Genomic DNA, 72089 nt, shown 5'->3' with positions numbered 1-72089 from the left:
CAATCAATCAATATACTTATAAAGCGCACTACTCACCCGTTCGGATCTCAAGGCGCTGGGGAGAGGGGATGCTACTGGTCAAAAAGCCATGTTTTGAGGCGTTTCCTGAAAGTTAGGAGGTCCTGGGTCTGGCGTAGCTGGAGTGGTAGAGAGTTCCAGGTTTTGGCGGCGAGGTGTGAGAAGGATCTTCCTCTGGCGGTGGTGCGGCGGATGCGGGGGATGGTGGCGAGAGCATGGTTGGCGGAGCGTAGATGGCATGTGAGAGCGTGGAAGGAAAGTCTGTCGTTGAGGTAGGCTGGACCGGTGTTGTAGAGAGCCTTGTGTGCGTGGGTCAGGAGCTTGAAGGTGATCCTTTTCGGTACGGGTAGCCAGTGTAGGTCCCGCATGTGCTATCATTTTATACCCCCATCTGTGCATCACTTTACAGGAGTTCCCAACCAGGTGTGTCTCCTGAAGCATGACAATATCAGGTGCTTGCAGTTTAATATATTGGAGGACCACACTTCTTTTGATCTTATCCATATGTCCGTTTACATTCCAACTCAGCATTTTAATACTTTTGTCCCATTGCGTACTCATGAAGGGCAGTATCGTAGTTTATATCCTCTGTCATGATGCTAATATTAAGTGTCGATGAAGAAACAATAACATTGATAAAATAGAAACCCCTATCCCAACAGCCCCCCTCCCTGCTTCCCTGCACTCTGGGTGTAGAACTGCCCATTAAAAACTTGCAGAGTGCCTGTCGCCCTAGTGAAACCAAACGTAGATATGTAGGGGGCGTCTTACTCCGTTTCCCCGTCTCCCCCCTTACTAGATACATCAGTGTAGTCCCCATAAAGAGTCTTATTCAACAGTTCAGTGTATACCAGTTCGGAAGCGTGTCCCCTCCGTGTGGCAGTCATATTGAAACCCCGGTACCTGATTCACCACCGTTGGGAGCCTTCTTCGTCCAGCGCTGGTCCCATCTTTTTTATAGAACTTTTCAACCCTTGGCCTGGGAGTCTGAGTCATTGCTACTATTATGTTCGATCGTATGCCGGTCTATTTGGCTCTCGAGCCAGTCAGAAGCAGCTTTGGGTTGTTCCAAGAACCAGGCACGTCCCGCCGCCTCCACTCGAAGGCGCACCGGGTACAGCATAGCATATTTAAACCCCCTTTCTCTCAGCTTCTTCTTTACCGCCTGGAAGGTTCTTCTCTGCTTTTGTACCAGTTGCGTGAAGTCTGGGAAAAGAGGAAATGTAGCGTTGTCATAGCGCAAAGGGGCAGACGTTCTAGCATTTTGGAGGATCACATCTCTGTCTCGGAAGTTCAACACTCTTGCCAGCATTGGTCGTGGGGGGCCCCTGGTTTCGGATGTCCTCCCGGGACCCTATGCGCCCTTTCGATGACCAAGAATTGACTGAGGCCCTTGGGCTTTAGATGGTTCAGGATAAGATCTTCTATAAAAAGATCTGGTGTTTGCCCCTCCGCTTTCTCCGGAACCGCCAATATACGTAGGTTGTTTCTTCGTAGGCGCCCTTCATAATCGTCCAGTTTAAGTTCAGCGAATTTGCGGAACGTGTGAAGGTCCTGGACATGCCTCTGTAGGAGTGTAACATCGTCAGCAAGACTCGTCATGGAGATTTCCAGTTGCTTAACTTTCGCATTCATTTTAGAGAGGTCTGCGCAAATGAGGGTAACCTCAATTGATATGGAGTCCATCTTGTGTTCGAGGGAGGTCTTTATCCCGGTTATGGCTTCCATAACATCTTTTAGTGTCAAATCCTGGTTTTCCCCTCCCAGGTCTTCCGCAACTTTACCTCTGAATTGGAGCTCTTGCATGGCCTCCTTGCTGAGGGTGTAGGGATCCAGTTTGTTTGCTTGAACAGTTTTGGAGTCCCTCGCCCCCCACTGTCTTGGCTTTGTCCATTACTGTGACTTTGTAGGCCCAGGATCTATCAGTTTGGGTCCTCTCACGGGGCGACCCTAGCTGTGGCCTGCTCGGTGCGAGTTCGGTTCTTCACCCCCGGCCAGCTCAATTTGGTCAAACTGCAGGCCAGGCACTCGGTAGGGAGGGAAGGCGTGCCTTTCCGATATCCCTGTTCGTGCCCTCTCAAGTATGGGGCTGCTCCGGGCGGCTGGAGCGGCCTGCTCCCATTCAGGTGGCGCGCAGCTTCACTGTGACGTAGTTAGCCCTCTTACTCGTTTCCTCACAGGGACCACCTCCCAGGCACTCAGGGGCATCTCAGGTGTTCCCTGGTCCCTCCGTTCTTTAGGCACTGCTGGAACGTATGCTGCACCCACGCCGCTGGAGGGGGGTTGAGGATGAGGGTATGGGCTGCCAATCTCCGCGATCGTGCCTTTGAGGCCTGGATAGGCGCAGTGAAAACCGGATGGTAGGTGGGTGGGGGGAGCAGAGGGGGGGGGGGCCACCCCTTAGTACTTTTCCACTGTGATTTCGGCGCTATGCCACCAGCCTCTGCACCTCTGCCCCCCCCCCCCCCCCCCCCCGGAATTCCTCGGCAATCCAGGTGCCACGGGCTTCCTTCTCCATCAGTACTCGGTCAGGCACTCACCGGGTGTCTCTATCGGCGCTTTCACCTGCTTTCATGGTGGCCCATGCGTCTTGCCGCTGGCACGATGTGCTTCGCTAGGTCCGGTGATATTAGGGTTGCACGCCCCCGTCAGGGCTCGGGTCACGCTGCCGGGCCGTGCCCCTTAATCGACCCCAGTCAAAACGCCAGCTTCCGGCTTAGACGTCTGTACGGGCCTGCAGGGAACGGGACCTGTAACTCTGCCCGAGAACAACCCAAGGACTCAGGAGGCTCCAAGACAGCTTCGCTTGCCGTCTGGTACGTTTTCTGCTGGTGGGGGATCGGATTTATGGATCGGATAGGCGAGGAGGGAGATGGTGTCGACGGAGCCGATGGACTAAGCGGCCATTTCTCTCTGCTGCCTGGCCACACCCCATTTTCAAGTGAGAGTATCTGCACTTCTCAGCGGAGTTCTAATACGTTTAATGGTAGAGTACCAGCACTTCTCTGTAGCAAGAAGGTACTCTGGAATAGTAAATACCCACACTTTCCTATTTCCATTTCACGCATCTGTTAGTGTCCCTGGAGTGCTCTCGAATGTTTTTTCCAATTACAAATTATGTGTCATCTATCCTGAACTAAGTGTAAGCCTAAAGGGGCAGATGTACAATTTACATCTGAGCTTTACGTAGATCACAATTTGTGTACTAAAAAAGAAATAATGCTGTTGGGCAAAATGTATGTATTTTTTAAATAGTGACATTACTGTTAGATAAATACGCAGATGCCTTCTTTGAAAAAATGTTCTTTAAATGTATTTGCTCCTCGTATGTCTTGCAGGACTGTGTATTTGTTCTTTCCTCGGGTATTAAAAGTTTATTAAACATTTGAGTGCAAGTTGTTTTTTATCCATTTGAAGACTGATGTTTTTAGTTCAGTTTTCATTTCTATTGCTACGTCAGACTGAAAATTACATTTTGTTATTTACGTTAGATCTCTGTGAAGTTGCACTCGGCAGAGCTTCTGTTATGAACTGTGCAGGGCCCGGGCAGAATACGGATGTCTCTTTCACTGTGCCGTTTAAAATCGATTTATTTTATTTTCAGTACAAGTAAGATTCGAGTTGAATTAATGTGCAAAGAAATAGAGACACATTATTTATTTTCACTCATAACTCGGGTCGGGTAGCCCAGCAATCAGGATTGTACAGCAGCAGTTCATCATCTGCAGTGGAATTTGCAAACGAGCCCTGAGTATGATCGGCACAGTGCACGGTCGTTGCACTTTTCCTAGCATGTGACGTACGGTGTACCTCAACCATTAAAGTACCAGACAGAAGCACATGTTAAAAAACAAACATGAAATAGTTATTAATTACTTACTGCCTTTTGGTTTTTTCAATTATAGGCCTGGTTCTTGGCGTCACGCTGCTAGCTTCCTTGAATGACTGCTGCTGCGTAGTACGGTGGGGTGGGCGAAAAGTCGGGACCTTAATCTGCATTGGTCAGTCCGACCAGTGTTTTAAATGGGCCGGTACTCACCGGTACTGAGTACCGGCACTTCTGAATTTTCTGGCCCTCAGTACCGGCACTTCTCATTCGCCAGGGATAGTACCGGTACCCTAGTAGATGGCACTGCAGGCTCCGGTTATTTATCTCCTCTAGCACAGGGCAGATGCCGCTCTGCTTCTCAGGAGCTTGTAAGAGCGCCAAGCCTCATGCTGAGTCCCTGCTGGAGATTCCAGCAGCGCCCATGTGAATGGCCTGAGCCTGCAGGGGGCAGAGGGCTTACCGTGCGTCACGCTGTGACTAACAGTGCAGTGTCTAGACAGCCCTTCACTGTCGATCATGTGCCCGAGGACTATTCTGCTGAAAGTGCTTTAGCCTCACCCCGCCCCTCTCCATCAGGTGTGTAAATGGGTTGGGACGGGCAGTCAGTCAGGATATTGATTGCACTGGCCATTCTAAAGCAGTGACAGCCCAACAAAATCCTCTGCCTTCGCCAAAGCCGGTTTTCTTTTCATCTTTTTGTTCAGGACAGGAGCTGCTTCTCTTTGTGGACGGAAGGAGTAGGGATGAATGTAAAGACGTGAGGTGGTTGAGTTTTGGAAATCATGAATCGTCTCAGAAATTGTATTTTAACTCACATTTCTGTAAAGTCAAATCTGGTGCATTTCTTAACTTTAATTTTCCAGACAGCAAATTTAGGGGGAGCATGGAGGGGTGAACAGGAGACAAGTACGGAAAAACCAGGGAGAAAATGTAAGACTTGTGGAGAGTAAGCAAAAGAGGAGCAGAACTAGTGAGAAGTTTATAGGCTGGGTGAAGATTAGAGGCAAGTGGAGAATCAGGACACTCAGTAGATTTTAGAGGGAATGTGGAGAGATAGAGCGTGTGTGTGCACGCTTGAGAGCATATAGTATTGTGCCACATAACAGCATGGCATTAAGAAGCAGCAAATATTACAGAACGATAAACTGTTAACATATCATCCTTTTTGGGTTTCATTTTGTGTAATGAGTTAACCTGTTTTGGTTACATAAACACATTTCTCATGTGTTTTTCATAGTTGCTGCAACTGATATAGAAGTCATTATGTATCGTCATATGTTGCCCTAAGCCCCGCCCCTAGCCCCGCCCACTCACCACGCCTCTAGCTCATATTAATGAGTACCTGCACTTATTTTTTCCCATTTAAAGCACTGAGTACGACTCAGAAGGAAACACTTTCAATTCAAGGTCAAGGAGGGAGGACGAGTCCCAGGCTAACAATTCATCATAAAGCAGGAATACAGCATTGATTGGTAGCGGCCGTAGGGCACTCGTGCTACCATGATTTACTTATGCTGAGCTGAGGCAAGCATGTCATGTCATCTCACCAGCTGTTTCTGGTGCCCCATGTGCGGGTAGAAGATCGTTAACTCGCACTACTAATCATATGTTGTTGTTGCATGCACTGTAATAGGTAGACCCGGCCCTAAGAAATAAGTGCTGGTGCTAAGCACCGGAAAGCACCGGCACAAATTAAGCACTGGTCCTTCTCCCGCTTAGCTCCAGGCTGAGGCGGCGCGCGGGGTTTCTCCGTTTCCCGAGCGTGTGTGGCGCTCGCTATCACATGGTTATTATTACATGAAAAGAGTGTATTGTCCAAAAGAGACCCGACAGCAAACACCCAGAACGCTCCTGCTACAAGCAGCTGAAGTTTCTGAAAGGCCCGAAAGGTTGGAGCAAAGTCGGCCACCACACGTGGATAACAGGAAGGGATTTTTCATGACAGTTCAGTAACGATTTATTTTATTGACAGCACCTGCCTTTAGCCAGGTTTATTTGTCAGTTCATTTTGTTTCCAAAGCCTCCCAATAATTGTATCGGGTAGAAACCATGTCTAACTAGTCATCTGTAATTTCCAATAGTAGGGGTGGGGAAAGGAGAGAGTCACTAACATTAAACATAAGGTCAGAAAAATGTATGAACCAACAAAGGGCTCAACTAGAGTCATACTACTGCGGATGGAGGGGTCTTGCTAATACTTCCAGCAATGCGGCAGGACAAGAATTTCCAGAAGTTGAGCCGGAGCTATCCTCATAGCAAATATGAGAAAAACAAGCTGTCAAACTGCAATTAAAATATATTGGACAAACCTGATATTATAACAAGCATGTTTTGTAGGCTACTCTCAGTGAGTGATCTTTGAAAAACAGATTAGGTGCACTGACAACTAAAAACAGCATCTATAAATTTGAATCCAAAGCACATAAAACATGTTTTCACAAACTTATTTCAAGACAACACCCTTTTTGCCAATTCTCTGATTCCTTCTGTGCAGGAAATTTTGCTTGTGAAATATTTATAATTGCAAGTCCAGAAATATGCTATTGCCCCATTAATGACTGAAGGTACAAATTTGTTTGCCCAATTAGATGTTGCAAAATATTCATTGATGAGACTGCCCTTATGTACAGATCTCAAAATATTATGCTTAGTGGCAGTGCCTAATTTGAGCCGGTGCTTGCAGGTGGAGCTCACTTGCAATAATTTTTGGTGTCTTGCTCTAATTTTTACTCATCAGACTTTGTTCCAAAACAAGAGAGAGAAAAACACAAAAAGTGAAAAGGAGAAAGATGGAAAAATTGTGACAATGGGAGAAAGCAAATACGAAAAAGAACCTGCAAGAGTGAGATAAAGTGATCGCGAGCGCCTGGTGGTGGATGAAAGTGGCACACAGTAGAATCACATCTAGGCAGATTGGTATTCGGCTCTCCTGACATTTGAAATTGCCAGGTACAGGCTTGTGAGCAAAACATTGTGGTCCAGCTTATTATTTGACAAATTAAGGACTGCTTTATGAGTTACCACACGTTAAGTTGGGGTAGGTAACTGGTAAGTCACAGGTTTAATTCTGCAAATTCCGTTCCTTCTTCCGCAGCTAATTGTGTGCCAATGAGTTGGTAATATTACTGCATGGAAATTCACTACCACACACTTGTGCTACACAAAACAAACCTAATGGTTATTGTTATCATGCTACATTGAGCAGTTCCCATATATGTCAGCATGTTGGGCCACATCCATGCAGGAATGTACCAGGCTGTTATTGATGAACTGGCAAAAAAATTTACGTTGTATAATGAGCGAAGGTGCCAGTCTCCGTGGCAGAGGTCTAGCTAACTACAGATGCAAAGCTATTTTTTAAGAAGATTTGTCCAGTTCCAAGTCCCTGTAGAGATGGACAGATTCAAAGGCAAGGGAGAGGTCAAGTAGTAGGCATGCCGGTACTCTATTTGAATCCAGTTCAGTGTTTAAATCATCCCATGTGGAAGTCAGTGCTGCGTTTGTGCCACAGCCATACCAGAATCTGTTTTGGTAATCTAAGAGAAGGTTACTTTCCTTGATGAATGTAATTATTTGTCTTGACACTGATCTTTCAGTCTTTTTGCCTATAAACAGTTTGTTATTATCTGGAAGTTAGCAGGAGCTGTTATTTAAAGGTCTCTGTTTTAGGGAGTTCTTTTGAGAAGAGACCTTTATCCAAGGAGTTGTTTTTAGTTCTGGCTAGATTAGTTGCAGAGCTATAAATGTGGCTATTCTTGCATACATGAGCAGCACATGGGTCTACCGGTGATCATGCTGGCCTGCAAGCTTTTGCAGCCTGAATGAAGTCCTGTGTGGCCATGGGGTTAAAAGTGAGTAACTGGTGGTTGTTTTTATAATTTGTTTTCTAGTGAAATGTGCAGCACTACTGGAATTATAACTGAACAATGGAGAGAGACGCAGGGGATCTAAAATCATTTGAAGGGTTGATGTAAGCAGGTGTGTCAGGCATACAGAAAGGGAAAGTCCAATGGGCTTTGACTGTGCTGTCAAGGCATCAGGACGTCCTATGGTACTGACCCTTCAGGTACTGTGGTTAGAGGACCCTTTTACCTGTGAACTCTTCCAGAGGGTCTGTCATTGTGATCTAGAGGCCCATCATCAGTTCTCCCTGTTCAGATCTCCTGTCCCATGTTTAGGTCTCTTGACCATGGTCTACTCTTCAGGCCACAGGTCATCTCTACAGGACATAGGACAGGTTCCTCTGAAGCAAGACAGGCATCAGGTATCTTGGCTCCAGTCAGCTTTCCTTGCTACCTACTCCTAATTCTAATACATATTCCAACAGGACACTGCCTAGTTCCACATAGTCACTGTCATTCACTTACTAAGAACTCAATGAGAGTCAAAGGCACTGCAGGTGCAGATAGGAACTGTGTACATTATTGGCAATAAATACATGAAGGGAAAGAAATTAAAACTGTGATTTTGAATAAAACTGAGAGGGTTAAAAAAACACTTCACTGCTTCTGGATAATGAGTTATGTCATGGCAACCCATGACATAACTCCATGTGGTTGTTAGACCTGGCACCTTGGCGTGAGTCTCCCTTCCTCTTTTTGTCGCTGTGCCTCATGTGTTTTTATGGTGTTGGCCGCTCAGCGCGCTGTGCCACTGCCAACCAGTGTCGCGGTGCGAGTGCTCCCTATGTAAATTGTATATGTTGGTTGGATTCCATGATTGGATTGTTTGATTTACTGTCAGACCCCAGTAAAGTGCGCCGGGGGCGCCCGGGCATGTAAATGCGAACACCGCTGGTGGGCTTGCAGCACTGGTTGTGCCACCCACAGAAGCGGCCGGTAAAATATGTCTGAGGTCTGCCATCGCAGAACCTGCGTGCAGTCTGGTGCTGACATGCTGACCGGCAAGTGCCCACACTTGCCGGTCCCTAATACCTTCCCTTAGCTGCATGTTAGTCACCCCTCTGGTAGGCCCGCGGGCAGGGTGCGTTGTAAGCCTAAGGTAGGACAAGCCTGGATGCGTGGCATGTCCTAGTAGTGAATTACCGCCATCTTGTTGTTCACTACTGCAAGGCTACCCTGTTCTCATAGGCCAGTATGGGCGGCCTGGATTATTACACCCTATGATCCTAACCGACCCAGGGAACATGGTAGAAGATCGAGTTTAGTATGCCTGAGGTACATCTTTTCGCAAGGTTTATTTTAATATTCCGGGTTTGCAAATGCCGCTTTTAGAAAGTTGGCCTTTGCTTGCCTAAACCTTTCAGCCGCCTCTGCGTGATGTGTATCTGATGTCTGGCTGGTATGAGTGACAGGGCTGGGGGAACCCAGATGGGCAGGGCTAGGTAGCCTGGTAATGAATAGGACGATCGACAGGTAGATGGGTGGGAGGAGTGCTCCTAGGCTCTGAATAGGACAGTGCTCTGCTACCCCAATGCCGGCTCCGCCCCCTGTGGAGCGTCTGATGACTCTGCCCTGCACTCTGAAAGAAGAAGCCTGCATCGCGTAAACAAAGTGCTCAGAAACCGGACTGAACTAGGCAAGGGCCCCCCTGGCCTGGGAGAACAAAAGATTTGCTGTATAAATGGAGGAGCCCTGCTCCTGAGAAACTAGATCCGCTTTTGACCAAGAAGAATCTCTGCCTGAGGAGGAGGCACCGGGAAAGCTGTAGGAGGAAGACTGTCCCTATCCTGGGGGATTGGCCTGCAGTGGTGACCTTGCTGCCAAAGGAGAGAAGAGAAACTGTTGCTGAAGACTTTCACTTTACTTTTACTTTCAAGACTTGTGCTTTTCCAAAACGATCTCCAAGGGCTTGGAACTGAGCTTGCCCCCTGAACTGAGCCCCAGGACCATTGGGCTCTACCTGATCTTCACTCGCCTGCTGCTGGACTGTGGTGTCCTTTCCCTCGCCGGAGCTGTGACCCTCGTGCCCCAGTCCCTCCTTGAGCCGTGACCAGGACTGCTTAGCCGCCCCCGCCTTGGGAAGAGCCTCGCTTGATCGGAGCCGCTCCCCCTACGCTGTGCTGGGCTGCCCCGTCACCTCGCTCGTTGGAGGCTCGCTGTGCACCTTCACCCTCCCGCCGGAATCGGCGTTTGTGAGCATCTCCAAGCCTCGGACGGCCCGGACGTATCTGCGTGCCCGGCTGCCCCGCTTTGTTCACCCGCCACCTGCAACACCCCGCTCTTGTCGTGAGCCTGAAGATCAGACCCCCATCGTGAAGTGTGGGAGCCTCGGACGCCGCCTCGCCCTTCTGTCGAAGGGCCGCTGAAATCCCGCACCCGCCTTTGCGTCAAGAAACAAGGTACTGTACTCACGAACTCGACCGCGAGCTCGCATCGGATCCAGGGTCCGCAACGTTCTTATTTCCCTGTCATCTGCTGTGTGCTTCCTGGGCGCTGCCTCAGCCCAAAGTGCGCTGAGGCCTACAGTTACCTTGTGCCCGCCTAAAGAACTTTCCGTAAAACAAAGAGAACTTTACCGTATTTCCAAGAATTGTGGCCCCATCAGTTCAACGTTACTGGGCCTTGTATTTGAATCTGCTGAATCTACATAAAAGCTTATTTTTATATACTTCCTGATTGGTGTCCGTTTGTGGTGCATGCAAGGGGTTTACTGTATGTGTAATTGCATTTGCTTAACCGTGTACGCCTGAGACTTAGCCTAGACTGCTCGCGCCACGCACCTAGAGGGTGAGCAGGGGTTATTCTGGGGAGTCATCCTTCGCCCTGACAAGAAGTAAAGGGTCCCTGCTTGTTGTGGGTTCACACCTGCGTCAACCGGAGCCCCCTCATTTCTAACATTGGTGGCAGCGGTGAGGATTTACGGATTTGCATTTGCGGTTTGCGTATAGTGAACCACTGATCACCACGTAGTGAGAGCAGACCAGTAACACAGCCACAAGACTAGAATTTGTTTTTGTTTTGCCAAGAATCTCCGTTGTTAGAACCATGCCTGGTTCACTTCCCGCCGGAAGGGCAGCTTCTATAATCTCTGGATTCGAGGACATAGATTGGGAAGAAAGCGCACTTCGGAATTATAGCAATGAAGAATTGAAAGGTTTTTGCTCCAAGTTCAGAATTGCCCAAACTGGATTGAAAAACAAGACCCAATTCGTGAAGGCGCTGAGGGCCTGGTATGAGTCAAAGGCACCAGAGAATCAGGTGGAAGTGGTTCCACCAGAAAGTGTCCATGAGTTTGGCCGAGGCCTGTCGCCAGAAGAGTTGGCAGACAGGGCAGCAACCCGGGCACACGAGGTGGAGATGGCAAAACTTCATGGGCAGATGGATATGGAAAAACAAAGACTAGCCATGGAAGAAAAGAAACTACAATTAGAGCATGACATGAAGCTGAGGGAGCTGGAGCTGAAAGCAAAAAGTTTGGAGCTTAATCCCTCTGGTGGCAGCACACCGCCAGTACCGGCGGAACCAAGAGTTTATAGTCCCAAGGATGTGGTGAAGGAGTTCTTCAAGAATGACGACATCGGGCAGTGGTTCAGAGCCTACGAGGTAGCCATGTCTTCCCACCGGGTCCCTGAGAAAGATTGGGGAGCGGGGTTGTGGGGACGGTTCCTGAGTGAAGGGCGGGACACACTGTTAGATTTACCTGCTGATGTTCATAATTCTTATGCCCATATGAAGGAAGCATTGATGGCTAGGTATGGGTTGACCCCTGAGTTATATAGACAGAGGTTTAGGGGTTGCACTAAGATTCCCAATAGTACGTATGTGGAGTATGTGACTTTCTTTTGCAGAGCGCTGGATGGTTGGGTAAAGGGTAGTAAGGTAAATGATTATCAAGGGCTTCTTGATTTAGTGGCATGGGAGCACTTGTCCAGTAATTGTTTTCCTGAGCTACGCCAGCACCTGATCGATAGTAGGCTGACTAACCCTAGGAAGCTTGCTGAGGAGGCGGACCGCTGGGTCAGTACCAGGGTCCACAAGGGTACCGTGGGGGATTCCGCCAAAGGTGGGCAGGGTCCCCAGCAGAAGAGTGGGGGGGACAGGGGTAAACAGAAGCAGTTCCAAAAAGGGCCCCAACATAGTCCCCAAGGGAACCAAGGGAAGGGTTCTCAGCCTCCCCCACCCCAGAAACCGACCGGGGCCCCGACAGGTCCTCCTGTTCAAAAGGGGCCCGTAAGATGTTACAGGTGTAACAATTTGGGGCATTTTGCCTCTGATGTAAAGTGTCCATTGTTTGGTAAACCAGCGCCCACTGGTGCTCCACCCCGGCAGGTGACTAGTGTAGCCTTGGGGGAGGAGAGGGATGTCCAAGGTGGGTGGGGTCCCGCAGAGATGTCCCTGGTCTCGCTAGGAGACCGTGAAGTGGTCCCTCCAACCCAGCTGCCTGAGAACACTAAGAAGTACAGGCAGTGGGTGACCATAAATGGCCATAGAGTGGAAGCTCTTAGGGATACAGGAGCCAGTGTGACAGCTGTCAGGTGTCACCTGGTGTCTCAGGAGCAGGTGGTCCCCAACGCATTCTATCCCGTTGTTGCCGCTGACAACACAGAGAGACACTGCAAGGTGGCTCAGGTTCCCTTTGAGTGGGGGGGGGTCTCTGGTACTCTTCAGGTAGCTGTGAGGCCCGCCATGCCTGTAGACTGTTTGTTAGGGAACGATTTGGAGAGCTCACCTTGGGCTAAGGTGGAGCGGAGTGCTCACCTGGAGATGTTGGGTATGCCGGATTGGGCGTGTGTCACCACACGGTCCATGGCAGCCAGTAGAGGTACTCAAGAGGTCCTGGAGCCTGAGAGGGAGGCCCAGGAACCGGCCTCAGAGAGAAGGAGCAAGGGGCGCGGGAAGCCAGCCCCTGAAGTTCCCACGGTCCAGGAGGAAGCAGACCTTGAGGGGGATGCCCTGGAGCCTACAGGGGAGCAGATAGCTGAACTGGGAGACCTGCCGGAGCTGACCCATTGGCAGCAGGAAGGGGGTCCCACCAGGGAGGACTTTTGCAAGGCACAGAAGGAGTGCCCTTCTCTCGTGGGTATGCGGCAGCAGGCTGCAGACCAGGCCGCAGGTGATCAGTCAGGATCACATTTCGTTTACTGGGAGAACGACCTCCTATATACAGAGCCTAAGGTTGCTGAGCCTGGGTCAGCCCGTGCGCTGGTGGTACCCCAGGACTTCAGAGCCTTCCTACTGGGGCTGGCTCACGATGTGCCATTGGCAGGGCATTTGGGGCAGGACAAGACCTTTGAAAGGCTTGTCACCCACTTTTATTGGCCTCAAATGCGCAGGAGTTCAGATACTCACTGCAGGACATGCCAGACTTGCCAGGCAAGTGGAAAGAGTGGAAGGAAGCAGAAGGCTCCACTCCAGCCATTCCCTGTGGTCGGTACCCCATTCCAGCGAGTGGGGATTGACCTTGTAGGGCCACTGGACCCCAGGACAGCGATGGGCAATAGGTTCATCCTGGTCCTGGTGGACCATGCCACCCGGTACCCGGAAGCCATTCCTCTAAGGACAGTGACGGCCCCCGTGGTGGGACGGGCACTGATGGGAATTGTCTCCCGAGTGGGATTCCCTCTAGAAGTGGTGTCTGACCGAGGTACCAATTTCATGTCCAAGTACATGAAATCTCTTTGGCAAGAGTGTGGTGTAACCTACAAGTTCACCACCCCTTACCACCCCCAAGGAAACGGGTTGGTTGAGAGATTCAACCGAACCCTCAAAGGCATGATAATGGGCCTGGAAGGAGCCATGAGGCGTAAGTGGGACGTCCTCTTACCATGCCTTCTCTTCGCTTACCGTGAGGTGCCACAGAAGTCTCTGGGGTTCAGTCCCTTTGAGCTTCTGTATGGTCACCCAGTCAGAGGACCTCTAAGTCTGGTCAAAGAAGGCTGGGAGCAATCTCCCAGGAAACCTCCCCAGAATGTATATAGTTACATGCTGGCCTTCAGGAATCAGACTAGGCGATTCAGGCAACTTGCTGAGGCAAATCTGGAAGCCAGCCAGGAGGAGATGAAGCGGTGGTACGACCAGAACGCCACTCTGGTAGAGCTTCAGCCTGGGCAGAAAGTATGGGTCTTGGCCCCCGTGGAGCCGTGTGCGCTCCAGGATAAGTGGACCGGTCCCTTTGAGGTGGTGGAGCGCAAGAGTCCTGTTACCTACGTGGTGGACCTAAAGTCTCCTAGGAACCCCTTAAGGGTCCTACACGTCAACCGCCTCAAGCCCCACTTGGAGAGGTCCCAAGTGGGCATGCTCTTGGCAACAGATGCTGGAATGGAAGAGGAGACAGAACCTCTTCCTGACCTCCTGTCAGCCAAGGAGCAAGATGGGTCAGTGGATGGTGTCATCCTCTCTTCCACCCTGACCCCTGAGCAACAGAATGATTGTCGCCAGTTGCTGGGACAATTTTCTGACCTGTTTTCCCTGGTCCCTGGTGTCACTGATTGGTGCGTCCATGATGTGGACACTGGGGATAGTCCACCTGTGCGATACAAGGCCTACAGGGTGACTGACAGGGTGAGGACATGCATCAAGGAGGAGGTCTCCAAGATGTTTGCACTCGGGGTAATTGAGTCTTCTAGCAGTCCTTGGGCCAGCCCCGTGGTCTTGGTCCCAAAAGCTGCAGCGCCGGGAGCCACACCCGAACTCCGGTTCTGTGTGGACTACAGAGGACTCAATTCGGTCACTAGGACCGACGCACACCCCATCCCCAGAGCTGATGAGCTCATCGATCGGCTAGGGGCTGCCAACTACCTCAGCACGTTTGATTTAACGTCTGGGTATTGGCAGATCGCCTTGACCGAGGGGGCCAAAGAGAGGTCAGCATTTTCCACCCCAGATGGGCACTACCAGTTCCGGGTTATGCTATTTGGGATGAAGAATGCCCCTGCCACCTTCCAGAGATTGGTCAATCATGTGTTGGCTGGGCTGGATTCGTTCAGTGCAGCCTACCTGGATGACATCGCAGTGTTCAGCTCCACTTGGGAGGAACACTTGCGTCACCTCTGGGAAGTGTTGATGGCGCTGCGCAAGGCAGGCCTCACGATCAAGGCGAGTAAGTGCCAGATCGGGCAGGGTTCCGTGGTGTACTTGGGACACCAAGTTGGGAGTGGCCAGGTGGCACCCCTTCAGCCCAAGATAGAAACCATCCTGAATTGGGAGGCGCCCAAAACCCAGACGGAGGTGAGAGCCTTCCTAGGTCTCACCGGGTACTACAGGAGGTTTGTCAAGGGGTATGGCAACATGGTTGCCCCCTTGACCGCGCTGACTTCGAAGAAGCAGCCCAGGAAAGTGATCTGGACTGACACCTGTCAGAAAGCTTTTGAGGCCTTGAAAACTGCTATGTGCACGGCACCCGTGCTCTTGGCTCCCAACTTCTCCAAAGAGTTTATCGTTCAGACAGACGCTTCAGAGCATGGTGTGGGGGCTGTTCTTTCACAGATTAATGAGGAGGGCCTAGATCAACCCGTAGCCTTTCTTAGCAGGAGGTTACTTCCACGGGAACAAAGGTGGAGTGCTATTGAGCGTGAGGCATTTGCTGTGGTCTGGGCGCTGAAGAAGCTAAGACCCTACTTGTTTGGGTCTCACTTCCGGGTTCAGACGGACCACAGGCCCCTCAGGTGGTTGATGCATATGAGGGGTGAGAATCCAAAGCTGTTGGGGTGGTCCATTTCCCTACAGGGTATGGATTTCACGGTGGAACATCGCCCTGGTACAGATCACGCCAATGCTGACGGTCTGTCCAGATTTTTACGCCTTAGTGATGAGGAACTCCCTGGGGTAGGGTAGTTCTCCCCACTTTTCAGCTGGAGGGGACACGTGTTAGACCTGGCACCTTGGCGTGAGTCTCCCTTCCTCTTTTTGTCGCTGTGCCTCATGTGTTTTTATGGTGTTGGCCGCTCAGCGCGCTGTGCCACTGCCAACCAGTGTCGCGGTGCGAGTGCTCCCTATGTAAATTGTATATGTTGGTTGGATTCCATGATTGGATTGTTTGATTTACTGTCAGACCCCAGTAAAGTGCGCCGGGGGCGCCCGGGCATGTAAATGCGAACACCGCTGGTGGGCTTGCAGCACTGGTTGTGCCACCCACAGAAGCGGCCGGTAAAATATGTCTGAGGTCTGCCATCGCAGAACCTGCGTGCAGTCTGGTGCTGACATGCTGACCGGCAAGTGCCCACACTTGCCGGTCCCTAAAACCTTCCCTTAGCTGCATGTTAGTCACCCCTCTGGTAGGCCCGCGGGCAGGGTGCGTTGTAAGCCTAAGGTAGGACAAGCCTGGATGCGTGGCATGTCCTAGTAGTGAATTACCGCCATCTTGTTGTTCACTACTGCAAGGCTACCCTGTTCTCATAGGCCAGTATGGGCGGCCTGGATTATTACACCCTATGATCCTAACCGACCCAGGGAACATGGTAGAAGATCGAGTTTAGTATGCCTGAACTCGGAATAATAAGGTACATCTTTTCGCAAGGTTTATTTTAATATTCCGGGTTTGCAAATGCCGCTTTTAGAAAGTTGGCCTTTGCTTGCCTAAACCTTTCAGCCGCCTCTGCGTGATGTGTATCTGATGTCTGGCTGGTATGAGTGACAGGGCTGGGGGAACCCAGATGGGCAGGGCTAGGTAGCCTGGTAATGAATAGGACGATCGACAGGTAGATGGGTGGGAGGAGTGCTCCTAGGCTCTGAATAGGACAGTGCTCTGCTACCCCAATGCCGGCTCCGCCCCCTGTGGAGCGTCTGATGACTCTGCCCTGCACTCTGAAAGAAGAAGCCTGCATCGCGTAAACAAAGTGCTCAGAAACCGGACTGAACTAGGCAAGGGCCCCCCTGGCCTGGGAGAACAAAAGATTTGCTGTATAAATGGAGGAGCCCTGCTCCTGAGAAACTAGATCCGCTTTTGACCAAGAAGAATCTCTGCCTGAGGAGGAGGCACCGGGAAAGCTGTAGGAGGAAGACTGTCCCTATCCTGGGGGATTGGCCTGCAGTGGTGACCTTGCTGCCAAAGGAGAGAAGAGAAACTGTTGCTGAAGACTTTCACTTTACTTTTACTTTCAAGACTTGTGCTTTTCCAAAACGATCTCCAAGGGCTTGGAACTGAGCTTGCCCCCTGAACTGAGCCCCAGGACCATTGGGCTCTACCTGATCTTCACTCGCCTGCTGCTGGACTGTGGTGTCCTTTCCCTCGCCGGAGCTGTGACCCTCGTGCCCCAGTCCCTCCTTGAGCCGTGACCAGGACTGCTTAGCCGCCCCCGCCTTGGGAAGAGCCTCGCTTGATCGGAGCCGCTCCCCCTACGCTGTGCTGGGCTGCCCCGTCACCTCGCTCGTTGGAGGCTCGCTGTGCACCTTCACCCTCCCGCCGGAATCGGCGTTTGTGAGCATCTCCAAGCCTCGGACGGCCCTGACGTATCTGCGTACCCGGCTGCCCCGCTTTGTTCACCCGCCACCTGCAACACCCCGCTCTTGTCGTGAGCCTGAAGATCAGACCCCCATCGTGAAGTGTGGGAGCCTCGGACGCCGCCTCGCCCTTCTGTCGAAGGGCCGCTGAAATCCCGCACCCGCCTTTGCGTCAAGAAACAAGGTACTGTACTCACGAACTCGACCGCGAGCTCGCATCGGATCCAGGGTCCGCAACGTTCTTATTTCCCTGTCATCTGCTGTGTGCTTCCTGGGCGCTGCCTCAGCCCAAAGTGCGCTGCCTCAGCCCAAAGTGCGCTGAGGCCTACAGTTACCTGGTAGTTTGGTTTGCCCTGTTCCCATCATGCACTGGGACAGGTACAGACTAATTTGCATGTAGCCAGGTTCTGAGCTGGGATGGTGCAGTGAGCTAAAAAACGGTGATGGATTTAAGCCATGATCTCTTGACTTGGTAAGAGTATTCTGCATCATTCAGAAACTCTGTCCATCACCACCCCCTTTTTCCCAAATCGATTTTATCCACACTCAGTGTGGGAGGGTATGCTCAGACGTGAGTCCCTTGCTCATTGCACCATCAGGATTCAGGCAAGCCGGGCCGACGAAGGCTGTGATGCCAGAAACCGGTCCCCGGAAGCTTGTTTCCTTCCCAGTATAAGAATTGGCTTGGTAGTTTGGTTTGCCCTGTTCCCATCATGCACTGGGACAGGTACAGACTAATTTGCATGTAGCCAGGTTCTGAGCTGGGATGGTGCAGTGAGCTAAAAAACGGTGATGGATTTAAGCCATGATCTCTTGACTTGGTAAGAGTATTCTGCATCATTCAGAAACTCTGTCCATCACCACCCCCTTTTTCCCAAATCGATTTTATCCACACTCAGTGTGGGAGGGTATGCTCAGACGTGAGTCCCTTGCTCATTGCACCATCAGGATTCAGGCAAGCCGGGCCGACGAAGGCTGTGATGCCAGAAACCGGTCCCCGGAAGCTTGTTTCCTTCCCAGTATAAGAATTGGCTTGGTAGTTTGGTTTGCCCTGTTCCCATCATGCACTGGGACAGGTACAGACTAATTTGCATGTAGCCAGGTTCTGAGCTGGGATGGTGCAGTGAGCTAAAAAACGGTGATGGATTTAAGCCATGATCTCTTGACTTGGTAAGAGTATTCTGCATCATTCAGAAACTCTGTCCATCACCACCCCCTTTTTCCCAAATCGATTTTATCCACACTCAGTGTGGGAGGGTATGCTCAGACGTGAGTCCCTTGCTCATTGCACCATCAGGATTCAGGCAAGCCGGGCCGACGAAGGCTGTGATGCCAGAAACCGGTCCCCGGAAGCTTGTTTCCTTCCCAGTATAAGAATTGGCTTGGTAGTTTGGTTTGCCCTGTTCCCATCATGCACTGGGACAGGTACAGACTAATTTGCATGTAGCCAGGTTCTGAGCTGGGATGGTGCAGTGAGCTAAAAAACGGTGATGGATTTAAGCCATGATCTCTTGACTTGGTAAGAGTATTCTGCATCATTCAGAAACTCTGTCCATCACCACCCCCTTTTTCCCAAATCGATTTTATCCACACTCAGTGTGGGAGGGTATGCTCAGACGTGAGTCCCTTGCTCATTGCACCATCAGGATTCAGGCAAGCCGGGCCGACGAAGGCTGTGATGCCAGAAACCGGTCCCCGGAAGCTTGTTTCCTTCCCAGTATAAGAATTGGCTTGGTAGTTTGGTTTGCCCTGTTCCCATCATGCACTGGGACAGGTACAGACTAATTTGCATGTAGCCAGGTTCTGAGCTGGGATGGTGCAGTGAGCTAAAAAACGGTGATGGATTTAAGCCATGATCTCTTGACTTGGTAAGAGTATTCTGCATCATTCAGAAACTCTGTCCATCACCACCCCCTTTTTCCCAAATCGATTTTATCCACACTCAGTGTGGGAGGGTATGCTCAGACGTGAGTCCCTTGCTCATTGCACCATCAGGATTCAGGCAAGCCGGGCCGACGAAGGCTGTGATGCCAGAAACCGGTCCCCGGAAGCTTGTTTCCTTCCCAGTATAAGAATTGGCTTGGTAGTTTGGTTTGCCCTGTTCCCATCATGCACTGGGACAGGTACAGACTAATTTGCATGTAGCCAGGTTCTGAGCTGGGATGGTGCAGTGAGCTAAAAAACGGTGATGGATTTAAGCCATGATCTCTTGACTTGGTAAGAGTATTCTGCATCATTCAGAAACTCTGTCCATCACCACCCCCTTTTTCCCAAATCGATTTTATCCACACTCAGTGTGGGAGGGTATGCTCAGACGTGAGTCCCTTGCTCATTGCACCATCAGGATTCAGGCAAGCCGGGCCGACGAAGGCTGTGATGCCAGAAACCGGTCCCCGGAAGCTTGTTTCCTTCCCAGTATAAGAATTGGCTTGGTAGTTTGGTTTGCCCTGTTCCCATCATGCACTGGGACAGGTACAGACTAATTTGCATGTAGCCAGGTTCTGAGCTGGGATGGTGCAGTGAGCTAAAAAACGGTGATGGATTTAAGCCATGATCTCTTGACTTGGTAAGAGTATTCTGCATCATTCAGAAACTCTGTCCATCACCACCCCCTTTTTCCCAAATCGATTTTATCCACACTCAGTGTGGGAGGGTATGCTCAGACGTGAGTCCCTTGCTCATTGCACCATCAGGATTCAGGCAAGCCGGGCCGACGAAGGCTGTGATGCCAGAAACCGGTCCCCGGAAGCTTGTTTCCTTCCCAGTATAAGAATTGGCTTGGTAGTTTGGTTTGCCCTGTTCCCATCATGCACTGGGACAGGTACAGACTAATTTGCATGTAGCCAGGTTCTGAGCTGGGATGGTGCAGTGAGCTAAAAAACGGTGATGGATTTAAGCCATGATCTCTTGACTTGGTAAGAGTATTCTGCATCATTCAGAAACTCTGTCCATCACCACCCCCTTTTTCCCAAATCGATTTTATCCACACTCAGTGTGGGAGGGTATGCTCAGACGTGAGTCCCTTGCTCATTGCACCATCAGGATTCAGGCAAGCCGGGCCGACGAAGGCTGTGATGCCAGAAACCGGTCCCCGGAAGCTTGTTTCCTTCCCAGTATAAGAATTGGCTTGGTAGTTTGGTTTGCCCTGTTCCCATCATGCACTGGGACAGGTACAGACTAATTTGCATGTAGCCAGGTTCTGAGCTGGGATGGTGCAGTGAGCTAAAAAACGGTGATGGATTTAAGCCATGATCTCTTGACTTGGTAAGAGTATTCTGCATCATTCAGAAACTCTGTCCATCACCACCCCCTTTTTCCCAAATCTACAGTTACCTTGTGCCCGCCTAAAGAACTTTCCGTAAAACAAAGAGAACTTTACCGTATTTCCAAGAATTGTGGCCCCATCAGTTCAACGTTACTGGGCCTTGTATTTGAATCTGCTGAATCTACATAAAAGCTTATTTTTATATACTTCCTGATTGGTGTCCGTTTGTGGTGCATGCAAGGGGTTTACTGTATGTGTAATTGCATTTGCTTAACCGTGTACGCCTGAGACTTAGCCTAGACTGCTCGCGCCACGCACCTAGAGGGTGAGCAGGGGTTATTCTGGGGAGTCATCCTTCGCCCTGACAAGAAGTAAAGGGTCCCTGCTTGTTGTGGGTTCACACCTGCGTCAACCGGAGCCCCCTCATTTCTAACAGTGGTGGTCTAGAAAAGTTAAGATACTTGTATAGTGCTGTGGTGCGCTTTTTTTAAAGCACCATCACAGCACTATACCAGTAGTTACACATTGTTAACAAATAAATTCACTTTTTATAAATTAATACAACAGCATCCAATTGAACTTATGAAATGCTTGACTACTTTGGCAAATATGGTTATCCAGTAACACTTTGCATGCTGGGATTCTCAGACCCAACATACAATGTAAAAAAACACACACATTCCAGAATAAAACATTGTGGTGAATAGAAAGCTAGGAATGACTAAAGGTGTCACACAGTAAAATGGGCAACTATGCAAAAAGTTTAAAAACAAGTTTCACTTTGTGATTTTCAGCCTAATTTTTTTAACCAGTCAAAGCTTAAGCAGTGAAGTGGTGAAAGCGCAAAGATTCCATTTAATGTGCAGATGTTAGAATTTAAGTCATAACTGTCAAACAGACTCCGTTAAAAATCTGAAGCTTGCTAAAAATGGACTCCCAACCACAGTGACAGCTCTGAGGAGCTATAGGACCAATGCTATAGCATCACCTGCAACTCGTTGGTCACGCTGTGTAATAGCAGCAACTGAACATGTCTGAACTGAGAAGATGAACAGAAAACCTCAATGATGGCACCTGTGTTCCCATGCAAGCCGAAGTTTTGGTGTGCTTTCATGAGCCCCAGCCTCTCAGCTGAAATATTATTGGTACTAGAGCCCAAGTGTCCTATAGAAGCTGGTGCTGATGCACACAGCCTCAGACAGCCCTCCACTGTGGTAACTGCAGGCCAATGGGTCCAAACACTGATCTCTGGCATGGCTTCAGTACCAGCGGACACACCAGGCCACTATGCAGGCCAAAGGGGCCTAGGCGAAGGATTAGATTAAAGAGTGCCTGTAGAGCCAATGCTACTTCTCTCACCCACAACGCACTATTGGCTTAAAGTCCCTACACTTTCCCTCCCCAGCTCACAGCTTCTGTCGTATTGCTTCATCCTTAGCCTGCTACGGTTGCTTCCCCTTTCTGTAGCCTTTGCCTGCTTTCTCCTCCTGTACCAAATAAGCACTCACTCCAAGTTTATCCCCACAGCCTCAGACCGATCCCCAATCCCTCAACATCCTCCAAAGCCTCAGCCCAGATCTCCGTCCTTTTGCCATCCCGTGTCCTCAGTTCGCTCTCCCCTCTTGTACAAGCCACGTAGTTGTAGATGGAACTGACTAGGTATATAGTTTTATGGAAAGAACAGGTATTCTGCAGGTGTCTCTGTAGAAATGAGTATACTCATGGCGGTTGGGTAATTTATAGGTCTCGTCTGTGATAGTGCATACTCTGCTTGTGCATGCACTCTCGCTTGCAAGACATATTGTATACAGCAAGGGGCTTGCCAATGCTTTTTATGCGTGCAGCATAAGAGGTGTGGTCGTGTAAATGCTGGGTGATTGTGACTAGTGTGTGTGAAAGCAGCGTTAGTGATGCAAGTGTAGGGTGAAAGGTGTGCCGATGTGAATGCAGGGCAAGCTACATGAGTGCAAGGTGAAAGAAGGATGCATTGAACGCCCAGTGAGAGGAGTGCATACAGAGTGAGAGGAATGAGTGGAGAGTGGGCGGTGTGAGCAGCACAAAGGCAGGATGAGTGGTGTGCCTGTTTGCATGCTGGGTGAACGGTGTGCCTGTGTGAGTGCAGAAGATGCGGTGAGAGGGAAAGGTGAGCTGTGGAAGTGACTGGTGAGAACATGGTGAGAGAAGTTAGTGCAGGGTAAGGGGTGTGTCCCTGCGAGTTCTGGTAGTTTATTGTGCCTGTGTGCAAGATAATGGATAAATGGAGTGCCTGTGTGAATGCAGGCTGAGCTGTGTGCCTGTGTGAGTGCAAGGTGAGATAAGGGAGTGCAGGGTGAGTGGTGTGAGTCCAAGGTGAGTGTTGTGCCTATTTGGGTGGTGTGAGTACAGGGTGAGTGGTGTGCACATGTGAGTGAAGGGTGAGCTGTGTGTGACCGAAGTGCCTATGTAAGTGCAGGATGAGTGATATCCCTCTGTGAAAGTAGGGTGAGAGAAGTGATTGCAGGGTGAGTTATGTGCCATTTGGGTGCGGGTGAAAGTGCAGAGGGGGAAGAATTAATGCATAGGAAACTGCTGGTTCAAGGGCTCATCCTAGCCAGACTCGACTATAGCAACGCCGTCTACCTCGGTGCACCGGAGTTTACCTTAGCCAAACTCCAACGGGCACAAAACGCCGCGGCAAGGACTATAAAGGACCTCCCCCCCAGAGCCTCTGCCAAATCAGCCCTCAAGGCCCTGCACTGGCTCCCTGTCCGCCAACGAGTTGAGTTTAAGGCAATGTGCACCAGTCACAAACTCATTAATGGTGCCGGCCCTGCCGCCCTGAAAGACCTTGTCGCCCCCTACAAAGCCCCTAGGGCACTGCGCTCGGACGACGAGCATTTGGCCATCGTCCCTAAATTTAAGAAGGCTCGGACCGGTGGCCGTCGCTTTTCGGTCAAAGCCTCCTTAGGCTGGAACGCACTGCCTCGTCACTTGCGCCTGGAACCCTGCCACGCCCTCTTCCGGAAAAAACTAAAAACTTTCTTATTCCCCAAATAATCCTCCGGTCCCCCCTCCTCTTGGGATATCACAGCTCTATAGCGCGGGGATGCCTCCGGGTCACCAGGCGCTTTATAAATTTATAAATAATAATAATAAATAATAATAGCGATTGATATGGTTGTTTGAGAGTGAGTGCAGGGTGAGAGGTGAGACTGCAGGGTGAGTGGAGTATAATGTGAGTGCAGGGTCAGTACTGTGAGTGCAGGGTAAATGACGTGTGCAGGGTGAATGTCGGGAGTGCATGGTGAACAGTATAAGTACAATGTTATCACTGTGAGTGCAGGGTGAGTGGTTAGACTGCAGGGTGAGAGTAGAGGTGAAACAATCAATCAATCAAAAACATTTATGGAGCGCGCTACTCACCCGTGAGGGTCTCAAGGCGCTAAGGGGAGGGGTGCTGTCACTGCTCGAATAGCCAGTTCTTGAGGTGTTTCCTGAAGGTGAGGTGGTCCTGGGTCATTCATAGGTGTGTGGGGAGTGAGTTCCATGTCTTGGCGGCCAGATAGGAGAAGGATCTTCCTCCGGCGGTGGTTCTGTGGATCCGTGGGATGGCGGCGAGGGCGAGGCCGGCTGATCGGAGCTGGCGGGTGGGAGTGTAGAACGAGAGGCGGTTGTTGAGGTATTCGGGTCCTTTGTCGTGGAGCGCTTTGTGTGCGTGGGTGAGGAGCCTGAATGTGATCCTCTTGCTGATGGGGAGCCAGTGCAGGTTTCTCAGGTGGGCGGATATGTGGCTGTGGCGGGGGATGTAGAGGATGAGTCGGGCGGAAGCGTTCTGTATGCGCTGGAGTCGTTTCTGAAGTTTGGCTGTGGTTCCTGCGTAGAGGGCGTTTCCGTAGTCCAGTCGGCTGGTGACGAGGGCCTGGGTGACGGTTTTTCTGGTTTGGGTGGGGATCCATCGGAAGATTTTTCGGAGCATGTGACGGCGTTGACTTGCTTGGTCATCGAGAGGGAGGAGTCCAGGATGAATCCCAGGTTACGTGCGTGGTCAGTGGGAGTAGGTGCGGAGCCCAGTGCTGTGGGCCACCAGGAGTCGTCCCAGGCTGAGGGGGAATGTCCGAGGATGAGGATCTCCGTCTGGTCTGAGTTCAGCTTCAGGCGACTGAGCTTCATCCATTCTGCGACGTCTTTCATTCCTTCCTGGAGGTTGGCTTTGGCGGTGGCTGGGTCCTTGGTGAGGGAGAGTATCAGTTGGGTGTCGTCGGCGTAGGAGATGACGTTGATGTTGTGTTTGCGTGCGATGGCGGCGAGGGGGCTCATGTAGATATTGAAGAGTGTTGGGCTGAGCGAGGCGCCTTGGGGTACGCCGCAGATGATCTTGGTGGCTGTTGAGCGGAAGGGAGGGAGGCGGACTCTCTGGGTTCTGTCGGTAGAGGAAGGAGGTGATCCATTCCAGGGCCTTTCCTTGGATCCCGGTGTGGAAGAGGCGGGTTATCAGGGTGCGGTGGCAGACGGTGTCAAAAGCTGCCGAGAGGTCTAGGAGAATGAGGGCGGTTGTTTCTCCGTTGTCCATCAGGGTCCTGATGTTGTCGGTGGCTGCGGTGAGGGCGGTCTCGGTGCTGTGGTTGGCTCGAAATCCGGACTGTGATGGGTCGAGTGAGTTGTTTGTCTCGAGGAAAGCAGTCAGCTGTTTATTGACGGTTTTCTCGATGACTTTAGCCGGGAAGGGAAGAAGAGAGATGGGGCGGAAGTTCTTGAGGTCTTTGGGGTCCGCTGTGGGTTTTTTCAGAAGGGCATTGATTTCGGCGTGCTTCCAGCTTTCAGGGAAGGTGGCTGACGTGAAGGAGTTGTTTATGACGTTCCGGAGGTGGGGTGTGATGATGTTGTCGGCTTTGTTGAAGATGTGATGGGGGCATGGGTCCGAGGGGGATCCGGAGTGGATGGTGTTCATGACGTGCGTGATGTCTTCAGTACTGATGGGGGTCCAAGCGCTGATGGTGGTGGTGGGGGTCGTTGGTTCGGTGGCTGGAGGCGGAGAATGGGGTCCTAAGCTGTCGTATATATCTGCGGTCTTACGGTGGAAGAATGTGGCGAGGGAGTGGCAGAGGTCTTGTGACGGTGTGATGTCGTTGTCGCTGGCGCTGGGGTTGGAGAGCTCTTTGATGATGCTGAAGAGTTCCTTGCTGTTGTGGGTGTTGTTGTCTAGTCGCTCTTTGAATGATGTCCTTTTGGTGGTGCGGATCAGCTGGTGGTGTTTGCGGGTGGCGTTTTTGAGGGCTGTCATGTTTCCTGTGGTCCGATCGTGGCGCCAGGTTTTTTCGAGGGTCCTTCAGGATTTCTTTGATTCTTTGAGGGCGTCTGTGAACCATGAGGTTTTTCTGTTGTCGGTCTTGCCTGAGGGTTTCTTCAGTGGAGCGAGGTCGTCGGCGCAGTTAGTGATCCATTGAGCGAGGTTGTTGGCTGCGTCGTTGGGGTCAGAGGTGTCGGCTGGCGGGTTCTGGCTCAGTGATGGGGAGGAGCTGGTCTGTGGTGATTTTGCTCCAGCATCTGCGGGGGATTTGTTGTGTGCGGCGGTGGGGTGTATTCTTTTTGAAGGTGAAGTGGATGCATCTGTGGTCGGTCCGGTGTAGTTCTGTGGAGTGGCTGAAGGCGGCGTGGTTGCTGGCGGAGAAGATGGGGTTGAGCGTGTGGCTGGCGAGGTGGGTGGGTGTGTCCACCAGTTGCCTGAGTCCAAGGTTGGCCAGCTTGTCGAGCAGGGTGGTGGTGTTGTTGTCGTTGTCTTTCTCCAGGTGGAAGTTCAGGTCCCCTAGGAGGAAGTATTCTGGTGATGCTATGGCGTGCGGGCTGATGAAGTTTGCGATGGTTTCGCTGAATTGAGTGCGCGGGCCTGGGGGTCTGTAGATGAGTGTCCCTCTTAGGGTGGTCTTCGGGCCTGTGTGAATTTGGAAATGTAGGTGTTCGGTGGCGGAGAATGTGTCTTCGGCGTTGGTCGTGATGTTGATTGTGTTCTTGTAGATGATGGCGATTCCTCCTCCGGTTTGGTTGGTGCGGTCCTTTCGGGTGATCTTGTAACCGTCCGGGATGGCTATGGCGATATCTGGGGCTGAGGATGCGTTCATCCAGGTCTCTGTGAGAAAGGCGACGTCTGGTGCCGTTGAGCCGAGGAGGTCCCAGAGTTCGACGGCGTGCTTGTGGATGGAGCATGTGTTGAGGAGGATGCACTTGAGGTTGTTGTTGCTGATGTTAGGTCCGGCGGGCGGTGTGCAGGTTCGGAGGCAGGTGAATCTGCAGGTGAGGGAGGTGAAGGGTCCGTGTGTGCACTTCGGGGTGGCTCGGTAGCAGGCCGGTGGTCGTCCGGTGTTCAGTGCATTGAGAGCGGCGGTGTCGTATTTCAGTTGGGTTCCTTGGTTCCGGCGGGGCCAGGGGTTCTGGCCCTGGGCGCGGTCCAGGCGCAGACAGGCGCAGACGGGCTTGCCTTAAGCGTGCCTTCGGCGCGCTAGCGGCGCGGCCGCGCAGCGGCCTGCATTATGTAGGGGTCGAGGGAGGGAGGAGCAGCTGGGAGGGGGAGCGGGGAACAATCGGGGGTCAGGGGGCGGGGCCGCAGGGGACGCAGCGGCGGGAACGAAGCAGCAACGGCGAGGGGAAAACTACAGTGGGACGGGCACAGGACGCGAAAGGGAAATACAATAAATACAACAGACGCAGCAGGGCACAGAACGCAAAAGGAAATACAATAAATCAGTACAATCAGCAGTAGATACAGTAAAGAGATAGAAGGAGGCAAAGCTTACGATCACTGGACCACCAGGGATCGAACCGGCGGCAGCAGCAGCGAGGCACAGGGGCACAAGGACACAGTACTAGCATGGTGTGCTAGCGCGGTGGGGGGGCGACCTGGCCTGAAAACAGGGTCAAGGGTCACTCCATTAGCGCGCAGCGGCCTGCATTATGTAGGGGTCGAGGGAGGGAGGAGCAGCTGGGAGGGGGAGCGGGGACCAATCGGGGATCAGGGGGCAGGGCCGCAGGGGACGCAGCGGCGGGAACGAAGGAGCAACGGCGGGGGGAAAACTACAATGGGATGGGCACAGGACGCGAAAGGGAAATACAATAAATACAACAGACGCAGCAGGGCACAGAACGCAAAAGGAAATACAATAAATCAGTACAATCAGCAGTAGATACAGTAAAGAGATAGAAGGAGGCAAAGCTTATGATCACTGGACCACCAGGGTTCGAACCTGCGGCAGCAGCAGCGAGGCACAGGGGCACAAGGACACAGCACTAGCAGGGTGTGCTAGCGCGGTAGGGGGGCGACCTGGCCTGAAAACAGGGACGTGTGAGTGCAGGCTGAGCAGTGTGCTCCTGTGGGTGCAGTGTAAGAGGAGGGTGAACGGTGTGAGTGCATGGTGAGTGGTGTACGTACAGTGTGATTGCTGTGAGTGCTGGGTGAGAGGTGAGACTGCGGGGTGAGCGAAGTGTCATGTGAGTGCAGGGTCAGAAGTGTGCATGTGTGAGTGCAGGGTAAATGACATGTGTAGGGTGAATGTCATGAGTGTATGGTGAGCGGTGTAAGAACAGTGTCATTACTGTGAGTGCAGGGTGAGTGATGAGACTGCAGGGTGAGAGTACAGGTGAGTGGAGTGTTGTGTGAGTGCAGGCTGAGGAGTGCGCTCCTGTGAGTGCAGGGTAAGTTGAGGGTGAATGGCATGGGTGCATGGCGAGCGGTGTAAGTACAGTGTTATTACTGTGATTGCAGCTTGATTGGTGAGACTTCAGGATGTAGTGTGTGCTCGTGTGAGTGCAGGGTAAGAGGAGAGTAAACGGTGTGAGTGACTAATGAGCAGTGTAAGTGCAGTGTGATCACTGTGAGTGCCAGGTAAGTATTGAGATTAATAGATGAGTTGTCTGAATGCAGGATGCAATCCTAAACACTATCAGTAACTCAGCATGTTATCCATGGTAGCGAGTGGGGTCTCAGATACAGTAAAACTATTTCTATTATGGCATCAATGAGGGATAGTGGGTGGAGGAAATAAATGATTTGTAAGTCCTGCAACAAATTTTCAGACTCTTAATATGCCTTGATATATGGTATCTTGATAGGCCTTGAAATTGGAAAGTATATGGCATAACTGCCAGAGCTGCAGGCTTTGAGTTGGGGAACACAGTTTGAGTCTCGGCGTCAACTCAACATCCTGTGCTTCTGGGCAAATCACTTAATCTCCCTGTGCCTAGAAAAATGAATGTGTCCTTGTGTAATGAAAGTGGTGCTTATGTAAAGTGCCTCAATACCTTTGGGTCGAGTTCCTGCTATATAAAACTGTAAAAAAACACAAAGCCTACTGTTACTTTTTAGGAACTGCATTCTCACACTGTAGCAGTAAAAGTAATCTGCAAATGTAAGAAATAGGCAGAGTGGAGACGCAAGGGCTCCAGGAACCAGTGAAAAAACAACAAAGCCTCGTTAACAAGTAAATGGTCTTTTAAAGACCTGTGAAATTTTCAGATGAGGCCGAGATGAGGTGCCAGCCACTGTCCAGTCAGTGCACAGCAGCTCATGAACTATGTGAGTGTCTGGGAAGATGCCTCAGTTCAGGCTAAGAAACACGATGGGAGAGGGGGGATAAAGCCCTTTCAGCCCTATGGGCGTTGCATGTCTGGAACCAATGCTTCTTAATTACTGAGCCTTCTAGTCACATGATGAGTTGAACTTTCATGCGGCATCTGCCACTAACGCTGTAAAGTCACCCACAAAAAGCAAAGCCGGAAGCTTTGATGTAATAAAGGGCAAGAAATAAACATCTAGTGAATGAATTGCACAATGTGAGACCAGAAAACCTGATCTCAATCCCGGCATCCCCAACTGAACAAACTGTGTAAACCTTGTCAAATATTTTATTTCAGCAAACCTCCTTTTTTATACATTATCACACATGAGAACATCTGCAAATACATCAGCATCAGTTAAGCCACACACTGTACAAACACCTCTTGTGTTTGATTTATTAGACTATAATTTTGTTTCATGCATAATAAAATTCCATGCCACATATAGGATACACACGATAACTGACTTGCCTCTAACTTCACTAGTGGCACTGTCGACATGGAGAAGCATTAATCCTTCCAAGTGTATTTATTAAAAACTACCGCTTTTAAAAATTCTTCTCTATGCAGTGAAATCATCTGATGTGCTAAAATGAGACGCGTGTACCCTTCTTTTTCATTTTGGAAAGGAGTTACCATACATTGTATATGATACCTGTGACTTGATTTGTTTGCCGAATATTTTCAAGGTTTGGCTCGTGCACAGGCTCTTGAAGCCAATCCAGACCCTGGGTTTGACGCGGCTCCCTTGCTAATTTGTGGGCTTACACACCTCTAAGCTCCACCTATGAAAACTCAAAAATACAAAAGAAATTTGATGAGACCTTATGAAACAGAAACACGCCATCGTTGTGCATATTGTCTCATGAAAGAGGGTGATATGGCCTAGCAGTTCAGGCTTTTGTGGGGCCAGGCTTATTTGCATACCTCTCTTACAATGATGCAGACCAAAACATAATGCAGCCCCAATATGTTTCCAGTGCTTTAGAAGTATGCCCCAAGCTTCGAAATCAAATATTTGACAAGCAGTCAATGACAGGCCAGGAGCACACCTGATGCCTTCTATGTCACTCATTATCTAACCTAGAATCTGAATACAGCTGAAATTAAAAAAAACAAATTCAATCCTCAATGAGAGGTGAAGGTCCATATGCAGTCATTAGGAGCCACTGATTATAACCACCAATCACACTCACTCACCCTAACCTTAATGAGAGCAGAGGAAAGAGAGGCAAGGCCACAATACCAAGACCCACTGTAAGGAGAAGCCATACACACAGCAAACTACAGTTTGCATACCCTATTCTGGTCACCACCTTTGAGAAAACACAATTTTCAACAGTCAGGTGGCATGTGTACTCAAACACTCCACACCTCTAGCCGCCGGAATGTCATATAAAAATGGCAAATCCAAACTCAAAGCCAGGGGTGACTGGTGCTCATGGGCAAAAGGGACGTTACCCTGCTACCTTCTGGGGAGCGGCAAGAATAGGGAAATAAACACAGTGCAGGAGAAAATAAATCACTGCTCCGAGACAGTGTGATGAAATTCTTGGGTTTATTCTAGTGAACTTTGTAGATGTCTAACTGCCCAAGTGCGAGCCAGGCGAGGTTTTCTTTGACCTGCAGGCACAAGCTACAGCACTGACATCACATGAGAGGGAGTGCTGAATTAGAAAGCAAGTGATCCTGTTGCTTTGAGGGCTCATAAACAGTGGCCCTGGAGGAGTTAGAAAACTCCATCCACTTCAATGGCTGGGGGTGGGGCAGGCCGATGAGACAAGGAGGGAGTGAGTGGTCAACACAAAGGAGCAGGCTATGGGAGGGGTGCAGGGGGCTGCTCTCCTGGTAGTAACGTGTTTCGTACTGCATTTGGTTTCATTTTGAAACAGAGTGCTTCTTATATCGACCATAGAGGCCCAAGAAAGCGAAGTAACCAGTCGATGACAAGAATTGCACTTGTGAACTAAGAGGTAAGTGTGCAGTTAAGCTTCTGTCTGCACCAGGGGTGTCGTAAACCCACCTCCCTGCTTTAGCAGCTACAGTGCGGTGGGGTTCTGGATGGGCCTCTTCTGTCTGCAGCTCAGCAGACAAAGGCTCATAATGAACTTGGGCGGGTGAGTGAGTGAAAGGAAGGATGGGTGGATGGATGGATGGATGAAATGGTGGATGGATAAATGTATGGATGAATGAAAGGATGGATCTAAGAATGGAAGAGTGAAAGGCGGGGAGGGTGTATGAGTGAAAGGGAGGGTGGATGGATGGATGGAGTGAAATGATTGGATGATGAGAGGAATCATGGATGGATGTAGAATGAGTGAAAGGAAGGATGGATGAGTGGAAGGGTAAATGGATGGATGAATGAAAGTATGGATGGATGAGCGAAAGGATGGATGATCGAAAGGATGGATGAGTGAAAGGATGGATGTAAAGATGGATGAGTGAAAGGCAGGGTAGATGGATGTGTGGATAAAAGGATTGATGAGTGAAAGGGTGAATTGATGGATGGATGGATGAATAGATGGATGAGTGACTGAAAGGATGGATAGCTGAGTGGAGGATAAATGGAGGGGTGTGTGAATGGATGGATGGGATGAAGGGTGGATGGATGGCTGTAAGGATGGATGGCTGAGTGAAAGGGTGGATAGATGGATGATCCAAAGGGAGGAGGATGGATGGATGGAGTTAAAGGATGGATAGATGGAGCGAAAGGGTGAATGGATGAGCAAAAGGATGGATGGATGATTGAATGGATGGATGAAGGAGGATGTATGAGTAAAAGGATGGATGAGTGAGTGGATGGATTGCTTTGATGGATAGGTGCCCCTGGACCAGTAGCGGCTCTCCTTTATGGGCTCCACAGACACACTACACCCTCCTTGTTTTGTGGTCCATTTTTATTGTACGAAGAGGGAATAATTAACCATTCTTGAGATAATACAAATAAAATACAGACCAACTTCGGGTCCACCAACAAACTGAGGAAGCTAGTGACATTGCTTGATTGCTGACACAAGTGCATGAAGGTGCGTGTGCCATTCCAGCAATGTGAGCATGTCTGTGTGACTATGTGTATGAGTTAATGTAAGAGAGAGTGAGTGAGAATGAGGGACAGAAAGGACCAGTATGTGTGAGAATGAATGTGAAGGAGAATGACAGTGAGTGTAACTGAGTGTTACTGTGTGTGAGACTGAGTCACAGTAATTCAGAATGAGTGAGAATGAGTAGGCCTGAGTGAGACTGTGTGAATTAGTGAGACTGGGTGAGTCATAGAGGGGACACTAAACTTAATGCAAGAAAGTGTGAGAGAACCCTACAAGAAAAAGCTCTTTGGAATTCGAGCCAAGGATTATGGCCACCACTTTTAAAGGTCACTAGCCGCCAGTGTTCAAAGTAACCTAGCTTTAGAGCAGTGCAACCAGTGCGGCGCACTAGGCGCTCACCTGGAGGGGTGCACTGAAGCGGGTAGAGAAGATGCTGTGTTTAGCAATAACATGATTTAAAAGCACCTGCTGCAGATGCTGCAGAGTTCCTTGTGCTTCCAGCTTTCAGTCAGCAGTTAAAATGTCAAGATAATAGGTTAATATGCCTGTTGCGAAGAACAGATCTGTATTTTATATGGATAACCGTTACACCCGCTTTAAAACAAATGAAATGTATGTGAGAGAGGGGCTATGGAGAGATGAAGGGCACTTTTGTTCCGAGGATGAGGTAATGTGGGAGGGGCTCCGAAAAAGATTGTCGCTCTAGGCGCCACCTGCGCTAATGAAGCTGGCCCTATACATAGTGTAGCATAGCATAACATAACATAATGGGCGGGGATACAACTTTAAGACTTAGACAGGGTAAGGGGACTGCCTCCTCAGAGGAGGGGAGAGTTCCAGTAGTGAGGAGAGCAAAGGCAGTGTGCACCAGAGAGAACCTGTAGATGTGAGAATGGTGAGACAAAAGAGTGTAAATGCTGGACATATTACAAAAAATACGAGATGGTGCTAAAATCTACAGGGCAAATCATTTGGTATCACGTTTTTCTTTTATACCACAGAATGGAAAAAATTATATACGCACCAAGGAAAACATGAAGCATACGTAATGTGGAAAATTTATTTTCTCAACTGTTTAAACGTGGAACATGGTGCTAACGTTGAGGAAACATCAGTTTGTTTCATTTTCATTATATGAGTGTCAAACAAATACTGTGACAAGCCGTTTATTCTCTTATTTTTCAAGTTATCAATGGATTGCATTTTTATTAAAATCTCTGCTTCACATTTAAACTATTTATAAGCAATGCACGTGTTATATATTTTAAATATCACTTAAAAATCCTTTTTTCTATTTTGTCCCTGCTGCAAAAATGCTGAATAAGTCTATGTGGATTCAACATCATCTAAAAAAGGAAGATTAACTGAAGTATAGAGAATACCTCTGGCCTTTAGTCTTCGCTACTTGCTCAGCTGCCAGACTCATTGCAAGGCGTCAAAATATGGAGGGGCTACAAATTCGACAGCCACATATTTTAAACATACCATAGGTGCAGAGTAAAGCAAACCAAAGGCACCGCTTTCAAGCAATTAGCCCGAAAATGTGAGTTGGCATCAAAATCGCAGAGCAGTCTGGTATTTCTGCTCTTAATCATAGGTAACACTAGATGCCGCTTTTCACCTTAAACAGTTTTATTATCACAACCTTTCTCAGCCTTTCCACCAAGAGCATAGTAGGAAGGATAGTCCAGAAAATACAAAAGAACTCCATAAGGAGATGTGGCGTAACAGCCAGAGCTTGGCGTCTGTGGAGACAGAAAACCAGATTCGAGTCCCGGCGTCGGTTCAACATCCCGTGATTCTGGGCAAATCACTTCATCTTCTCTCTGACCTTTTATAATATAATCTGATTCCTTTTTAAAGCCCATGGCCCAAGTTCGTGATACATGAAACTACAAAATAAACATACAGAAACGCTAAAGTTGGGCAACTAAAGGAAAAGTGAGTCTTTCTCATCCGAAAACCCTAATGGCAGACATTCTAAAATCTTAGAACTACCTGCTTGACATGCATGCATCCCAGGGTTGGATGTTGATGCAGCCAGTAGTACTTGACTGCCTCATTTTGCAATCTATGTACTGAAATCTGCTTTACAGGTTGCGAATATGAAGGGCTTGCCTAGCCCCACACTAATCCCTTTGTGGGCTTCACAGGTCACATTGCCTCTTTTGAAGGGAATGCTGAATTTCACTATTAACCAATGTAGGTAGTGGATGGTGTCACATCTTGTATAAGCCCCTAATGTGAAACATGGCTGTACTGGCCATTCTGCCACTCTAGCATCTTCCCGGTGGGCTGCAGGCTAGGGGGCTGCTATCATGGCAGGATACATTGCTGTGACCCATCCATGAAAGCCCCCCTAGCCCTATTCTAGTCATGGCCTCTGCAGTGTGGGGCTGGTTTGCACATTCTGTCCAAGGCTGATTTTGGTTTTCAGCCCTGCCCTCATGCCACGGTAGGGCTTCATCGCATGTACACAGTACTATATGAAAAAGCGCGGCCTGCACAGTTGAATAAAAATACGTTTTGCAGGCTCAAGTGTCAGTTCCGACCAGCACAGTGTGTGAATGTGCTGCTCCTATTGCTCTTGCTGCGTGCACCCTTAAAATGAGGGCCAGATGCACAGGACACCCGCTTATGGGTTCCCATCACATTAGAACATTGGCGGGGAGGAGCTGGACCTGCGCATGGGAGGTGCACTACTGTGCACCTGCCAGCCTGCAAAACAAATAGATGAGTGGGGTCTGAACACTACCACCAATCCCTTTCCATGCATGCGACAAGAGGTGGCTGTGCTGGCTGTGCATGTCAATCTGCACCAGCACTATGAAAGATTTGCTTGGGGGGGGGGGCGTGGTCAAGCCGCCGACCAAGATGGCCGCACGCCACTGAAGCTTCGACAGCAGGCACAGCTAAACAGCCCTATCCCCCACATGGCAGGCAGTGGTCTCCCCATATGAGAGACCGCTGAGTGCAGTCCCGCTGTACATGGCGTGCTGATTAGATCACGGAGCAGTTCCTCTGTCCCGAAGATCTGGGTGTCGGCAGCCGAGGGGCAGAACACATGACGACAGCGGCCTGATCCTTGGACCGGGATCTAGCGGAGAAGTGGCGACGTACGGTGACTGAGGCCTGAGTGGTGCCGGGACTCCAGGTGGCGGTGAGTACACCGGGTGCAGATTTGGGCTCACTGTCTCGCTCTCCCCACTTTGGCGGTATTTCAGCCTGAACGGGGTGCAGCCTCGACAGGCTGCCCCCAGAGTACAGCTCACGCTCCCGCCTCCTCCCCAAGGCCTCACGGGGACAGGGCCCACGGGCGAGCCCGGGAGGCAGCAGTTGGGTCGGTGAGGGGCGTGGAGCAGGGGAGTAGCGAAGAGCGGCCTATTGCCCCCTGTGCCCGGTTGTCTCTTGATCTGTCCCCGCCACTACATGGCCTTTTACAACGCGGCGTACGATCGTCTTGCCTCACATCCTGCTGCCTCCCACCAAAGGTGCTCAGCCGAGATTTAACTGCCCAGTTTACCACCCAGACGCCGGCTGCCTTTCACATTGAGGCTGAGACTACATCTCACTAGCAGCACCTCTTGCCCTGCTTCCTGTTGGCTTCCGCCCACTCCAGTGACTTGCCTGATTGCCCCCGTTTGCTGGCGCCTGTCCCTCACCACTGCACCTTCCTGGGACGGAGGACCGGGCACGCCCGCCTACAAAGATCGTGTGGTGGCGCCTTAAAGCGGGGCCTTATTGGTCCCACGCACACCACCTCAGAAGTTCTATCGCCCCACAGTGCCACCTCCGGGGCCTGACCTATGAGCTGGAACGCGAAGCCTAGATCGGCGTCCTTGCCCCCCTGGATGTCTCGAGTGGGAAACTAACACCTGCCACACTGTACACTGGGATTCTACGCACAGGTTGCCTGGCCCTCCACATTCCCGATTCCTGGTCGGACCCCGCTCCACCCTCCACATCCCATATTGAGCTCCCTTTTGAGAAGCTAGAGGAGAGGGTTACAGACGACGGCTCCGGTATGGCGGAGGGTGAGCGAGGATCGGACCACACTGATGATCCTTCTGCCCCATCATCTTCATTACTGCAAGAGATGAGAGCGGGCTTTCGGTCACTGCATGGGCGGTTCGACGCCCTCGACAAGGGCCTTGAATCCTTGGGGGCTAAAATACAAGTCCATGACAGGCGACTGGATGTTGCAGAGGCACGCATCTCTGATATTGAAGATGGCACCGCGTAATCCGTTAAAAGATTGGAACGGGTGGAGCGCATTCTCAAAGAGGTGGCAATTAAAAACGAGGACCTGGAGGCGCGCAGCCGGCGCAACAATCTTTGCATTCTGGGTGTTCCGGAATCCACCGCCACGGGCCGCCTTGGCCTATTTGTCAAGACTCTGTTGACTGACATGTTTGGGAAGGAGTCATTTACCCCCGGCTTCGTGGTGGAACGCGCCCATAGTACCTTGGGACCCCGACCCAACCCAGGCTGCCCTTCACACCCTATCATTGCTCGAATCATGAACTTTCGGGATCGTGGCATGGCCTTGCGCCTCGCTAGGGAAGGCGGGGATACCTCGTGGCAGGGCTCCAAACTTGCCTTCTATCCAGACTTTACCATCATGGTACAGGAGGCCCGACGCAAATATAACGGGGTTAAAGCTGCCCTCCGGAACCTAGGATTGAAGTATGGCATGCTATACCCCGCCAGATTGAAAATTGACGTTAATGGTCGGACCCGCATTTTTGAGAATCCTACTGATGCACAGGACTTTTGAAGTGCCTATAAGCAAAATAACAATCAGGCAGTTGCGGGCGGGAGCAGGCCCTCTCCTCCGCATAGTGGTTCCGAAGCAAGCATGGAACACTTTTCTGGTTACGGGACTGGTTGACTCTGCTGCACTGCTCTTATTATGCTTTAGTTCTACTGTATGGGGATAACGCTACTCATCACTCTGATATGTCCCTCATAGCTGGCCGACTGCCGCGGCGTTGCCACCCCACTTGGTGTACACCTTGGGTTTGTTTATGGTTTCACGGATGTACCGTTTCAGGGCTAACACTGTCCACTGTAAAGTCAATTGGTACTATACGTATTGCTCTCTGTTGTGGGTTTGCCTTCCTCTTTTTTGCAGTGAGGTTGGGAGGGTGGGGGGGGGATGACTGGCATTACATAATAGTTGTCGATTGTTTTTGGTACTGTTTACTGTTACAGTCTGCTTTTATTTGATGGTATTCGTATCTGTCCTTTATTCCACAACTCCTAGATGGCTCAGATAGGAAAGACTTATGGCCCCTCCAGCTTGTCCTTGATGTCTCAATGATACCCATAAGAGGAGACAGGTTCTTCACTACTTACCCTGGCATAATGTAGACATTGCCTTTCTGCAAGAAGCGCATTTGCCTAAATCCGACCCTGCCCGCTTTGCTGCTAGTTGGGGCGCTCACAGGTATTTCGCCAACTTTAGTAGTTATGCCAGGGGCACGGCCATTCTCATTCACAAGAGGGTTCCCCTCAGTCTCCACTCGGTCGTAACTGATTGCGAGGGTAGATACACCATCGTAGTGGGCTCACTAATGGGTCACAGCGCTGCTTTGATTTGTGTACATGCACCGAACACTGACTCACCAGAATGTTTTCATTCCCTCCATGCCCCACTCTCAAAGTTAGACTCCTTCTTACTACTGGTGGTCGGGGACTTTAATCTACTTCTCAACCCCAAGCTAGATGGTACCGTCAACTCCCCTGGCACTAAACCTCGTGCGTGCCGCGCTCTCCTTGACCTATGCGACCAATTCTCTCTCCTCGATGCTTGGCGTAAGTGCAACCCTTCCCACACTGACTTCACACACTATGTGGGCCACCATAACACATGGACTAGACTTGATTACTGGCTTCTCACCCCAGGTGTCTCTTTCTAGTACCATTCTCTTGAGACACTCCCAAGAACGTATTCCGACCACTCCCCTGTTAAGCTCCTACTTCGAGTTCCGAGACCTGACGAGTTTGAGCGGCAGTGGCGCTTCCCCAGTCGGGCGCTCCACAATGATCTTTTTCATTCTGAGGTGCGCAAGGCCATTGAAGACTACTTTCTTTAAAACCGTCTCGGTTGATACCTGAGCGGTTCTATGGGAGGGATTTAAGGCATACATAAGAGGTGTTAGCATTGCCAAACATTCGGGAAGGCTTAAAGCTCTCCGCACTACACTCACACGACTGGAGCGGGACCTCACAGACCTTGACAATGCGACACCGCATACCCCCTGCCCAGATGTGGCGGGACGGCGCTTGACTCTCCTCACTGAATATAGAGACACAGCTGACCGCGAGATCCTCTTTCTGGATAAATATCAAACCGCGCGGTGATACGGCGAGGGTGAGTGTCCCGGTCGGGTGCTGGCTCAGATGCTTCGGCCTCCCTGCAGTAAAGCCTACGTCGACCGAGCTACGCTCTTCCACTGACCTGACTCTCAGTGGCACCACGGAAATCAGAGATGAATTCCTTGCTTATTTTACCTCTCTCTACACTTCTCAACTAGGGCGAGATCTTACGGCACAGGAAGTCTATCTCTCGGAGATCACGCTAGTACATCTAGAGAAAGAAATGCAGGATTTCCTGGCTGAGCTGATCTCCGAGGCCAATGTACTTTGAGCCATCGATTCTCTCCGTTGCTCCTCCGCCCTCGGGCTTGATGGCTTTACTGGGGAATTTTACAAGGCCTATAAAGACTTGTTTGCGCCGCAACTAATCGAAGTGTACGCCGAGGCCCTCGAGAAACAGATTCTACCCCCCACACTCCGCAAAGCTGTTGTTATACTCCTCCCGCAAAGACCCGTCCTTCTGCGGATCCTACAGACCCTTGTCTCTACTTAATTTGGACTATAAAATCCTCGCAAAAATTGTCGCTAATCGCTTATCCCAATTGATGGAATTCATTATTTCATCAGCTCAATCTGGCTTTGTCCCCCACTGTTCGACTTCTTTGAACCTTCGGACACTGTTCTCGGTCCTTCACAGGATTAGCCCCAAGGTTCCCGCTGCCACAATTCTGCTGGACACAAAGAAGGCCTTTGACACCTTGGAACGGCCTTTCTTCATGTCAGTCAGGCACCGCATGGGTATGCCAGTGGGATTCGTAGCCACCACGGCACTGCTTTATAGCCGCCCCATGGCGAGACTTCGCCTTAACAGCACACTATCTTGACCTTTCCCTCTCTCCCGTGGCACACGCCATGGGTGCCCTCTGTCGCCTTTATTATTTATTCTTGCCATGGATCCTTTAATCTGACACTTCCAGGAAAAGTATCTGCAGCGGGGCTTACAATTTAATACCGGTCCTCTCCTGGTCTCGCGATGACACTATCTTGTATGTACGAGAACCCCAGGTGGATTTAGAACCGCTCATTAGAGAGATTCTCCATTTTGGGCAACACTCCGGCCTAGGCATCAACTGGCGCAAGTCAGTCATCTTCCCCTTAACCCCCAGTGCAATCAAATTGGCATGTGAGTTCCTGTCAAGAATTCCTGTCATGCGAGGGGAGGAAAACGGTAACCAGCAAAAACGGACTACATCTCCCAGGATGCTTAGCGGTTGAGAGGTTATGTAAACAGGAGAGCTGTTACATAACTCAAGGAAAACACGCCCTTATGTAAACAGGAGAGCTGTTACATAACTCAAGGAAAACACGCCCTTATGTAAACAGGAGAGCTGTTACATAAACTCAAGGAAAACACGCCCTATAAAGGGAGGAACCGGGAGGTACAACGCTGTCGGATATTGTGTTTACACCGACGTACCTGCTTAGTGAAGAGCAGTGTTCCGGAGTGGTGCTCCAGTAAGGCAAGAACGGAGGTAGGTCGAGTCGTTACTCCCTGGGCCGTGTCTTGCCCCATCGTCACCTGTGAAGGACCCGGAAGCTCTACCGGATAACCATTGAGCTTCGCTTTTTGACTCGGCTGAGTCAAAGCGCAGTGGCGCTTTTGCTGGTTGGAGTCGTAACTCCCAGCCCGACCAGAGATACAGGGACTGCCAGCTGTAACGCACACCAGGAGGTGTTTGCCGCGTTACAGACTCGGAAGTCCACAGGATCGATCGAGCGGCTGCTCTCGGTTCAGTCTTCTTTGCTTGTGATTGGGGTATCGGTGACGCATCACCAGGAGGTGACTCCGCGTCCCGGTGCAGTCTGAGGAAGAGGTTGAGCGGCTGCTCCCTTCAGGTAGAGACCCCGGCTGGGTGTTTCCCTGACTCCTCGATTCTCCCCAACACTCTTCGTGCCCCTCACAGCCTACCGATTGGCATTGTCGGCCATTTCATTTCTGCCCTCTGTTGGCATACGCCGGGATCGGCGTATATGCAGAGGACGGCTAGGACCATCCGTGCTGTGGGCTGGTAACGTACTTAGCCTGGAGGATTCCAGTGACTATAACCTTTGTTTATTCCTTGTATTATTTTTGCCTTCATTAAAATAACTAAACCTTCACAAGTGGTTGCGTTCTCATTATCGTGTCTGTTAAACGATCCTGAGACGTTCAGGGCGTTACAAAATATCCGACCTTAAGAACACTAACTGTCTCCCGGTCGATAACAGACATGGCAACACTTGATGATGTGCTGGCTGCTTTAGCGACCGTGCAAATTGAATTGGCTGCCTCCAGGCAAGAAACAGCCGATGTAAAAGCCAGACTGGATGCTATCCAATTGGACCCGCTCACGCCCAGCACCTCCCTCACGAACCAGACCCCTGCGGTAGTAGTGGAAATGCCGGTAGCCGTCCCCTTGGCAACACCAGAGAGGTACAGTGGGGATCCTAACACAGTGCAGGTATTCCTCACACAAGTGGCGCTACATTTATCGTGCAAACCAAGGGCGTTCCCCACGAGTCAGGCTCGTGTGGCTTTCCTTATATCCTATTTGGCTGGAAACGCGGCACAATGGGCCGTACCTCTGGTGAGCAGGGACGACCCCATCTTATGTGATTGGGGTGCTTTTCGCGAAGAATTCCTGAAAGTCTTCGACAGAAGGGCTGACTCATACACGGCGGACCGTGAAATGCTTGAGTTGAGACAGGGATCCAACGACCTGGTGCAGTATCTCAACGCGTTCCGAAGGCTGGTTGCGGAAACCAAGTGGCCTGTTGCTAAACAGACGGCGCTCTTCCATCACGGGCTGTGCGATGAGCTCAAGGACGCCGTGGCTCATATTGACCCACAACCCAAGACATGTGAGGGCCTTATCAACCTGGTATTACGGCTGGAACATAGGCTAAGTGAAAGAAAGGGGGATCATGGGAGAAAAGGAAACTCCCTTCCATCCTATGTGACAGTGGGAAGTCCTGAAACTTCCACCGCATCCAAGGGAGAACCCATGGACATCGGCGCAATACGAGCGAGCCTCACAGCCACGGAGAAAGAGTCACGCCGTAAACAAGGATTGTGCCTATATTGTGGCAAAAAAGGCCACTACGTACGTGAATGCCCTGCCAAACCGAAGACGTCACGTTATCGGGCCAACCGGTCGGTAACAGCCGTGGTGGACGTACCGGCGGAAAACTAGAGGACTCCCAGACCAAAGAAGGGGCATCTCGGAGTCACTCATCCATCCCTTCACTTTCCAACTCGGTCACTAAGGGACAACGACACCTGTTTCTCACAGTGCACGTGGGAGTGCATGACCAGTGGATACCCATTGTGGCCATGGTGGATTCAGGGGCCACTGGCATGTTTATGGACCACAACGAGGCATGCAGGCTAGGGCTAGTGCTTCTTCCCAAAGCTGTACCCGAAGACGTCTATGCTGTAGACGGAAGGCGATTGGTGACGGGGCCCATCGGGCAGCACACGGGGGTCCTTCCGATGAGATGTGGGAGGAACCATTTGGAACAAATCGATTTTAACATCATCCGAGCGCCCCAATATGGCGTCATATTGGGATTGCCGTGGCTACAGAAACACAACCCCTCTGTGGATTGGCCAACACATCGCATCGAACTGACGTCACCGTATTGCATCCTGCATTGTGGAATAAGAACGGAATCCCTTGACGCAGATGAGAGCGGGAGTCAGACGGTGGCTACAGCGGCAGAAAAAGATGTGGCTCTCCCCCAGGCTTATCACAGTTTTGAGGATGTATTTGATGAGGTGAAGGCGGAAGTGCTACCACCACATAGACAGTTTGACTGCCAGATCGACCTGGTGCCAGGGGCCAGCGTTCCCAGCGGCAGGCTGTATGCCCTGACGGAGCCTGAAAACGTGCATCTCCGGGGGTACCTGGATAAACTCCTCAAGCTAGGATTCATCCGCCCGTCCAAGTCTCCGGCCGCCTCGCCACTCTTCTTCATCCCGAAGGCTAATGGGGAGCTGAGAGCCTGTGTGGACTTTAGGGCATTGAATGCGATAACCGTAAAGAATCGGTACCCCTTGCCTCTCACCAGTGTACTTCTGGAACAGGTCAAGAAAGCTCGTATCTACACCAAGTTGGATTTGAAAGGGGCATACCATCTGGTGCGCATGAGGGACGGAGACGAGTGGAAGACCGCCTTTAAGACCAGGTTCGGCCTTTTTGAGTACCTCGTCATGCCGTTCGGTCTGTGCAACGCCCCGGCAGCCTTTCAGTACTTTTTGAATGAGGTATTCAGAGAGGAGTTGGATATCTACGTGGTCGTATATATCGACGACATCCTCATCTATTCATCCAGTGTGGAGGAGCACGTACACCACGTCAAGGCTGTGCTCCAAAAGCTGAGGGAAAACATGCTGTTTTGTAAACTCAGCAAGTGTGACTTCCACGTCACATCCGTGGAATTCCTCGGAGTGATGCTGAGTCCAGAGGGACAGGAGATGGCAGAAGGAAAGATCAAGGCGGTGAAAGAATGGCCGGTGCCCCAAAGCGTGAAGGACGTCCAAAGTTTCATTGGCTTCGCCAACTTTTACAGGCGGTTTATAGATGGATTTTCAGGATTGGTGGCCCCAATCACACAGCTACTGAGGAAGTCCAAGGAGTTTGTCTGGTCCCCTGAAGCGAACAAAGCCTTTGAGGCCCTGAAAAGCGCCTTTGGTAAGGCGCCGGTGTTGGCTCACCCCGATCCGGATCTCCCCTACGTGGTGGAAGCGGACGCATCGGATGTGGCGCTGGGGGCTATCTTGTCCCAACGCAACCACGACACAGGGGTGCTTCATCCCGTTGCGTACATGTCCCGCAAACTCAACGACGCCGAACGCAACTACCATATTGCGGAGAAGGAGCTTCTCGCAATCAAGGACGCCTTCACCGAATGGAGGCATTGGTTGATGGGGGCAAGACATGTGGTATCGGTGTACACGGACCATCGGAACCTACAGTTCATGACGGCCACAAGACACCTTTCTCCCAGACAGCTGCGGTGGATGATCTTCTTTGCGGGGTTCAACTTCCGCATCACATATCGGCCGGGGACGGAAAACGGGAAGGCGGACGCCCTGTCCCGTCAATCTGCAGTTAAGGAACCATTGCCTGCGACCGAGCATTCCATCATTTCCCCGAGGATGGTATTGGGGGTTATCCAACCGGATACTTTCCTGAGGGGAATAAAGAGAGGGATCAGGTCATTCGCATGGCGGAGGTGGCTCCTCAGTCACAGAGAATGGCAGCTGAAGGACGGGATACCCCTGAAGGGCAGGTGCCTATTTATACCCACGCCTAGGCTAAGGAAACAAGCATTCCTCTGGTGTCATGACTCTCCATGCGCAGGTCATTTGGGCTTTGAAAAAACGGTGGCTAGCATGGGACGGCATTTCTGGTGGCCAACCATGAGAGTGGATGTCAGGAGGTGGGGACAGGAGTGTCCTACGTGTGCTACCATGAAGGCCGACCATGGCCGAACCCAAGGGCTCTTACATCCACTTCCGACCCCGGATAGACCATGGGATAGCATATCACTGGACTTCGTGGTGGGCCTACCGGTAGACCAGGGGATGACGGCAATACTGGTGGTGGTGGATTACTTGACGAAAATGGGGCACTTCATCCCCTGCAAGAGAGTCCCTACGGCCGGGGAATTGGCGTCACTACTCCTAAAGAATGTGGTACGACTGCATGGATTACCTGGGGTGATCGTGTCGGACCGGGGGTCGCAGTTTACTGCGCAATTCTGGAAGACTTGGTGCACTGCGCTGCATGTTAAGACCGCCCTGTCCACCAGCTACCACCCTCAAACGGACGGCCAAACCGAGCGCCTGAACCAAACGCTCAAACAGTATCTGCGATGTTTTGTGGACCAGGGCAGGGAAGAATGGGTCGACTTGCTATGGGTTGCAGAGATAGCCTATAACAACGCCACTCACAGCTCCACACAGTCATCTCCGTTCTATAGCAACTATGGCCAACATCCCAGGTTCTTGCCATTTCTACATCCGTTCAGAGAGGACAGGATTCCCGCCACAGCGGACAGGGTGGCACACATAAAAGACACGTTGATGCGCTCAAGGGCTGTCCTAATAGAGGCCAAGAGAAGATACAAGGCTGCGGCAGACAGGAAGAGAAGGCCCGGGCCACTGTACCGCACTGGAGACTACGTCTGGATATCCACAAGAAACATGAGGTTTCGAAAGAACAGTGTGTTCCATCCCAAGTACATGGGCCCCTATCGAATTACCAAGTGTATGGGTCCCGTGAACGTGAAGGTGTGCTTGCCCCAGTCATTGCGGATACACCCTGTCTTTCATGTATCATTGCTCAAACCAGCACCCTCCAAGCCGTCTGGGACACCTAGGCCGGTATGCGTGGAGTCGGAGGTGGAGTATGAAGTGTCGGGCATACGGGCGTCCAAATGGCGCAGGGGGAGGCTGTGGTACCTGGTTGCGTGGAAAGGCTATGGCCCGGAGGAGCAGTCATGGGAACCGGCTGAAGGGGTTCATGCTCCGCGCTTGGTCTCCTTGTTCCATCGGCGTTTTCCTGCCAGCGCTGGACCCGTGGGGAGCCGCTGAGAGGGAGGATGTACTGTCAAGAATTCCTGTCATGCGAGGGGAGGAAAACGGTAACCAGCGAAAACGGACTACATCTCCCAGGATGCTTAGCGGTTGAGAGGTTATGTAAACAGGAGAGCTGTTACATAACTCAAGGAAAACACGCCCTTATGTAAACAGGAGAGCTGTTACATTACTCAAGGAAAACACGCCCTTATGTAAACAGGAGAGCTGTTACATAAACTCAAGGAAAACACGCCCTATAAAGGGAGGAACCGGGAGGTACAACGCTGTCGGATATTGTGTTTACACCGACGTACCTGCTTAGTGAAGAGCAGTGTTCCGGAGTGGTGCTCCAGTAAGGCAAGAACGGAGGTAGGTCGAGTCGTTACTCCCTGGGCCGTGTCTTGCCCCATCGTCACCTGTGAAGGACCCGGAAGCTCTACCGGATAACCATTGAGCTTCGCTTTTTGACTCGGCTGAGTCAAAGCGCAGTGGCGCTTTTGCTGGTTGGAGTCGTAACTCCCAGCCCGACCAGAGATACAGGGACTGCCAGCTGTAACGCACACCAGGAGGTGTTTGCCGCGTTACAGACTCGGAAGTCCACAGGATCGATCGAGCGGCTGCTCTCGGTTCAGTCTTCTTTGCTTGTGATTGGGGTATCGGTGACGCATCACCAGGAGGTGACTCCGCGTCCAGGTGCAGTCTGAGGAAGAGGTTGAGCGGCTGCTCCCTTCAGGTAGAGACCCCGGCTGGGTGTTTCCCTGACTCCTCGATTCTCCCCAACACTCTTCGTGCCCCTCACAGCCTACCGATTGGCATTGTCGGCCATTTCATTTCTGCCCTCTGTTGGCATACGCCGGGATCGGCGTATATGCAGAGGACGGCTAGGACCATCCGTGCTGTGGGCTGGTAACGTACTTAGCCTGGAGGATTCCAGTGACTATAACCTTTGTTTATTCCTTGTATTATTTTTGCCTTCATTAAAATAACTAAACCTTCACAAGTGGTTGCGTTCTCATTATCGTGTCTGTTAAACGATCCTGAGACGTTCAGGGCGTTACAGTTCCCTCTCGAGTGGTGCTCTGACTCCGTCAAGTATTTGGGCATCCACATCAACTCGGACACAGACCAGATTCTCCGCCTCAACTACGGCCAGGCAGTAGGGACACTTGAGGCCCAAGTGGAGAGTTGGCTGTGACTGCCATTGTTGATCGCCGGCAGGGTAGCCATTATCAAGATGGTAGTGCTCCCCAAATTTATATATCTCTTTAATAATATCCCAATTCCCCTCCCGAACAGTTTCTTTACAAAGATACAATCACACCTCATTCGATTGGTCTGGGGGGGCAAACAGGCGCGCGTCCGCTGGCAGGTTCTCACTCTACCCTATGAGAGGGGTGGGTACGGAGTGCCGAATTTCCACCTATATTATTTCGTTGCTCAATGTAGCTATGCCTTGGCATGGTATCATCCAGAAGCCAGAATCCCGTTCCTCCCCCCCGGAAGCAGATTTCGTTCTTCCTGAGCGACTGTCCACCGTCTTGCCAAAAGGTGTCCCCAGAGACCCTAATGACAAGCCAGAATCCCGTTCCTCCCCCCCGGAAGCAGATTTCGTTCTTCCTGAGCGACTGTCCACCGTCTTGCCAAAAGGTGTCCCCAGAGACCCTAATGACATACAGACGGTCTCTACTGCCAGCTGGGCATGGGATAAACTCAAACATTACACTGGTTCCCCGATGCTATACTCCTCAGCTCTTCCTCTCCCCAACGCCCGCTGGCTGGCCATAACTGGTGAGAGACTGGTGCAGTGTACTTTGTCCAAGTTTGACATTACAAAACTTGGAGACCTATATCCTGACGGACATATATATAACGGAAGATGGCCGTTTCCATGAAGCTACATTCATGGACAGCTTCATTCTCAGACGGATCCATTCAGCTTTATGGGTCACGCTTCCTGGATTTCCCATTGAACCAGACTTGTTTACTCCACTCTCACTCATCATATATAAACTCTATAAGGCATGCTCCGGAATGCTACCTGTTTGCGACAACAACATCCACAAGGATTGGGAGGGTGACTTGGGCCGCCCCATCACAGACGACCAATGGGCGAAATGCTGTTCAGTCAAGAAAGACATTTCACTCAACAGTAGGCATAAAATGCTGCACTTTAAGTTTCTGCGTAGAAATTACATCACACCTGCCGAAGCTCATAGGCTGGATCCTACCAGACCTCACATCTGCACCAAATGCGAAGCCCCACACGCAGATTCCACACACCTCACCTGGACCTGCCCCCCATTACAACCATATTGGGAGAAAGTGCACAAAATGCTAGGCGACATGATCAAACTGCCCCTCATCCCCACACCGGAGATTGCACTTATGGGTTATTTGGTGAACTTCACCAAAACCGTTAGGAAATTCACATCCCTCAGCTTTCTGCTGGCCAAAAGAGAAATCGCCATTCACTGGGGTCATAGATCAGTTCCCACTTTACAGAGTTGGCTGAATAGTCTGGCTCATTGTAATACCAATAGTGAAGTGTATTCTAGTACACTGCCTGGCTCGTCCCGTTCCAGGGACATTTGGGGTCCCTACAGGTCCTATGTGGCATCCATTCAGCACGCTGCTGACTCATTGCTGGAACAGGGCATTATCCCTGCCGGGGACGGATAGGCAGTTACGTGGTCCACTACTGACAGATGCTCAGAGCGCCTCCCTGCCCTGTTGAGACGGGTCCCCACTTGCTGTATGGCAGCTCCTGTGGTTGTTGGGTTTGGATGGGTTCATATCCCTACTGCTAATTAACGTACAATACTGTTCAAGGATAGGGGAGGGGCCGTAGAGACTGTGTTTTTCCTTTATCCTTATTTCATTAGCTGTCGCTATTCTCCTGATTGATATGAGCCATGACAGAATCAATATCGCTGTTTTATGTTATATTGAATTCACTCCAATGGCAATGTCAAAACAATGAACAACTATAATCGTGTTGCTATGAAGTGTTACAGTGGAAAATTGTAAATAAAGTTTTTAAAAAAAGAATTGTTTTGAGGCAAGCGCAAGAAAAAGAGAGAGAGTTTTTAGACTTCTTTGCATACTTGTGCAATCTCTCATGGACAATGATCAAAACAAAGACAATTAGGACCCACATCATACAAGAGTGCAAACTATCAGTACGAAGATGGCTCACACTAAGGAAAACACGATTTAGCCTCAAAGCGATTTGAACCATAGGTTGCTCTCACAAACTGTCTCATAATAGAGCATCTATGGCGAATTAATCTCTGGCCACATATCCATCAAATAGGAGTAAGATAACAACAAGCTTAAAATGATAGAATGCATAGAGAGAACCATGAGTCATGGCTCCCTGAACAAAGCACACTGCAGCTCTGACAAAAAAACAGTAAGATTACAAACATGTTGACAGTGGTTTTGAGGCTCATCAACATGTCGCTCAAGATGCAATATCTGCACCTCCTGTGGATACAAGAACTATTTTGTGCAGTAGCTGCGGAAGCATGTGCCACAACAGAAGAAGATGAGAGCAAATTTCAACATTTCCTTTGAAATTACTAAGCTATTTTCACCCATCTCCCCCCAACTCAAAGTGAATGTCTACAAAGATGAAGGGGTCTTCCTTATCTTGATGACTGAGACAAAGTCAACCATGAAGCTGTCCTTCTTTAAGTGCAGAGACCAGTGAATGGACTGGAAGTGGTAAGGGCATCTGTTAATCAATTTCTATTGATTTTAAACAAGAAAAACCAGAAGTAATCAAATGCAGCATGCTACAGCAGCTGTAGAATATCCTCATGTTACATATACAGAAAATGCACCTGCGATGTAAGACTATTGTGTTATGTCAGATTTGAACCTGTGCCTTTAGTAGATAGGTTTGGAACACAGGTAGGTAACACACAGCACTAAGAAAAATCAGCAAGAAAGTCAGTGCTAAATTCATTTTGAAAATGTGAGCACTGGTATACTGATAAGTTGACTGACAGTGGAAAATTTGCAACTGACCCACTTTGTTCTGAAAATGAGGACCCACAAAGTGGAGTACCGTTGAAAGATAATGACAAAGACACAGGTTTTGTGTAATCACAAAGCACAAACCACTCCTCATGCTCCATCTAGAAATGAGAAATTGGCATTAAAAAAAGTATGATTCTTGTACTGAGCAGGAGGTGACAACCCAGCCAAACATCAGTTTGGATTTAATCTTCACAAGATCCATCAACTTGGAGTGTGATTGCCCTGCAGACCTATAATAGAAGGTACAGTGTAATTTACTGTGGGAGTTTCACAATATATACAGACCGATCTCTGGCACTTCTAGTAGTTGATTTACCATGCTATACTAAAGATTCTTGCGACCTGCAGAGGAAGTTATATGAGATGCCATGGGAACATAATTACTGGCTAGTCAGTATTGTTGTAAAAAGTTTATACATCATTATTGAACATGAACATGGATTGCTGGCTCTTAATTCTTTTTAACTTCATACTCAGCAAGGCAACATATCTGCATGCGCTTGGAGATGACAGCATTTGTTTTGCAGATTTTCTTTCTGAAGGAAATGCTTTACCACAAATGTGGTACTGTAATAGGCACCAGGTTTGCTCCCACTTATGCCAACCTGTTTATGGATTTGTATGAGACGCATCATTCCTGGAACAAAAACGTACATTGTGTGCACTCAAATCTTATATTGTGGACCCGATACATAGATGCCATCCTAATAATTTAGAACAGCTCTGAGAATGCAATTAAGGAATATCATGCTTTTCTCTATATTAATCAAAAACAACTGCTGCAAGCAATGTTTTACACTTTAGCTCAGGTCATCCTTATCAACAAAAAGCAAATATCCCACATGGGGTGTAGCTTAGACATAAAACGAACTGCAGTATAAACTTCACATGTCTGGAGGAAGAAAACACTCCTTAATTAGATTTAATGAAAGATGATATCCTAACAAAATTATTAATTAGGCCAGACATAGAGCTGGCTTAGTAGAGAGAACTATACTACTTGATGATAAACCTGCTAGAATGATTTTGAAAGGTATGACAAAAGAAGTTCAGGACAAGACTAAAACTTTTCAGAACCATGACAACTCCAAAGAACCTGAGATCAGAAATGTTCTCAATTTTAATTCTAAATGTTACTTCATCTTACTTATTTGCATCAACAAAACAAACAATGTTTAAAGGAGAGCTGGGAAGAACACCTAAATGCAATTAAAAATAGAGATACAAAATCTTCAATATCTCTACACTTTACTAACAATCATTATGATGCAGAGATTAGTTAGATCACTTTTTTTTAAACAAACTTTATTGGGTTTTAAACAATCTTTCAATAAAGGACTTCTGGATACAAATTACAATTAGCCAAGATTCCTTCCTGTAAGTGTCTGTTACTTCCTGAAGTGGTCCGGAATATCGTATCGGTGTCCCAAGCCCCCACTTCCTCTGGCAACTGCATAGTAGTAGTACAGTACCCTTCCTTGTTCTCTGCAAGTAGTCCATGTAGTCGCTGTACAGCATTTACCCACCTACAACTAACCCCCCCACCCTTCCCACCCCCCAGGCGTGTCACATGTGATCAAACTCGTATCCTTTTACTCCAGGGTTGCCCTATTCTGCGCTCTATCCGCCATTGTAATTCTGTATCTCTGGGCTATCGGTGAAGGGGCAGTTGTCCCAGTTTGCCTGAACTAATATTCGGCATATAACTTGATTTAGGGTGTAGGGTTCAACCTTCGTCTTCAGGGGCCTCCTCCGCTAGGCCTTCGTCTCTCTACCCATCTGGATTCTTTAGCAGTTCCACTAATGCTTATCATGCCCTGGCTGTTTCCAGTGTCTTCTCATTCCCTGTCCTTTTTGCTATTTGCAATCTGACTGCCTCCTCACATTCTGCCCATTTAACAAATTATTTTTGCCATCTGGCCATGTTAGGGCCCCCTCTCGCTCTTCAATGCCTGGTGATGTCTCTTTTAGCTAAGACCAGTCCCAGATCCAGAAACTTACTCTTCACCTTATTCTTGGCTGTGTGGGGGAACCAGTGTAATAAGCAATACCCCGGCGTTACTACTATCTCTCTAACCATCACGTTTGTTAATACTGTAGTTACCCCTTCCCAGAAGGGAGTTGTGATTTTGAACCAAGTGAGGTTTGTCCATATGTAGTCCTACTTTAGGGATGAGAGTGTGTTTCTGAGTTGTGGATTCATTCCCATTTAGATTGCAGTTTATGAGTTAGTTTAGAGTGTTTGGGAGAGAGAAGGTTGTATGGTTTGGATGCACAGTGCCTTTGATTTTCTTTTTTTTTATGGATGGGAGATCGGGTTCATGAGGGGTTTTGTTTTTCAATATGGAAATTTTAATTCTGAAGAAATTGTAAATATCTAATTCAGTGAGGTTGATGATTTTTTTTTAATGAGTTTCCCAGGTTCGGGCAATCCCAGAACATATGCAGGAATTCTGCATAGGTCCATAAAAAGTGAGAATTTAGAAACAAAGGAAGCAGTTTCATAGGCTTAGTATGTTGATATGTTCAAGTAGCTAAAGTGAGTGATTATATAATTGGGATATTGTAGATATTACTTATTTGTTTTTTGCATGTAATTATATATATAAGAAATTGTAAAATGTAACATACTGAATACAACCACTTGCCCTACCATTTATCTTTGTACATATATTTGTCTACGTGTAAGTGTCTTTTTAATAATGAGTTTATCGCAACCAACTGCGTGCCCCTAAATGTACTACACAAGAATGGTACTATTGATGCTCCCAAATCATTCTATGCTCCTATTTGAGAGTATGTCATGGAGACTGAACTAAAGCTGATGGCATTGATGGAGCAAGGATTCGAGAAAAAGAAACTTGCTCGGGTCAACCTCTCATTAACAGGTACTAATAAGAAGAAATCGTAGATAAAAGAAAACTAACATACACACAACATTTACATATGGGGAAAAGAGCTTTTATGGATGCTTAAATAGCAAAGAATAATTGCTACGTAACTGAAATCCCGCTTGAAACCGAAAATAGTTTTGCGCATGTGCGAACCATAACTGCGCAAATTACCATGTGATTAACCCATGTGAGAGGGAAACTCTCATGCATGTGCAAAGAGTTACTAACTGTAGGTCTTGAGGCACCGCGTGCCTGGCATATGCTTACCTGAATTTAAAAAGAGCTGTCGCTGCCAATTGCTTAACAAAGAAGAAAATAACATAGGATAGAGTAGAAGTTGGTGGTGAGAATAACATATTTGAGAAAATAACATTTGTTTATGATTCCTTTATTAATAGTGTGTGTTTGGGCCAGATGTGCTAAGCCAAGGGAAACGATGGTGGTTGAAATGTAACACAAGTTGAGTCTGTGCACTAAAAGTTTTGAAGTGACCTGCTGACCTGACCATTGACAGGTAGCCAAGAGCCAAGGATAGAAGCCTGGGAATGCTCTTCAACTGTAGAATTGCATTTAAAATGTGTATCTTATCTGTTTCTGTGAATGTGTGTGAAAGGAAATGGCATCGAAAAATGAATAAATTAAATGGGAAGGGATTGTTAGACAAAAAGTTCATTAAGAAATCGAGAATGACAGCATGAGGTGATGACAACCCCCCTGCCCCTGCCCAATCAAAATCCGGGATCTACTGAGACTTGCACCCTCGAGGATGGGACATGCAGAAATAAAGTCTATAACTAGAGTGATTTAAGTGAAGAAAGTGGTTGACGTCGATGCTGAGTGAGGTGTAGGCGAGAGCTACTGCTGGAAGAGAACAGACTGGGAAGATTTAATTCTGAAAGACAGCCCGATTAGATTGAAGATTTGCGGAAGAATTTCGCGGAGGGAGAGAGTATAAGAGAGGGATGCGCCGGGGTTTTTAGAGAAGTGTAGTAAGTATCATCCTATCCTACACCTGCCCTATAGTCTTTGTTTCCTGACTCTTACTCAGGTGACCTCCACCAGTCCTTTTGGCCAGGGGCTGGGTTTTCCCGTTTCACCATTTGGTAAATATCATTCTGTCTTAAAAATGTACATATCTTTTGCACAGTATGAGTTATTATGTCTTTTGTCTCTTCATCTATCACTCCTAATGCATTAAGATTGTTGAATGCGTCTGTAATTTGAATGTAATTTGATAAATGAATTTTTCTCTCCCAATAAAGTTGATGGAGTTTGCACTGTGAATTTGTACAAATGAGCGTTCATTTTGAATGAGTTATTAGATAAAATTAATTTAATCTTACCTGGAGTCTGTGATTACTTTTGAAAGCTATAAGATAGATTAATCAATTTGTTAATATCACCATCAACTACTCGACTAATGGTTCATTGACCAAAGGAAGAGTGGTGATCTGTCAAGCTTAGTTAGACATTGACTAATTCAGATCAAGGTGAAAATAAAACTTGACCCCCAGCGAAACAGTCAGGAAAGCTGAATGTGTATATGGGCCCATGTTTGATGAAATCGTTGATTGTGAAATGTTTATCCTGGCCTTTCGCTGGATCAGTTTTTCTGGTAGCAGAGTGATGGTTATTATCGATTAGTTTGATGATTATTGATTATTGATTTTCCTTATTGATTATATGTTTAACACAAAGAGTTAGTGTCTAGTTCTATGTTGTCTGGAAGCACAGGCACAGAGATACCTGGGAATCCCGGGAATGGAATTTAGAAGAGTGTTGTAAATGGAAATCACACTGCAGAAGGTTAGTCTTTTGTTGTTATAATACTGAGAAGCTACGCAGGGCTGGCAGTAATATATTAGGGACTATATCGTATAAGAGTAGAGTGTGGAAGACAGCAGAGAGCCCGCCTGTGAACCTTTGGCCTTACCCAAAGGAGGAATATCCCTAGAGGAGTAGCAGGCCCTCCCCGAGCTTAAGTGAAGGGTAAACAGTGGCTTTTACTCGTAGTGACAGGAAGGAATTTTTTCTCTTTGTAGCGAGTGAAGAAACTATCTTTGGTTTAGTGGAGCAGACACAGTAGTGCTGTTTTTATGTTGTTACTAACAAGAGTTTTTATAAAGAAAAACTAAAAAAGACATTGTATTACCTTGTGAAGGGAGGGTCAGTAGCAGGAGCCATACTGATGTCACAAGAGACCGCACTGGCATTGGTCAGACAAGTGGGTGTGTTGTGAGTTCTGATTGGTTAATAGACAGGTAGCGTGCTGGTATTGGGTGAAGAAGGGAATACGTAGTGAGCCCAGATTGGATTGTTGGTGTGAGTCGTGCAGGCATTGGACGAGTGTTGGCTAATAGGTTTAGTGAGAACACAGTTTTCGAAGTTTGTCGAGTGAATTAGACTAAAGTATGAGAAAATGAAGTTGATTAATAAGATCAAGAACTTCTTTAGGAAGGACAAGCGTATAGTAACTAGGGAGGGAATTCTATGCCACCTCCTAATACGCCTGCCTCCTATATGATGATGGTAAGTGGATATCATACGTCTGTATGGTTGGAAAAGTGGGTGGAGTATACGAAAGATGATGGTGTTTTAGCTTTCCCTGAACATGGTACATTTAATGTAAGAATTCTTCAGAATTTAAGAAATAGGATGAATTTGTTAGAACCGAATCCGAGGTTAACACAGTATGAGGCTCTGGAAGAATGGGAAGTTTAGGCATTTGAGCTTGAGAAATACAGAGGAGGTAGGAGGATTAATAGAGGATTTTTACCAAGATACCCATTTGACACTCGAGGAGATCAGATGAAAAGATGGAGAAGAGCTGTAATAACAGAGGGTTTGTATCCAGTATTGGTGGCTGAAGATCAAGAAGGGAGCAAATGTAAAGAAAAAATGAAACACAGGTGTGGCAAGAATAGGGTGTGATGAACCTGATGATGAGTTATTAGAGGATATTTTAGTGAAAAGACCTCCGCCATATCAGGAAAGTGCCAGAGATACAACTCCAAGTGCCCCCATTATGGGAACTCCATTGGTTCCACAAGTTCTATATGATCCAACATTTATTCGAGCATCAAAAGAAAAGGAAAGGGATGTATTGAACAAAACTAAAGAAGAAATAATTCAGAAAATAAATCTTTTAGGCTTAAATGCGGAAGCACTGACAATACCAGGAACTATTGGTCGTTATTCCATTGTATGTTAATAAATGAGGTACACCAAAATCACAAAATGTGGTAGCCTTACAGAATAGTGCTAGAAAGGAGATAGTCATGGTAGACTATCAAATTAGTGAGCGTGAGTTGAATGTGTCATTATTGGATCTCCCAAATATCGAGACTATGACTGAAACCCCAAAGAGAATTTCACCCATAGTTGCAAGAAGAAAAGTACCAGCTGTCACTCCTGTGGCAGGAGGTTCTGCTGGATTTTCTCCTGAAGATCTAGAGGAATGGGCAAAAGGGTTAGAAAAGAAGAAACCCCAATCAAAAACTTTAGAAGTAAGCAAGTTAAGGATGGATTTAGAAGAAATGAAAATTGGTACAATATGTCTTGACAGACTAGGTTCATATGAAGATGAAGAGTTGTTGTTTCTGTACAAGAGTGTAGCCTGGAGGACAAAAAATGTACATGAGAAAATAGCGGAAGTAGCATTAGAATTTGGAATAGATATAGAAAAGTCAAAAGTACTACAAAAACCCTATAGATCAAAATTGACTGAAAAGGACTTAGAAAGTTTGAATGCCTCAGGAAGGAGATTGCAAATAAAGTAATTGGTATACCTTTTGAAGAAATGGGGAGATGTAGATTGATGGAGAAGTAGATGGACAAAGAAAAGAGAGGAAGCAGTTGCAAAAGAGGTATCTACATTTCCGTTGAGAGAAGTAGAAACGGTTGAAAGGATGTGTCCGATGAGGGAAGTTTCCGGTGGTGGTTATGTTCATGTTCCATGGAGCAGACAGGATATTTTGTCCTTTACAAATGATTTCCCAAGATTGAGACAAAAACCAATTGAATGGTACAAGCAGGTAGAGAGGTTTGTCAAAGTTTCAAAGGATTTGTTGAAGGATTTGGATGGCCTGTTTGACATAGTGGTACCAACTGATTTGTGGACCGAGTGTAAAATTATAGTGGACTGGCCCACTGAAGAATATCCTAGAGACGCAAGAACAGGTGCACTTTCAGAGGAAGTAATGAAGAAATATAATCATGTGATTACTTTTCTGAAAGGGAAAATTCCCCCTAAAGAAACAGATTGGGTTAAACGAGACCGAACAACTCAAGAACCTAAGGAGTCAGTGCATGCGTATTATGAAAGGCTGCTGCAATTGTTTAAACAGTATAGTGGATTTGAAAACATTGGTGATAAAGATATGGGACATTTTGTATATAGATTTGTCTATGGGCTAAGGTCAGAAATTAGCCAGATATTCAGCAGCATATGCAGCAAGCCGATCAATGATATTCTGAAGTATGCAAAATACTGCAGTGATAAAATTGATGCAAAGCATAAAAAGTTAAGGGAAAACATTATGTGGGCACAAGTTAAGATAGCAGAACGCCAAGAAGCAAACTCTTGTTCTCAAAATGATAATCAGATGAATGGACAGAATCAGAATAGTCAAATTTCAAATGAAAGCAAGGGAAAAGGACGAATGAGTAGAGAAGAAGCGAGAAAGAAATATCCTTGTCATGGGTGTGGAAAGCTTGGACATTGGAAGAACGAGTGTAGAAACATTCAACAGAATAATGGAGTAAATCAAATTTTAAATCCACAGATGCAGAATGAGGTGGTTGTGAATCAACAACAACAGCAGCAGCAGATAGTTACTCCTTCGTTACAGGTGCCACAAGCCCATTTACCCAACAATGTGTATGCTCAGGTGCAGAGATACAGTGTGAACACCGGATTCTGTGGAGAAAGTAGTAAGAATACACAGACTGTTCACTAATATTGGATGCAGGGTGATGCAAGCGAATTGGGGGTGTCGCAATGGCGGTGCCTGAGGGGGGAGGAGGAGTGCGTGCTTGACGCATCTGTGACGGTAGATCAGTCAGGTCCATTTGTTGCTGGAAAAGTGGAAGGAAACAACATCACTTTCCTAGTGGATACTAGTGCTTCCCGTTCTAGTGTAAGAACAGCAGAAATCCCAAACCTACCCCTCTCGGGAGAAACCATCCAAGTTGTAGGAGTCTCAAATAAGCAGATTCGAACCCCATATACAAAAGTAATAGAAGTGAATATTGGAAATTTCAGACATGCATCGATTTGTGGTATGCGACTCGAGTACAGTAAACCTATTAGGTAGGGACTTGTTGTGCAAAATGAATTATACCATTTTTGTATGCCTGATTGGTGCCAAGTCTTCTTTTCAATTCCACTGCATCCGGATAGCCAATATCTTTTTGCTTTCCGGTTCGGAGACCTTGTTTTGGCATGGTGCTGAGTTCGTCAAGGGTACAAAGAAAGTCCGTCGATATTCAATCAGATTTCGAAAAAATGTTTAAAGACCTTGGTTATGCCAGGAACTCAGTCTTAGTTCAGTACATTGATGACCTATTGATGGCATCAAAGAAAAGAGAAGATTGTGTCACTGACACAATAGCTTTACTGAACCATTTGGCAGAAGGAGGACACAAGGTGTCCCCAGAGAAATATATAACTGCAACAAATGATGGACGAAATGATGAATGATTCAAACATTCTCCCCCAGTCAAGAGATCTGGGTTAAAGCCATCATTATTTTGCCCACTACGCCACCCCAGTTTAGACCCAGCCATATGCAACCCTGTGCCTCATGGGAACAGACCAGACCGAACTGCCAATCCAGGTCCTCCCTGCACCGGAAACAAGCATCCTGGGACCAGTTTGAGGGTATGTCACCCTTCATCAGCCAAGCTAGCTTGAATCCGGTGGCACAGTGAGCAAGGGACCCACGCCTGGGCATACCCATCCCACTAAGGGCGAAAAGTGTAACTGCAACAAATGATGGACGGAATGATGAATGATTAAAACATTCTCCCCCAGTTTTGTAAACAAGAAGTTCAATATCTTGGACATAAGATAGAGAGTGGAGTCAGAAAGGTGACACCAGAAAGAATAAAAGTGATTCGACAAATGAGTATGCCGAAAACTAAAAAGGAAGTGAGAATGTTTTTGGGAGTGGTAAGATATTGTCATCAATGGATAAGTGGATTTTCACTACTGGGAAAACCTTTAATAAGGCTGACAGGAAAAGATATGATGGATCCGGTTGAGTGGGATGATGAAAGTGAAGAAGCATTCATAAAACTGAAAAGTTGTTTGTGTCAAGCACCAGCATTAGGAATGCCAGACTATACGAACAAATTTGCGTTCTGTTGTGAAAGAGAAGGGTGTGCACTCTCGGTGTTAACCCAGAGACATGGATTGTCTCGACGTCTAATAGCATTCTATTCTGATACTCTTGATCCAATGGCTGCAGCATTACCTGGCTACTTAAAAGCAGTAGCTGCTACTTGTGAGAGTCTGGAACAGAGTGAATCCATTGTGATGGGACATTCAGTTGAGATCCTTTTAACAAGAACTCGTACTCAACATTTGACCCCTGTTCGTCTGACTAAGTAGGTGCTGAAAATGTAAGTGTGACCAGATGCATCATGATGAATCCAGCAACATTGTTGTCCGATTTCTATAGTCAGGGAGTGAAAGAGGAAGTTGATCAGGATTATTTGGATGTGACAGAAATGTGTACAAAACCAAGACTTGACCTTCTTGACGTTCCACTGGAAAAGTCAGATTTTGTACTGTGTGTTGATGGGTCATGTTTGAGAAGGGAGAATGGAGAATTGATGTCTGGTTATGCTATATGTACTGTATCATGTATCATAGAAGCTTCCTGTTTGAGAGGAGTCAAATCTGCACAAATAGCCGAATTGCTTGCATTGACGAAGGCTTGTAAATTTGGAAAGAAATTGAGAGTAACCATATTTACGGACAGTCAATATTCAGCCAATTGTGGCTACAGAGGGGATTTCTGACTTCTTCAGGATATCCCATAAGAAATGGCAAATATGTTAAAGAACTGTTGGAAGCATTACAATTGGCAAAAGAAATTGCAGTGGTCAAATGTGCCGCACACAGGTCAGGAAATGATTATGTGACACTGGGTAATCGGTACGCAGACCAAGTGGCACAATTTTGTGCAAGAAATACAATGTCTTTGAACAGAGGGATGGGAAAGGAAGTTACCAATAGCCAACAAATGTTTTTCGCTGCTTTTGCAACATGGGATGAAGTTAGGCAATTACAGGATGAGGTACACGTGAAAGAAAAAGAACACTGAATCAAAACAGGTTGCACCAGAAGGGCTGACGATGAAGTGTGGGTGTGTCCAGATGGGAGACCAATCATGCCAGATAGCTTGTTATTGCAAATGGCTAGGGTATATCATGGATTTACACACGTTGGGAGGGATGCCATGATAAGACATTTCAGACAGATGTGGTTTAATCCAAAGTTCAAGGTTGTTGCAGAAAGCCTCTGTCAAAGATGTATGACCTGCCAACTACAAATTCCAGGGAGGAAGACCGTGGTTAGTTGGGGAAAAATTGGAAAGGCAGAAGGACCATTCACAAGATTGCAATTAGACTTCATTGAGTTGCCACTGTGAAACGTGTTGAAGTATGTCCTTGTCATTGTGTGTCTGTTTCCTCGATGGGTGGAAGCCTATCCCACGAGGAGGAATGACAATCTCACAGTTGCCAAACTATTGTTGAGAGAGCTCAATCCGCGATTTGGATTTCCAGTCACTTTGGAATCAGATAGAGGACCTTATTTTAGTAATGAGATAATTAAACTAATTTGTGAAGCTTTCAAAATTGAACAGTAGTATATTGTGCCTACCGACCAGAAGCCTCTGGAGTGGTTGAGCAGCTCAATGGTGCAATAAAACCCAGGTTAGAAAAGGTGTGTGCATCCACTTCACTGAAATGGCCCAATGCTTTGCCTGTTGTATTGATAAGCCTTAGAAGCATTCCCGACCAAAGAACAGGATTAAGTCTGCATGAAATCCTCATGGGAAGAGCGATGAGACAGGCATTTGTACCTGGAAAGAAATTGATTAATATAACTCATGATTTAGTGTTGGACTATCTGATCTGGTACGTTCTGTGTCTCACTAGGTTGGAAAAGATGCAAATGCCGCACAGCCAAATCAAGCTCATGATTTGAGTCCTGGAGACTGGGTCGTGATAAAGAAACATACAAGGAAATCGTGCTTGGCACCCAGGTAGAAAGGACCTCATCAAGTCATATTGGTCACGACAACAGCAGCGAAGTGTGCTGGATTTCCTAATTGGATCCACGCCAGCCATACTCAAAGAGTCCCAAGTCCACCTGAACGACAAGAGCAGCAACTGGTAGAACAAAGAAAAGAACCAGAAGCTGAGAGTTGCAAAGTCGCAGAAATCAGAGAGACAGACTCTGAAGAACGCATTGGCGAAGAGCAACCAAGTACAAGTCAAGTAGATTGGGCACCAGTTACTGGGACTGAAGAGGCTGCTGTAGAGACTGAGAAAGAGTTAGAGCTTGAAAGACCAAAACAAAATGAACAGAGAATAGAAGAATCTTTTATAGAAAATCCAGATCAAGCTCAGGCAGAAGAAGAAAAAGAAAGACCAGAGGGTTCAGAGCAAATACAACCAACATATCTCTTTAATTGCTAACTCGCAGCAGCAACTACAAAACAATTAAAAAAAGAACTTAGAATAGTAAAACTAACATTCAAAAGTCTATTTAATCCTGTGTGAGGCAACCATCTTCCTTCTTTTTGCTGAGAACCCTCTGCCACACCGAATCATGAATATAAACTAATAAACTGAAGAATCCTTTAAACATTCAAATCCATATAAAGTCCAAAATCCATATCTGCCAGTTAGTTCTTGAAGTCTCCTCCTGAAAATAACCACAAACAAATAATTAATGGGTGGGAATAAAAACAGGGAGGGATAATATTAGCCTCTGTGCCTTTAATAAAATCATGATTTTCTACCCATCCTAGCTGTGGAAAATCTGAATTTTTTGGTACGGCACGGAGGCCAGTATTATGCATGTTTAAAGCCTTGCCATAATATTCCTAACAGCGGAATCCACATGCTTAAAGTAGAATTTCTTAAATATGGAATCTGATGACCAATCTGCTGCAGCTAATATGCCATGCATACCACCCCCCAAAAGGAGGGCCTTTGAAGCAGAAATATGCATAATATTGGCCTCCGTGCCTTGCCATAAAATCAGAACAAGTCGAACAAAAGAAAGAGAAAATAAAAGGACACTGGCAATAGGTGAAGATGGTGAAAGGGCAGAACAGATGAAAAGAGTTCGAAAAGGAGATCACTGGCCGAGTGTAGTGAAAAGACTGAGATACATTCTAAGAAGAAAAACATGGAAAGAACTAGAGCAAGTTAACGAGGTATCAAGTCAGGTTGAACAAGAACAATCAAGAAGAAGATCGTTAAGATTGTCAAAAAGAGCAAGGGTACCAAATAGAAAATATAAGGCTCCAGAGTGGATCTACATTATATTGGAAGATTTTGAAAATCTTGATCTAAACGGTGAACCAGAAAATAACATTGTTGAAGGATCTGATGAAAGGGATATGAGCCCACCTTAAAGAAAAGACTTTTGTACAAAGGGTGGATCCATTAAGAAATTATCAAAATGAGAAAAGATCAAGAGGAAAAAAAAAGAGGACTGACCGAAAGCTAAAAGCCTTTGAAGTGTTACGATCACACACATTTTTTGGGACTTTTTAAATTAAATTTTTTTTTATTAGAAAACAAAATTTTAGGAATAGATTTTAGATACTAAAATGGCAGAAGTAAAAATGACTGAACATCCAAATTCTAACTTAAAACAACGATGTGTTAAATGTTGTCTATGTAGTATTACAATATTGATTTTGATGTGGTTATTATTAACAGTTGTGATACCTGTCCTAATGGTAACTAATAATAAGAATAACACAAATACTAGTGAAAAGGTGAGTGCAGTTACTAAGAAAACAACTACTAAAGATTTAGTTCAAAGGGATAAAAGCATGCATTATCATGATAAATCAAATAGTGATTCATCATTAAATATATTTACTAAACTCCTTTCCGAGTATGTTAACACAATGGATGTGAGTGACTGTTATGTTTGCATGAAGCTACCTACATCTGTCTCAGAGGGTGTGACCTATCACCATCTTCCATTAACATATGGTGTGTCTTGTAGTGTTGTAACTAGTTTGTTTTATGTTACTGGTAAGTTACAGTATTACTATAGTAACATGGATTTACTATTTTCAGAAATCCCTACATGAATCTAGTACTTAGTGGTAAAGATGCAGAGTTTATGGGAGAATTCTTTCTAACAACGAATCCCATAGACATAACACATGCACATAGAAATAATCTAACATGCCTTTTGCGTGATGAAGACAAAGATTTTTTTAATTTAGTAGAAGAAAGAAGGCAGGATTTCCAAAAGAAGGTGGTTGAGCAAAAGTCCAATATACCTCCATGGGCTGCTTCAGAAGGGGATAGGAAGAAAGGCGAGACTCATGCTGCAATGTCTCTGGACTTGTCGAAACTGGGGAAATTCTGTCTACATAGATAAAAAACTGAATATAATAGTATTTTCATTGGTACTAGCCAATGTGAACATACCTTCCTAATAATGGGGGGATGGGGACAAAAAGGGGGAACTGATCCTGTATTCCTGGGAATTTATTATATGTGCGGTTGATGGAGCAAGGACTCATAGAAAAGAGACTTGCTCATAAGCAATCCACTCGTTTAACAAACTAACATGTTATTAATTACGTATTGCGTAAAACTAATACGCACCACACCAATACGTGGGTTAGAGAAACTTGCATATGTGTTTACTAACGTTAACAATATGAACGAAGGACTAAAATTGCTTTAACGGGGAAATCTTTACTGCGCATGCGTCAACTGCATCTACATAGTATGGCGTCCTAAAGCTTGGAGGGAAATTCTTGCGCATGAGCAGAAGGCACTAACATGGCGGCTTAAAGGCTCACATGCATGGCACCTGCTTAGCTGAATAGAAAACAAGCTATATTACTAATGCTAATGCGGGAAAAGTATTAATAAGTAAAACGGGTTAGAGTAGTGATGGGTGGTATACAGTGAAACCATTTATTTTTAAAGTAACATCTGTCTTTCTGACTTTATTATTGCGCATTTGGGCCTCTCGAGTATTACAGAAGTAACCAGGGCCTTGTGATTGAATCGTTCATCTGCGCAAGCCTATTGAGAGTGAACCCGGAACGATGACTACAAACCTGAATACAAGCCAATGCCGCAGAGTGCCCTGGCCTGGGAACTGAGCGGTGAAGAGTTCATTGGAATGAAAGAATATGTGGAAGTTATTATAAAATGTTGCAAATGTAATGTGAATGCGGGTGGGAATAAAGTTTGTGAATAAAAATTAAGGGGTTGGATTTTTGAACAATGGGTTGAAAGACTAAGATGACATGTAAGCATCGTGTGATGATCTTCCCTCCTTGCCTGACCAATTACATTTCATATTTTTACGATATTGCAACTTTAGTGGGTGGAACATTAAGAACGAAAGGTATAAATGAGGTAGTTAGTTAGAGCAGATTCGGGTGATGCTGATCGAGAGAGACGTCGATGCTGCGATGATGTGAGGCGTGGGTGCTGTCGGGGTGGCGAGAGATGCTGATGAAGAATCGAATGCAAAACTTTCTATCCTAAGTAATTGGGTTAGATAAGAAGATCGCGGAAGAATCTCGAAGAGGAAGAGAGTGTCAGAGAAGGGTGCGACAAATTTGTCGGCTCTAGAGAGGTCCACTATCGTGTCCTGATTCCTGTTCTGAAACCTTTGTCGGCTGACCTATCTCAGGGGACCCTTACCAGCTCTTTGGCCAGGGAGTTGGTCTTCACACCATTCTTGGTAAATATTAATTTTGCGTATTTGTAGATGTTCTTTTCTCTCTGTCCTCTCCTTTCTGAGCATAAGTCATTGCATGGGTTCTAAGAGTGTGTTTGATTAATTGAATTTTCCTTCCTATGGATGATGGTGTCTGTACTGTGTATTTGAGATGGTTCACCTGCACTTAAAATTTTAGATAAAGGTTTTGAAAACTTCCCGAGTCTGTGATTATTTGTTTCAGAAATAAAGGTAAGAGTTAGTTATGTACATCTTCACCATCAACTAGGTCAACTAATGGTCCATCGACCAGAGGAAAGAACCTTTTCATCAGTGAAAGGTTAGTTAGGAAATGTGGAATAACTAATCTTGGTTATTGTAAAATTACATAAACTTTGACTCCAGCGGTTTACTCAATATGTGTGTGTGTGTTTTTAATGGGCCCAGGTGAGTATATGGTAGTGGAGTATCTGTTGTTGGTACGCCGCTGGATCACGGTAAAAATGCCTATTATAGGTTACCTGCATAATGGTATGGCAGTTGTTACGTTGCCATTGTATTTCCGAAGGTATACCACATCACTAGGAGCAATGAAAGGTACGATATAAGAAAAAGAACTAACAAGAAATAAAAGAGCAAGGTTTTCAGAAATAGTAGGTGATATATTTGGTGCACTGATACCGTCAGTTGGAGTCATATTGAATTAACACAAGATACGTCAATTGTCCACTGTAGTTGACCATTTATCAACAGATACTGCTGGAGGATTCTTAATGATCAATACTGAAGTGGTTGCGATCAGATCTATGGTTTTGTAAAATAGACTTGCCCTTGATATCTTATTGGCAAAAGAAGGAGGAGTCTGTGGCATGTTGAAAATTCAAAACTGTTGTACATATATCCGGGACAAAAGTAAAGGTATTGAGAGATATATCAAGAATATTACAAAGATTCATAAAGATTTGACCCAACTGGAGGTTGACGGTGTATGGGAAAAATTTTGTAAAAATCTTTCTAAAATAGGTAACTTGTTTTCACTTTTGTAAGTAGTTTATTAGGAAAAATATTAATACCTGTGATTTTAATAGCATCAGTGATATTAATGATAATAATGACCTATAAATGTTGCAAGGGAAAAATGAAAACTGGGTCAATGACTGGAATAAAGAATAGAAGGATGGGAAGAAAGAGAAAAAGGGAAGAAATAGAGTTAGGAGAAATGAGAGACAGTCTATATGGCAAGATGAAAGGAATTAACATAAAAGAGAAAAATAAAGAATGTGTAGAAAACAACGTAGGCACTAAGATTAAATGATAAAGTTGGCAATTGTTAATGATTGGTATTTTATGATGGCTCTAAAATGCCATCAGAGGGGGAATTGATGTAGCAAGGATTCGAGGAAAAGAGACTTGTTCGGATCAACCTCTCATTAACAGGTACTAATAATAAGAAATCGTAGATAAAAGGAAACTAACATATACACAACATTCACATATGGGGAAAAGAGCTTTTATGCATGCTTAGATATCAAAGAATAATTGCTACGTAACTGAAATCCCGCTTGAAACCAAAAATAGTTTTGCGCATGTGCGAACGAGAACTGCGCAAATAACCATGTGATTAACCCATGTGAGAGGGAAATTCTCACGCATGCGTAAAGAGTTACTAACTGTAGGCACCGCAGGCCTGGCATATGCTTACCTGAATTTAAAAAGAGCTGTCACTGCTAATGCTTTTGCTTAACAAAGAAGAAAATTACATGGGATAGAGTAGAAGTGGGCGATGAACAGTGATAATAACATATTTGAGAAAATAACATTTGTTTATGATTCCTTTATTAATAGTGTGCATTTGGGCTTGATGTGCTAAGCCAAGGGAAAAGATGGCGGTTGAAAAGTAACACAAGTTGAGTCTGCGCACTGAAAGTTTTGAAGTGACCTGCTGACCGGACCATTGACAGGCTGCCAAGAGCCAAGGACAGAAGCCTGGGAACGCTCTTCAACTGTAGAATTACATTTAAAATTTGCATCTCTTCTGTTTCTGTGAATGTGTGTGAAAGGAAATGCCATCGAAAATGAATAAATTAAATGGGAAGGGTTTGTTAGACAAAAAGTTCATTAAGAAATCAAGAATGACAGCATGAGGTGATGACAACCCCCCTGCCCCTGCCCAATCAAAATCCGTGATCCACTGAGACTTGCAACTTTGAGAGTGGGACATGCAGAAATAAAGACTATAACTAGAGTGATTTAAGTGAAGAAAGTGGTTGACCTTGATGCTGAGTGAGGTGTAGGTGAGAGCTGCTGCTAGAAGAGAACAGACTGGGAAGATTCAATCCTGAAAGACAGCCTGATTAGATTGAAGATTTGCGGAAGAATATTGAGGAGGGAGAGAGTGTAAGAAAGGGATGCGCTCCGGTGCTTTGGGGTTTTAGAGAAGTGCAGTAAGTATCATCCTATCCTGCACCTGTCCTATAGTCTTTGTCTCCTGACTCTTACTCAGGTGACCTCCACCAGTCCTTTTGGACAGGGGCTGGGTTTTCCCATTTCACCATTTGCTAAATATCAATCTGTCTTAAAAATGTGAATATCTTTTGCAAAGTATGAGTTATTACGTCTTTTGTCTCTTCATCTATCACTCCTAATGCATTAAGATTGTTGAATGCGTCTGTAATTTGAATGTAATTTGCTAAATGAATTTTTCTCTCCCATGAAAGTTGATGGAGTTTGCACTGTGAATCTGTACAAATGAGCGTTCATTTTGAATGAGTTATCAGATAAAATTCATTGAATCTTACCTGGAGTCTGTGATTATTTTTGAAAGCTATAAGATAGATTAATGAATTTGTTAATATCACCATCAACTACTCGACTAATGGTTCATTGACCAAAGGAAGAGTGTTGATCTATCAAGTTTAGTTAGACATTGACTAATTCAGATCAAGGTGAAAATAAAACTTGACCCCCAGCGAAACAGTCAGAAAAACTGAATGTGTATATGGGCCCATGTTTGATGAAATCATTGATTGTGAAAGGTTTATCCTGGCCTTTTGCTGGATCAGCATTGTGCTGTGAGGAGACCACATTGTGTTTCTGTCATCCCTAATCCCAAGGACAATTCGACTGGCGCACCAAGGTCACCATGGTGTGGTCCACATTGAAGCCAGCCTGAGGGAAAAGGTGTGATTCCCTGAATGGTGAAAGATGTAGGAGACTAAGGGGCCTATTCACAAAAGTAAACTTACACATGAGTAAATCTACATGTGTTAGTTTTTTAAATTTCAGAAAGATATTTGATTTTTTAAATTTGGATAAAGATATAAACATAGATATAGAGAATGAGAGTAAGATCGAGTGCACGTACAACACAACATATCATATAATATAATTCATATGACATATAATCTGTGAAGTAGCCAATATCTTATAAAGCATAAACCAAATATTTTAATATATATGGTTTGAAATGAGTGTGAGGCAGATTAAGCACTGAGAGATCAAAGGTTAGAGTAGTTCTTTAGGAGGATGGTGGTGGGTTTACATTGATTCAATCAATCAATCAATCAAGTGACTTTTAGAGCGGACTACTCATCCGTAAAGATTCAGAGAAGCACTCTAATAATGAATATACACCTTATATTAAAGCATTACTCCAGCCTGGAACCAGAGAAGAAAGGGTAGAGAAAGAGAGAAGATTGAGAAGATGGAAGAGGGGATTTAGATTTAATGAGAGTGGAGTAGAAAAGTAGGGTAGATGAGGAAAAAGGAAAGTTTTTTTAATGGAATGGGGGACTTCTAATTGTTTTAAATAGTGTTCTCCGTATGTCTTAGGAACCTGTGAGGGATGAGAGGAAAACATTGTGTGTCGAGAGATTTGTGTTTAAGATTTGTGTCAATTTCTTCCAAATATTCACTTTGGGTAAATCTTGAGTTAAGAACGAATTTGGTGTATTGTCAGCCCCTCTCATAAACTGAGTTTAAGCCCACCAAGTGTGGATGGATAGTTGTGAGAAATCTTTCCATTCTTAGAAGATGGATTTTGTTCCCGTAGGTAATAGTGCACCTAAGAGAACTCTATCTTTTAGGTTTAAGGATTAATTTCAGGTTGGAGGATTCCTAAAGTTATGGATGTAAGGTCAGGAGTCCATTTGGCATTAAATATGTTGAAGATAAAAGCTAATATTATTCCAAAACTGTTTGACTAAGTGACATTCTAAGAGCATGTGTTATAGTGTTTCTTTGTGTGCTTTGTAGCTCCAACATTAAGGTGTCTATTAGGCCTCATTTATGACGTTTGAGAGGGGTCCAGTGTGCCATATGAGCAATCCAATATTTGCTTTGTAGAAGTGAAGTTGTGATTATGAACCAAGTGATGTTTGTCCAAATGTATTCCTGCTTTAGGGTTGGGAGTGTATGTGTTTCTGAGTTGTTGAGGATTCATTCCCATTTATATTGCAGTTTATGAGTTAGTTTAGAGTGTTTGGGAGAGAGAAGGGTGTATAGTTTGGAAGCACAATGCCCTCCTTTGATTTTCTTTTTTTTTTAATGGACGGGAGATCGGGTTCATGAGGGGCTTTATTTTTCAACATGGACATTTTAATTCTGAAGAAATTGTAAATATCTAATTCAGTGAGGTTGATGAGTTTTTCATTTTTCAGAAACAAACCAGATTGGGAGCTGAACCTAAGTCTCTTAAGAGATCAAATCCTTTGTCAGCCCACTCTTTATTGTAGAATGTTTTCCCATCTTTCTTTATAGTCTGATTGTGCCAGAGGGATACTTATGTGGAGTGTTTGAGTTTGTTCACTGTTTTATTATTAATATAGTGTATGGCTTGTGATGTTTCTGGAAGGAAAGACGTTGAGTGTTCTGCACTGAATTTCTTCATTGCAACCAGAGACGTACGTTTAAGAGGGTGGATTTTTTAAAATTCTATATAAAGCTAGATTAGGGGTTCATAGTGGGTTCCAGGATCCACTTAATTCCTTATTTCGATAGAAATGCTGTTTGAAATCAATGGTAATCTGGCAGATTTAAGCCACCTATTTATTGGGATTTCTGAGTTTTTTAATAGACATTCTAGGTTTTTTGTTTAACCAAAGGAAATGTGTGATAAGGATATGGAGTTCTTTTAGAAGATGTCTGAGAGAGGGATTGTGGTCATACTTATCAGGAAACTGATGAAACATTTAGATTGTTTCTATTCGGCACCACCATGATATGTATTTAGTGTCGATCCTTCAGAGACGTTTTTAATACAGCCAATGAGTTTGATAGAGTCGTTTATGTTTACTGCTTTTGGTTTTTCACAGTTATGAGTGTGAAGTTACTCAAAAGTGTAGACTTACATGTCCCCACTCCCTGAAATGGTGGGGTGAAGTCAGTAAAAATGTCATACCCAGGCATAACAACTACTTTTAGTGGCTTTACAATAGCATTTGCCAGGCCACACACTTGGCGTAGATCTCCGCAGTCAAGATGGAGATCTCCCAATGGCAAAATATAGAGACATTTTGAATAGTTAATTAAAGTTTTAAAAAATATTTAAACTATTTGTGTGTTAAATGTTAATGTAATTAATTTTATGTATGAATTGTAAATGTAGAATACGTTTTAGAAAACACTACAGCTTAGTAACTACATTTTAAAACATTTAATTAATATAAGTATAATACATTACATTTTTTGAGTGTATGCTTATTTATCGTGTATTTAAAGTTAACATAAAAAGTAAAATCATCTGTATAAAATTAATTTAAATTAGTTGATATCAGAATGTTAAGAACTGAATGGTGTAAATAGGGTGAGGCTACAATACAATGTGGATGCTGTTGTGCTAGGTGTTGTATTTACTGTCAATGTCACATGTCAAGGTTGACGCATGACAGTAATTGCCCACAGACTCTCCTGCACGAGAGCACCCAATGTCATTATCTCTTTTCCTATTGGCTCCCCAACATTCCACATTCTAACCTGACATCTTCCCCTGTTGTCAACAGTCCCAACGTTATTCAGATCCTTACATGTGAACCGCACACTGGTGTGGGGCTGTTATGGAATAAGCTTATGAACCTACACTTCCGCATCTGCTTCCTTTCTACAAGTGGCAATGAGCGGACTTCATCAACAGCACCCATTGCGGTATGCCTGACGTCTCACCGGTACCTGATGCAAGTCACCCTCTCATGAGAGTGAAACTTTAAAGTTCCACTAACCTGCTACTGCTGTGGGACGTGCTGACCGACACTGCTGGTGCTGTCTCCTGTGATCCTAATATCTCCAGCAGTCCTGCTGTCTCCGAGGGTCCTGCTGCATCCTTCCTGCCCAGGGTTACTCCTTTCACAAGGGGCGTTTCATCTATCACATGGTGAGACCGACGCAGTCTGCGAGCGCGTTGAGGCATTTGGCAAGCTTGAGCATTCTCTGGCGCTTCAGTCCTGTCTTCACCTCACGTAATTTGTCGCCGCCTGCTTCCGCCTTCAGTAATCTAGCCATTGGCCTCTCGCTGACCCTGCACGCAGCTGACTTTCCTGTCAGAGCACTATTTCTGCCTTTCTCTGGCCCGACGCTCCTCTCACAGAGACCAGCCACTGCGCAATTATCAAATGCGCATGACGTCATTGGAACGCACACGTCTGGCGTCATCTTGATTTGGGCTGCACAACACACTGAACGGCCATTTTATGTAATCTTCGTCAATTTCACAGTTACGCTGAGTCTTTCTGTGCGTTGCCTATTCCAGTGATGCACACACTTAACAAGTCGACAGTGCGTTTCCTTTCACAGTGACACGCACACTTTCATCAATTAAAACCATACTTTCCTTGGTTTATTTGAACAAATCAGTGCATTTTGTGGCATCTTTGTCAATATCACCATTTCGATGAGCCATTCTGTGCGTTTCCTGTCCCAGTGATACGCACACTTTTCAAGTCAACAGTGTGTTTCCACTCACAGTGACATGCACACTTTCATCAGTTATCAAATATCTTTGTGTACTCTGAATATATAAGTTCAAAATGTGTGCCTTATGCTCTTTGATCTCTCCCAGCCACAAGCTTTCCTTCCACTCAAAGGTGAACCATGCATGCCATGGAAGGAGTGGAAGGAATATTTCTGCAACTACATCAGAACAGTTGAAGATGAGGATTTCACTCCTGTAAAGAAAAAGTAAGTATTATTGTATTGCCTGGGTCCAGGTGGCTTAAAAACTTACAACCAGATCGCGAAGAAAGTCAGGCAGGGTGATGATGTTTTTCAGCACGCTTTGGATGACTTAGATGCTCATTTTTCACTGATTGTATGCGTTGCTGTTGACCGCTACAAATTTTCACGGAGAAAACTGGGTAAAGATGAGAGTATCAATGAATATGTTTCCGCTTTAAGTACTTTAGCCTTAACATGCAGATTTGGGCAATTACAAGAAGAGTTCATACGTGACCAAATTATAATGCCCGCTAGTAACCCCAACATCCAGGACAAACTTTGGGTGAATGGTGAGTCACCATTGAAAGAGGTGGTCGCCTTGGTTAAAAAAGCGGAACTTGCGGGCAGATGTGCCAAAGCTGTTCTAGATGAGCCTGATGTTGTAAAAGCAGGCAACACATCCAATGCTAGCAAACTCAGGTCCAAGGAAAGTTCTCGCCAAAATCTAAGTGAGGGTTACAAGAAAAGCGAGCTCAACAAGAAAAAACACGACCACAAGAAGGTACACGCCAAGAAATACAACGAAGACACTGAACAAAGATGCTATCGTTGTGGGTCTTCGTCTCAATTCGCTGACTTCAAAAAGTGCCCTGGTAGATTTCAGAAGTGCACGTCGTGTGGTTTGACGGGGCATTTTGCAAAAGTATGCAATAGGAAATTCTTCAGACGTAGCAAGCCAGTTAAACACATCCAAGGCGAGGATGACTCCAAGTCAGAGGAATCAGATGACTCGGAGTAAGACAAGATTAACTACGTGTTCTAAATTGAATATGACATTCTGGAACTTGCTCCCACTAGAGTCAAGAAACCTATTTGTGAAATTAGAATGGGTGGGGTACCTATGAACATAATTGCTGACTCTGGCTCCCCGTTCACAATTGTTAACGAAAATGTCTGGAAGCAGCATTTCGTAGGTAAAATCGGTGCCTCCCTTGAATTTCCAATGTAATTGCTAAAAGTTATACTG

This window comes from Triturus cristatus, chromosome 1_1 (genome assembly GCF_964204655.1).
Source record: "Triturus cristatus chromosome 1_1, aTriCri1.1, whole genome shotgun sequence".
Lineage (NCBI taxonomy): Eukaryota > Metazoa > Chordata > Amphibia > Caudata > Salamandridae > Triturus > Triturus cristatus.
This window is presented reverse-complemented; position numbering follows the sequence as displayed.